At 45.1% G+C, this 72089-nt stretch overlaps 1 protein-coding gene and 1 long non-coding RNA gene across 2 annotated transcripts; one reads left to right on the forward strand and one right to left on the reverse strand.

Annotated features, from left to right (window-relative positions):
* Positions 1-10564: 10564 nt before the first annotated feature.
* Positions 10565-17053, reverse strand: TINCR (TINCR ubiquitin domain containing). Its single transcript, XM_066604486.1, has 2 exons — positions 16709-17053; positions 10565-10836 (listed from the first exon to the last, which is right to left on the reverse strand). The coding sequence occupies exons 1-2, from the start codon at positions 16969-16971 to the stop codon at positions 10833-10835; spliced, it is 267 nt and encodes an 88-aa protein (XP_066460583.1). The 5' UTR covers positions 16972-17053; the 3' UTR covers positions 10565-10832.
* An 83-nt stretch (positions 17054-17136) lies between these two features.
* Positions 17137-58581, forward strand: LOC136627093 (uncharacterized). Its single transcript, XR_010792752.1, has 3 exons — positions 17137-17214; positions 49642-49737; positions 58476-58581. It is a non-coding gene; the product is annotated as an uncharacterized lncRNA (long non-coding RNA).
* Positions 58582-72089: the final 13508 nt, after the last annotated feature.

Below are 72089 nucleotides of genomic sequence, written 5' to 3' on the forward strand. Positions count from 1 at the left end.
TTCTGAAGCAGCAGTATAGCGGGAGCGCAGTCTTCGTTCCATGTAAGCAATAGTAGCACTCAGGACAGGCCCCATTAACAATTCTGAAGCAGCAGTATAGCGGGAGCGCAGTCTTCGTTCCATGTAAGCAATAGTAGCACTCAGGACAGGCCCCATTAACAATTCTGAAGCAGCAGTATAGCGGGAGCGCAGTCTTCGTTCCATGTAAGCAATAGTAGCACTCAGGACAGGCCCCATTAACAATTCTGAAGCAGCAGTATAGCGGGAGCGCAGTCTTCGTTCCATTTCAGTAGCCTTAGTATAGCCAAGGCACAAGTTACATTTATGTAGCTAAACTGTAGGCCAACCCCACACACCTTTCTGTACCATGAGTGCAGGCGAAGAACATAGAAATTACTATGATTACACTGTAGGTGAGGGCCCCAAAAAATTGGTGTACCAACAGTACTAATGTACCTCAGTAAAAATTGGCCATACCCAACCAAGATGGCAGGTGAATCGCTTTGGTTAATGTGGCTTAAGTGGTAACTAGGCCTGGAGGCAGCCCAGTGTAACGAAAAATTGGTTCAAGTTAAAGTTCCAACGCTTTTAAGCGCATTGAAACTTATAAAAATTGTTCAGAAAAATTATTTGAGTGAGCCTTGTGGCCCTAAGAAAAATTGCCCGTTCAGCGTGATTACGTGAGGTTTCAGGAGGAGGAGCAGGAGGAGGAGGAGGAATATTAGACACAGATTGATGAAGCAGAAATGTCCCCGTTTTGGATGGTGAGAGAGAACGTAGCTTCCATCCGCGGGTGCAGCCTACGTATTGCTTACGTATCGCTGCTGTCCGCTGGTGGAGAACAGAAGTCTGGGGAAATCCAGCCTTTGTTCATCTTGATGAGTGTTAGCCTGTCGGCACTGTCGGTTGACAAGCGGCTACGCTTATCGGTGATGATTCCCCCAGCCGCACTAAACACCCTCTCCGACAAGACGCTAGCCGCAGGACAAGCAAGCACCTCCAGGGCATACAGCGCTAGTTCAGGCCACGTGTCCAGCTTCGACACCCAGTAGTTGTAGGGGGCAGAGGCGTCACCAAGGATGGTCGTGCGATCCGCTACGTACTCCCTCACCATCCTTTTACAGTGCTCCCGCCGACTCAGCCGTGACTGGGGAGCGGTGACACAGTCTTGGTGGGGAGCCATAAAGCTGGCCAGGCCCTTAAAGACTGTTGCACTGCCTGGGATGTACATGCTGCTCGATCTACGCACATCCCCTGCTACCTTGCCCTCGGTACTGCGCCTTCTGCCACTAGCGCTGTCGGCTGGGAATTTTACCATCAGCTTGTCCGCAAGGGTCCTGTGGTATAGCAACACTCTCGAACCCCTTTCCTCTTCGGGAATCAGAGTGGGCAGGTTCTCCTTATACCGTGGATCGAGCAGTGTGTACACCCAGTAATCCGTCGTGGCCAGAATGCGTGCAACGCGAGGGTCACGAGAAAGGCATCCTAACATGAAGTCAGCCATGTGTGCCAGGGTACCTGTACGCAACACATGGCTGTCGTCACTAGGAAGATCACTTTCAGGATCCTCCTCCTCCTCCTCCTCCTCCTCCTCCTCCTCAGGCCATACACGCTGAAAGGATGACAGGCAATCAGCCGGTGTACCGTCAGCAGCGGCCCAAGCTGTCTCTTCCCCCTCCTCCTCATCCTCCTCATGCTCCTCCTCCTCCTCCTGTACGCGCTGAGAAATAGACAGGAGGGTGCCCTGACTATCCAGCGGCATACTGTCTTCCCCCGCCCCCGTTTCCGAGCGCAAAGCAGCTGCCTTTATGGTTTGCAGGGAATTTCTCAAGATGCATAGCAGAGGAATGGTGACGCTAATGATTGTAGCATCGCCGCTCACCACCTGGGTAGACTCCTCAAAATTACCAAGGACATGGCAGATGTCTGCCAACCAGGCCCACTCTTCTGAAAGGAATTGAGGAGGCTGACTCCCACTGCGCCGCCCATGTTGGAGTTGGTATTCGACTATAGCTCTACGTTGTTCATAGAGCCTGGCCAACATGTGGAGCGTAGAGTTCCACCGTGTGGGCACGTCGCACAGCAGTCGGTGCACTGGCAGCTTAAAGTGATGTTGCAGGGTGCGCAGGGTGGCAGCGTCCGTGTGGGACTTGCGGAAATGTGCGCAGAGCCGGCGCGCCTTTACGAGCAGGTCTGACAAGCGTGGGTAGCTTTTCAGAAAGCGCTGAACCACCAAATTAAAGACGTGGGCCAGGCATGGCACGTGCGTGAGGCTGCCGAGCTGCAGAGCCGCCACCAGGTTACGGCCGTTGTCACACACGACCATGCCCGGTTGGAGGCTCAGCGGCGCAAGCCAGCGGTCGGTCTGCTGTGTCAGACCCTGCAGCAGTTCGTGGGCCGTGTGCCTCTTATCGCCTAAGCTGAGTAGTTTCAGCACGGCCTGCTGACGCTTGCCCACCGCTGTGCTGCCACACCGCGCGACACCGACTGCTGGCGACATGCTGCTGCTAACACATCTTGATTGCGAGACAGAGGAGGAGGAGGAGGAGGAGGGTGCTTTAGTGGAGGAAGCATACACCTCCGCAGATACCAGCACCGAGCTGGGGCCCGCAATTCTGGGGGTGGGTAGGACGTGAGCGGTCCCAGGCTCTGACTCTGTCCCAGCCTCCACTAAATTCACCCAATGTGCCGTCAGGGAGATGTAGTGGCCCTGCCCGCCTGTGCTTGTCCACGTGTCCGTAGTTAAGTGGACCGTGGCAGTAACCGCGTTGGTGAGGGCGCGCACAATGTTGCGGGAGACGTGGTCGTGCAGGGCTGGGACGGCACATCGGGAAAAGTAGTGGCGACTGGGAACTGAGTAGCGCGGGGCCGCCGCCTCCATGATACTTTTGAAGGACTCAGTTTCCACAACCCTATACGGCAGCATCTCAAGGCTGATGAATTTTGCTATGCGGACGGTTAACGTTTGAGCGTGCGGGTGCGTGGCGGCGTACTTGCGCTTGCGCTCGAACACTTGCGCAAGCGACGGCTGAACGGTGCGCTGAACTACACTGCTGGATGGGGCCGAGGACAGCGGAGATGAGGGTGTGGGTGCAGGCCATGAGGCGGTAGTGCCTGTGTCCTGAGAGGGGGGTTGCATCTCAGTGGCAGGTTGGGGCACAGGGGGAGAGGCAGGGGTGCAAACTGGAGACGGTGAACGGCCTTCGTCCCACCTTGTGGGGTGCTTGGCCATCATATGTCTGCGCATGGTGGTGGTGGTGAGGCTGTTGGTGTTGGCTCCCCGGCTGAGCTTTGCGCAACAAAGGTTGCACACCACTGTTCGTCGGTCATCAGGCGTCTCTGTGAAAAACTGCCAGACCTTAGAGCACCTCGGCCTCTGCAGGGTGGCATGGCGCGAGGGGGCGCTTTGGGAAACACTTGGTGGATTATTCGGTCTGGCCCTGCCTCTACCCCTGGCCACCGCACTGCCTCTTGCAACCTGCCCTGCTGATGCCCTTGACTCCCCCTCTGAAGACCTGTCCTCCTGAGTAAGCGTTGCACACCAGGTGGGGTCAGTCACCTCATCGTCCTGCTGCTCTTCCTCCGAATCCTCTGTGCGCTGCTCCCTCGGACTTACTGCCCTTACTACTACCTCACTGCAAGACAACTGTGTCTGATCGTCATCGTCCTCCTCACCCACAGAAAGTTGTTGAGACAGTTGGCGGAAGTCCCCAGCCTCTTCCCCCGGACCCCGGGAACTTTCGAATGGTTGGGCATCAGTGACGATAAACTCCTCTGGTGGGAGAGGAACCGCTGCTGCCCAATCTAAGCAGGGGCCCGAGAACAGTTCCTGGGAGTGTTCCCGCTCCTGAGCAGGTGTTATTGTAGTGGAGTGAGGAGGCTGGGAGGAAGGAGGAGCAGCAGACAGAGGATTCGGATTGGCAGCAGTGGACGGCGCAGAACTGCGGGTAGACGATAGGTTGCTCGAAGCACTTTCTGCCATCCACGACAGGACCTGCTCACACTGCTCATTTTCTAATAACCGTCTCCCGCGTGGACCCATTAATTGGGCGATGAATGTGGGGACGCCAGAAACGTGCCTCTCTCCTAATCGCGCAGCAGTCGGCTGCGACACACCGGGATCAGGAGCTCGGGCTGTGCCCACACCCTGACTTGGCCCTCCGCGTCCTCGGCCGCGTCCACGTCCTCTAGGCCTATCCCTACCCCTCAGCATGCTGTATTACCAGTGATTTGATTTCACAGGCAGGAAATAAATTGGCGCAAGACTGCAGGCCAAATATAATTTTTGCCCTTTTTGGAAAACGAAAGGCCCCACTGCCTCTAGTGAATGAATTATCTAAGTTTAATAACTGTGCTGTGTCCCTGCTAATGTGTCACAGAACGTGAAGGTAGCAGAGTTATTATAACTCTTGGAGAGCAGGTATTTTTTTCCCAATTAAGGAAAGCAAATGGCGAAGCCAGCAGTAAAGCGTAGCTGGGTGCGTCTGATTTAGCAATGTTGTTCACGCAGCTCACACGTGTCCACCGCCCTTAGGACGGACAGAGGCTGGACAAATAGATTTGTTTTCAGTTTTTTTCCACCAAAAGGCAGCACTGCGTATATTCAATGAACATGAGAAGTTTAATAACTGTGCTGTGTCCCTGCTTATGTGTCACAGAACGTGAGGGTAGCAGAGTTATTATAACTCTTGGAGAGCAGGTATTTTTTTCCCAATTAAGGAAAGCAAATGGCGAAGCCAGCAGTAAAGCGTAGCTGGGTGCGTCTGATTTAGCAATGTTGTTCACGCAGCTCACACGTGTCCACCGCCCTTAGGACGGACAGAGGCTGAACAAATAGATTTGTTTTCAGTTTTTTTCCACCAAAAGGCAGCACTGCGTATATTCAATGAACATGAGAAGTTTAATAACTGTGCTGTGTCCCTGCTTATGTGTCACAGAACGTGAGGGTAGCAGAGTTATTATAACTCTTGGAGAGCAGGTATTTTTTTCCCAATTAAGGAAAGCAAATGGCGAAGCCAGCAGTAAAGCGTAGCTGGGTGCGTCTGATTTAGCAATGTTGTTCACGCAGCTCACACGTGTCCACCGCCCTTAGGACGGACAGAGACTGGACAAATAGATTTGTTTTTAGTTTTTTTCCACCAAAAGGCAGCACTGCGTATATTCAATGAACATGAGAAGTTTAATAACTGTGCTGTGTCCCTGCTAATGTGTCACAGAACGTGAGGGTAGCAGAGTTATTATAACTCTTGGAGAGCAGGTATTTTTTTCCCAATTAAGGAAAGCAAATGGCGAAGCCAGCAGTAAAGCGTAGCTGGGTGCGTATGATTTAGCACTGTTCTTCACGCAGCTCACACGTCTCCACCGCCCGTAAGGACGGACAGAGGCTGGACAAATAGATTTGTTTTCAGTTTTTTGGCACCAAAAGGCAGCACTGCGTATATTCAATGAATAACAACTGTGTTGTCGCCCTGCCTATACAATTCTTTCCCTGCAGTATCAATGGAGGGTGCAATGCTCTGCAGAGGCGATTTTGAGAAGCAAAAAAAAATGCAGCACAGCTAACAGCAGCCTGGACAGTACTGCACACGGATAAATATGGCCCTAGAAAGGACCGTTGAGGTTCTTGAAGGCTACACTCACTCCTAACACTCTCCCTGCCTATGCAGCACTTCTGTCCCTAATGCCAGGTGCAACGGTCTGCAGAGGCGATTTTGAGAAAAAAAAATTTGCCACTGCTAACAGCAGCCAACACACAGCTATCAGTGGCCCTAATAAGGACCTTTGGGGGGTCTTGAAGCCTACACTAACTACCAATTCTTTCCCTACAGCAGCTCCGGTACAAACAGCACTGTCCCTCATCTAACTCACACCGCATCTGAGGCGAACCGCGGGAGGGGCCGACTTTTATGTTCGGGTGACACCTGATCTTCCCAGCCACTCACAGCAGGGGGGTGGTATAGGGCTTGAACGTCACAGGGGGAAGTTGTAATGCCTTCCCTGTCTTTCAATTGGCCAGAAAAGCGCGCTAACGTCTCAGGGAAGGAAGTGAAAGTAACCAGAACACCGCATGGTGTTCGTTACGAATAACGAACATCCCGAACACCCTAATATTCGCACGAATATCAAGCTCGGAAGAACACGTTCGCTCATCTCTAATCATTTCCCATCGATAATGTGTCATTAATGTCTATTCTGGGAAACCAATAAAACACAAATGGGTGGTAAAAAGGAAGCTACAGGAAGTTTAGAATTCTAGCAGTTTTACAACTTTTACAATTTTTAAGAAATGTTTGCGGTCTAACTCAGTGGAGGACACTGACTACAGAGGCGAACGCATATATTTCTTGAAAATCTCAGAAAAACGGGACAATCACAGAAATGTCTGCAAGAAATCTTTCATATCTAAATAACAATAATGAATTGTGTCATATGAAAGAGAATTACATTATCTTAGTTTCTTGCCTGCAAATTAATAGACAGTAGTAATACCCTGTTTCCCTGAAAATAAGACATACCCTGAAAATAAGACATAGAATTTTTGAGGATGCAAAATGATTTTTCAGGCTTTTTGAGGATGCTTGAAATATAAGCCCTACTCCAAAATTAGGATCTATTAACAGTTAATTAAAAAAGTCAATTTAAATAGTGTCCAGGCAGCTATACATGTAAAACAGTTCAATCTTTTTGAACAGAAATTAATATAAGACACTGTCTTATTTTCGGGGAAACACAGTAGGACAAGGAACCGCTTTACCTACTGCACAAGTTGCTCCTGTATAGTGAATGTCTGATATCACATAAGCGTATTATGAGCGCATTTATGTGCCCATAATACAAATGAGTGTCCTGACCCAAACTCATCATTCTGAGGCACTTATTACAGGCACATAGGTAAAGGTAAAGTCCCCTGGTGCAAGCACCGAGTCATGAGGCACTCCTAGGGTGACGTCACATTGTGATGTTCTCTTGGCAGACTGCTTTTGCGGGGTGGTTTGCCATTGCCTTCATCCCGTCATCTTTTACTCATTTTACTGACCTCAAAAGGATGGAAGGCTGAGTCAACCTTAGCCGGCTACCTGAACCACGCAGGGATTGAACCCGCAACCCGTAGGTTGTTAGCAAGAGCTTAGGACCACATTTCTGCTGCCTTAACTCTCTGTGCCACATGGGACCCTTTAGAGGCACATAAATACCCCCCAAACTGAGGTAGACCCGAAATGCATCAGACAGTTAAACTGTGGTTATCCCATAAATGTTTAAGAGGGGAATACCCCTTTAAGGCTCAAACATGCCTGATCATTAAGTGGTTATAGGGAATCTGTCAGCAGTTTTAACCCTACTATACTAAATATAGGGGCAGAGCACTAAATTAGAGCAATTTTCATAAATAACTTTATCTTTCCTTTTGAAAGCAGACCTGCATAAACTGACTTTTAAGATATCCTGCGCTGCCTGCAAATGTCAATGGTCCAGCATGGTCTGTCTCTCCTGGCTAGAGCTGTTAGCATGAACCTCAACCCACCTTGGCTACCAGGTTCACGTCATCTACTGGAGTGCTTTGATCTCTCACGCATGCGCCGGAGGTTTTCGGACTGGCGCATGCGCAGATCATGTTTCCCTTTTGCGAGGAGAGGAGAGTCGGTAAATTCAGTTTAAGCTGGAATCACACATGGGGTTTTTGTGTCCGTTCATTGAGCCAAACACAGTAGTGGATACAAAAGAGAAGTATCAGTCTTTACTTTATATGGTTCTTCTTTTTGGCTTCTGGCTTCAGCTCAAATAACTGGCACAAAAGCTACAGGTGTGATTGTGTGGGCACTTTGTGACGATCAGCTGCCTCCATGGAGCGGTTTATTACTAGAATTCATACAAATTCCTACAATTTTTTATTAAAAAAATATTTAAATATCTTAAGCAATATACATTAGAAACACAATAAACTGTGTGCGACATACAATTCATACTTAACATGGAAAGTAACATTTGTAGGAGGAACATGATTAGTAACATCACAAGGTAAACATTGCAATTAAAGACATTTAGTTGGATGTTTTCCCCTCTGTCCCTACTGAAAATAAATACATGTATCAGATGCAATAATGAGGATGTCTTACAATATCTCAGGTTAATATTCCACATATCAAATATCTCATAAACTTTAAAAGCGCATTAACATTTTTAGTTAATTTTTTATTGCCAAAAAGTATCTACCTGCCCACACCAGTAAAATGAAGTAATGTGCTTTAACCCTTTGCAATCCAATTTTGAATTCAGGGTTTTCTAGGGGGGCTTTCTCTTTTTGCCATTATACAATGGCGCCATCTGCTGGATGGAGCCAGTACTGCATTATGGGACATGCTGGAGAGGCCCCCGTCAACAGAGCAGCCAGTAATATACAGTAAGAATACTCTGCTGGAAGTCTTCCGACATCGGAGCTGTACAGGCTTCAATTAAAATGTCTTTAGACATCAGACAGTGGATTGGAAAGGGTTAAACCTTTTGATCAATTCATACCTTTTAAATAGAAGCTATAAACTTTTCCTGCACATTATGGTAATTTCCAGTGAGTGTTCTGGTGGGCGGGCCAGACTGACTTTCCTAGACAAAGAAGGTCCCCTAACTCCACCCCTCTCTGGCACTGTGCTGTAGATGACGTAGTGGACTGTGTAGGTACCAGGAGATGCCGGACCAGCGCATGTGCAGTTCATATGGCCCTTTGTAGGCCGATTCACCAGACTGAACTGCACATGCACTGCTAATTCCACACTTTCAGATCTATGATCAGTGGCATTTGGAGTGGCATGTGGTTGATATCTCCTATGTCATGCCCGCATAGCACCAGCAAAGTCCAGCCGGGAGAGATGTACCAGCCACCCTACCAGAGATAGTCGGGGCCGCCCATCGGACAGCTCACCAGGAATTACCATGTGGTGTTTGAAAAGTTTATACCTTCTTTTAGTATGAATTGGCCAAAAAGTTTAACAAAATACATTTACAAAAGTACATGACTTCATGTTTTATTGGTAAGGGCAGTTTTATGGACTCGAAAGTGATTACAGATTCCCTTTAGAGCTGCAATTACAAAAATGTGTATTTTTTGTGGCATTTTTTTGCCCATTTTTCCCTGTTTAAAAAAAAACAAAAAACTACCTGTACAAATAAATCGAACACACTATTTATCCTGCACATACAAAAAACCTAAAAAACTGGGCCAAAATGCTTACTTTGTTCATTTAGCTTCCCAAAAAAAACAATTAAAAGGATTAAAAAGCCTTATGTACCCCAAAATGTGAACATAAAAACTACAGTTTGTTACGTAAAAAACAAGCCCTTACAGAGCTCCATCCATGGAAAAACTAAAAAAAAGTTATGGAACTTTGAATGCAGTGATGCAAAGAAAAATAATAATTTTTTAAAAAAGCTGTTTTTTAGTGCAAAAGTGGAAACCCCGCCCCCCCCCCCCCCCCCAATTTTTTTTTATAAATTTTGATATTGTCATAATCATACCAACCCACAGAATAACGCTGAAAAAAATCCCGCAAAAAACAATGGCAGAATTGAGGTGTTTTTTTCTCTCTGCCCTCCAAAAAATGTGATAAAAGTTATGCAATGCATTAGATGTACCCAGAAAGAGGTACATAGAGACTCTAATGAACTGAAATAGCAGTTTTCAATCAGTGTGCACGGTATGCTTGGCAAATGTAAACTGTAAAATGGGTGGTTCTCTGGCTGGACTGTTCTGGGCTTTCTTCCCCTTCATCGAGATAAACCATAGACCTCAGCTAATGATTGATGGTTCCAGCACTTTGGGAATCAGTGCTGTGATATGCCCTACTTGCTAACATCACTATGCATTGGCCGATTCTGAAAGTGCTCAAGTACAGGCTACATCACCAGCTAAAGTATCAGTAAAGAGAAATATGTGACCGAAATATAAAGTTCAATACTATACAAGCTAGCTCTGTCTCTGCCTGGTACACCATGCACATACCAACAGCTAACACAAGGTGTACCCCCAGGTATAACTGAGGAAAGGGCGCGGACCCGAAACACATCTTTTCATGCTGGTACATTTTTCTCTGCACTATTCTATCAGAATAGTCTGACCTTCCAGTGCGACTATCATTGGGTTGGCTGCACCCGAACAACTAGGTCTTTTTCACGACCCACCATCTTAAGAGAGAAGAATCACATCTTCTGCCCATTCCTCTGCCTATATTTATCTAAATCACTCACTTATTCAGGTAGCTCCACCTCTCTCTCTATATTTTTTCCCCTTCCTACCCATCACCAGGTAAAGGGAGCTGGATGTGTCAATTGTTGCTGAGGGTGGTGGTCTGTGCCGATGGTGAGACAAGACCCCATGCCAGTAGAGCTGGATAACCACCCATCAAACAATTTAGAACGAACTAGCATACCGCGTGTGCAACTGCAATTCGGAGCATTGGAGTCACTGTGAAGAGAATCAATGGTATGTTTGGTCTTGTCTACATATTGCCCATCTTTGGTTAGGAGCGGCTTACGATGCAAATTGTCGGTGACAGACTTCTTCTAAGGATTATAAATTTTAATCTAACTTTTAAAGCATTTCGATACAGTTCTGTAATCCTACAGATAGGATGTTTTTTTCTTGCTGTTTTCATTGGGTGAGTACAGATGGCTAACACATTTCTGAATTTTTCATCCAACCTCCATTCACAAACTCCCGTGAAGCAGCTTGTTGTGATAGCCTTCTCAATCTGACCTGACATAGTCCATTTATCTTGTATGTCCAGAAGTTCAAGGTTGTCTTCAATCGGCAGTCATCTTTCATTTATATAATGCAAACATATTTAGCTGTGGTCCAAAAAATACAAGTGTTATATAGATTAGTAAATGGTTGTCATACATATTAGATACCTAAAAACAATTGGTTAATGAGAACATTCATCGATGGTCTTATAAATATGGCGGATGACTAACACCCGTGGGTGATTGTTGTGAATGTTTGATTTTCAGTCTTATTATTTCCTACGCTACCACTCCCCTCACACATTGGATCAACTTGGCCAAACACAGCAATTTTGGCAGGATTTATCGATTGTCAGAGTTCACTCGGACAGCCTGTTTATACAGGCAGATACATCATTGCCTCGTTCAGATGAGAACCCGTTGACTCGTTCACATTCCCTGTAGGAGTTACTGAGAGCAGTTGAACGATCGGTATTTCAACCGAACTATCAGTGAACGAACCAACGATGATTTATATGTCTGTAGAGAATGAACAATGAATGAAAGGCGAACAAGTTATTGTTCATTCTTCGATCATTGGCCGCACTAAAATAGGTCAGCATGAACCAATGGAAATATAACTCAATGGAAATCTATAGGTGCTCATTAAACCATGGCTGCAACATACAGTAGAAGCAGAAACCAAAAATGGCAACAGCACACAAAATAAATTTACTATCGGAGGTATACAAACCTATAATCAATACTCTAACCACATTAAATAATGCAATTATTGTTCATTTTCGCTCTTTTGAACAATTTTTTGGATGACAATTAGAGAGGAGCGAGCATACTTGCTAAGGGCAATTACTCGATCGAGCATTGCCCTTAGCGAGTACATGCCCGCTCGGAGAAAAGATTTGGCTGCTGGCGGCGGGTGGGGAGCTGCGGGGGAGAGCGGGGAGGAACGGAGGGGAGATCTCTCTCTCCCCCCCACTCCCCCCTGCTCATGGCCGCAACTCACCTGTCACCCGCGCCGGCAGCCAAACCTTTTCTTCCAAGCGGGGGAGATACTCGCTAAGGACAATGCTCGCTTGAGTAATTGTCCTTAGCGAGTATGCTCGCTCATCTCTAACGACAATCGTTCCGTATAAAATGGCCTTACCATGTATTGGGCCACCAAACTGTCCCTTGTCAAAAGCAGGTGTCAAAAGATTTCAACATGCCAGATTCTTTCTTCTCTTTGCAGACAGAGGAGTCTGACCGCTGCTTATTACCTCCCCCCCCCCCCATGTGGGAGTGGGGATTTAGTTCTAGTAGTCCATGTAGTCAAGGCACTTGTAGCTTTTTGTTAGCTATGATAGTTGTAGAGCACTCAGCTATCTTTGGTCATATTTACATAATCTTATTAGAATTTATACCACATTCATGTCCTTATATTTAGACCTACAACCCATATACATGTAAGAGTCAGCCATATTTGTAATGGCATAAGTGGGTATTCTCATCTCAGCCAAACATGGCTGTGATGGGAATACTACTGGTAACAAGGTAGCCGGGAGGACAAAAACAGCCGTGTGCAGCTCAGCTGTGTCCATAATTCCTGGCCAACACATACACACAGCATGTGGTCACAGCCACATCTTAAGAACCTGCCCTTACCAGACTTTTATGGTATACCCTATGAGTATGCCATAATAGTTAAGATAAGAATACCCCTTTAATGCTTTTTTTGTGACCATTAATACCTATAGTGAAATATAATTCACTAAGGCTCTATTCATATTTGCATCGGAGGCTCCATTCAGATGTTCTATGTAGGACGTTTTCATCCGGTAAGTATGCTGGACGGGCGGAGGAACCAAATGGACCTCATTATAGTCAATGGATTCCATTCAGCACAGTTTGGTTCTGTTATGAGATGGATCCGGTCATCCAGGGGATTCTGTTTTGATGTCGTGTTTACGGTTATCTGCTATAAACTAATTGACATTCTGAAGTTATGCGAATTATATTTGAGATCTTTCTTCAATGACCTTGTCGACGATTATCCGGTTCCATAAGAAAGAATTAAAATAAAGTGAAATATGAAACTCACTACAAACAATGTGCTGTTTATTTGTGGCACTTTAGTGGCATTTTTAGGTCAGTGACTTTTTGGGTGCTCTGGGGAGGGCAATAATTGTTTTGCATTTATTTAATAGGTCTTGAAAAATGCATGTCACAAGGGGGGATTCACATGGGCGATAAAATCACGCAATTTTCACGCAATGCGAGAGTGAGTAAAAACGCAGAATTATGAAACAAACAATTTTCAATGTTTTCCTTCACATTAGTGAGGTTTTCAACCATGTGATATTGCGATAAAAAAAATTGCGGCATGTCTTATCTTTCTGCGTTTTGAGATATTTTTATCACCCATGTTTTCCTATAGAGCCTCCCTTTTATCGCATCGCAACGCACAAACTGGTGATTTTTATGCGACTCATTTTTAACATTAGAAAGTCTGATTGATTTTTGCACTGAAAATTGCGGCAAAATCGCACGAGAACATCGCAAGGGGCAGCAACAATTTTGCCAGAAAAAGCAGCACTGACGCTCAAAAATCGAGGGAAGAGCCTCATGAAAAACAATGGACCATGTACTTTGAGGAACGTCCACAGATAGGACCTGCCATGGTGAAAAAAACAATGCTTGTGTATATGATCCCATTTAAAAGAATGGGGTTCATATTTGGGTGTCTCGGAATCCTATCCAGACAGCCACGATTTGACCGTGTGAAAACTCGCGGCATGTCCTATTTTTGTTTGAGCCTCGCAGAGGCCAATAGCAGAGCGGAGAGAAGACACTTGGAGAAGGTGAGCGGCGGGTCACTGCAGGGGCATGGGTTGCATCCCGCTGAGAGAATTCTGGCAGCAGGATCCGACCCGGCCATCTGCAGGAGGCCTTACAAGCATTTGAAAAAAGTCACAAAAGGAATTCCAAAAATGAAAGCCAGGTGTGTTTAAGTTTTTTGTGGCTTGTGCTATTCAAGAGGCTGGTCTATCACACAGCATTTTTTCTGAAAAACTGTGTTTTCATGTTGTTTTGTTTTTGGTGTTTTTGTTTTCATTTTTTGGGGTGACCAGATGTTATATTGCAGCGTTCAGGAACTTGTGAATGGGGATCAAGTAATATTTGCATGCAGCTGTACGGGGCCCCACAAAATGAATTTTACTGGTGAGCCTTGGACTTCCCAGTCTGCCACTGTATACAGTCGGGAGGATGAGCTGTGATCTCCTCTATTATAACTGTGTGATCATCATCATCAGTTAAGGCTTAAGGTCCATTTAGACGGGACGAATGTTGGGCAAACACTCGTCCCTGTGTCTTCGCGCTCTCGTGCTCCTGCACAGGAGCTAGTAGTGCTGGCTCGCTCACAGAGCAGCCAGCAGGAGGCTGGGGCGGCTGCAGGAGATTTCTCTCCTCTCGCTCCCCCACCCCTCTGCATTCACATAACATAGTGCCCGTTCAGGACTGAACGGCTACTATTTACAGTGAACGATGAGCGATCAGCTCATTGTCTATTGTTTATGCTGCATAGATGATGGACGATGAGCTGATCGTTCATTGTTCAGTGTAAATAGCGGCCATTTAGTACTGAACAGCCGCTATGTTAAGTCAATGGAGAGGGGCGAGGGAGAGCGATGAGAGAAATCTCCTCCTGCCCCCCCTACTGTAAGTCAGCGATACTAGCTCCCGTGCAGCAGGAGAGAGAAGGTATGTATGGGGACGAGTGTCAGGCATCATTTGCCTGACATTCGTCCCGTCTAAATGGGCCTTAACTCACACGTTTGCAATGGATTCATTCTTACTTTCGCTTATGCGTGCGTATTTCGCGCATGTTTAATTTTGGTGCTCATTTGTACACCAAAGGCACCGCAGGAGCCTATGGGGGTGTGCAATGACCTGCTCAATTTCGCAGGGAAATAGAAAACACTAATTAGACTGCCCAGCCATTTAAATCACGGTCCGGGTGTGTCCCACACAGATGTGAACAGTCCCCAGCAGTGAAGAAAGTACAGTAATAAGCGTAGAGACGCACACAATAGCGCGACCTTCATAATGCAAAAAGTCACACTATCACGGACATTTCTGTGCTTATGCTCATTTGGAGGAGCCCTAAGGCCTCATGTCCACGGGGAAAATCAGGCCCACCGCAGATTGTTCATGCAGAATCCCGCAGCGGGTCCCTCCTTTCCCACGGACATGAGGCCTAAAAAGAACATTTACTAACCTGTCCGGACGCTGCGGATCTTCCCTCCGTCGCGGCCGGATCTTCTTTCTTCAGCCCGGCGGATGTGCTCGGCACGCCGGCAGCGTGCCGAGAGCATGTGCCGTGCACTTTTTTTTAAACTCCTGCTCTCCCGCGCCGAAGAGCAGTAATTCAGCTGCAGGTGTGCTGCGGATCTGGACGGCTTCCATAGGCTTCAGTAGAAGCCTGCGGGAGACCCACACTAAAATGGGGCATGCTGCGGGTGTTTTCCCGCACACGCGATCTGCGTCTCTGGGGACAATGACATCCGTAGGTATTTATTTAACTACCTGCGGGTGTCCAATGCATCCCTATGGGCCGCGGATCTCGCGTGCGGGACACCCGCTGCGGATCTGTCCCCATGGACATGAGGCCTTAGTGTCATAGGAGTGTCTCCCTCCAGGCAGTTTCTGTGGTGCACTCCATGTGGGGCCCTATTTACACGGTCATTATTCTAGTTTTGTGTATTGTGAGGCATACAAAACTTGCACAGAAATACAACCCATTACAGCATGTGTCATTTTGGGGGCAATTTTGCACATTATTTTCTCCACAAAAATATAGCATTGCACTCACATACGAGTTCAGTGGGATTTTTAAAAATTTTTCCTATTGAAATAAAATACGATTTTCACATGTACCGCAATGTAATGCATTTTTCTCACAACGGCATCACACTGGCATATAAAACCCCATCTTTACCAGAGCAGTATCGGTTTGAGTTTCTAGACCGATATCACGCTTGTCCGTGTGAATACAGCCTAATAGTATCACACAAACTGAGAAATTGACAAGAAAGTTATTAAATAGCAGCCCTCTAGTTTAGGAACAAAACTCAGACCCAGGACCGGAGGGAGTGGGGAGGTATATTGCGCTTGTTCTTCTCTGCGGTCCATTCAAGATGGTCAGAGCACTTTTTAGACTACCTACTCCCCATAGTGCATTAGTAGTGCACTATACCTGCTTTCTGATTGGCCAGGACTGCTCACATGACCAGAGCTGGCCAAGGACGGTGTGCATTAGCTGGATAGGAAATCGCATTGGCCATCTTGGACAGCCAAAAAACGGCGCCGAAACTGGTTGATCAAATGGACGGCAGAGAAGAACAAGTGCAGGTTATTAACCCCTGACCCTCTGGTCTCGTGACAGAATTTGGCCTGTAACTAGAAAATTACTTTAAACCAAGCAAATTTTTTTTTTAAGATGTTTAATATGTTGTAAGGATTTCCTTGTAACTCCAAGACTTAGGCCCAATGGTGCACAGCCGGCAATGGTTGCAAGGTTTGGCCCTTTGCCGCTAGTCGTACTGTCTAGCCGTAATCTAACAGTTACAAGAAAACCCTTATAAAATAATAAATGTCTTTAAAAGAATAAAACTATCCTTGGTTATAGGAATATTTGGCTTTGATGTTATATATGGAAGGAAGCCAAAGAATGTAAAAATCAAAAGACGTAATACACTAATAAATGAAGTGTCTTCTCTTCTCCCTTGGGAAGTATTTTTACTTTTTTGGCATGCTAAATCAATAATGTAGCACTACAGCTTACTTTATGGCTAATTAGATAATTAAACATCATCGATATAACTGCTGAAGTGGTATTTCTGTGTAATGTTCCTAATCCCCACCTGTTTTCTCAATCGCTTTGTTTTCTAAATCTAACGATTTTCTATCATTATAGATCATTCATTCGTAAATTGCCTACCTTGCACTTTTATCAATAAGCAATATAACCGCTCCTCTTCGGATGTTGAGATCGCTGATAGTTTCATATTCTCCTAATTCTCTGCCATTGTAGGAAAAGTGCTTCTTCCACGATGTGATTCCTTGTTTTACAAGACTGACTCTAAGGTCCTTTATAGTGTCCGTTGGCCTGACCGACACTGGAAGCATCCGAGAGTCTTCAGGTACATGAACTAAGATCTCAAACTTCACCCAGTGTAAACTTAGCCTTCTGAGCTTTTCCATATCAACATGCTTTAGACATTTTGAAGCAGGGAAGTGGCCTAACCTTCAAAGAGAGCCGGAGTAAATGAATGCCTAGCGTTTCTTGTCGGACTGGTATTGACTGCATTCTTCTTGTATACTCATGTGCTTACAAGACGTGCATGGTCTTGCAGAAATGCAGGTTCACACACTTGTATAATGACACAGTTTGACTTCATGCATGCAGATGTCAGGTCAGGTTCGCTTGTTAAACTTCACTCAAAGGTTAGTATCTTTGGCATAAAATAAGTAAAAATCAAGTTAATATAGCCAAAATAAAATGAATCGGGGTATGTCCTGTTCCAGTAGGATTGAAGATTTGGATTGGTTGGATCCCTTGACCCATTACACTATCTGGTGGCTGTGATCATATTTGACCTACTTTTCTTTGCAGAATTGATTTTTTTAATTCACATTGTTGGCTATTGAGCATGAACTCCATGTTTAACCCCTTAAAGAGGGAACCCGGTGCTTGTTCATATGGCCTATGATCAAGAAAGAAGTGTCTTTCGAAACGCGTCTTAGTATAGACATGCTGTTACACATTGGTTACCAATCAATTGTAATTTAAGGGATTTTTTGAAATAAAAGAAGTGTTTTTAAGGAGCCGGCTTTTCTGTACAGCCTGAGGGCTTATTTACATGAGCGTATATCGGCCGGCGTTTTCACGGCCGGCTGATATACGCTTCCATCTGAGCAGTCCCACCTTTCCCTCGCCCTCACCGGCTCTCTGCCTGTATCCTCCACTCCGGCGTTTGCAATGGGAGGGGGTGGGAGCGGAGCTAAGCTCCACTCTGCCCTGCCCAATCCCATTGCTGGTTAGTGACAAGGGGCGGGGAGGGGGTGGGAGCTTAGCTCCGCCCCTGTCCTGCCCACTCCCATTGCAAACCGCTCGGAGGGGAGGAGAGAAGCAGAGAGCCGGCCAATATACGCTCGTGTAAATAAGCCCTGAAAAACATTAATCCTTGCCTCATTTTATGCTGGTCAGTTAGATATTGACGAGAGACAAACAGTGATTTTCATTAATTATCCAAGACCACCTTGTTTTACAAAAAAAATTTAAGAAAATGTGTCTATGCAGTTGTTCTCATCAATTTATCTTTACCTATTTAATCTAAAAAATTGAGAGGGGGCGGGATTGGGTGGGGCTAAGTTACAGGACTTAGCTCCACCCCTGTCCCGTGCCCTCCCATTGCAAATAGTGCCGAGTGGCGGAGAGGAGGCGGAGGGGGGCAGGAGCTCCCGGCTCTTCCAGCCTGCTCCACCTGCAGAGAGGGATGCCGTATATCGTCCGGGCATGAATACCTGGCTGATATACGGTCATCTGAATAAGCCCGTAAACGTATTTGCATTTGTTTTTGTGCTGCATATTTGTGGAATAAAAGTTGTTTATTTGCGTCCACAACTGCATTTTTTACTATACTTTTGAAATGCATAAAAAAATATACACACCGATGCTCCCAGTTATTGAAATGGGCAAATAATTCATTCTTTAATGAGTGCCAAATGTGTTCTTTTCCAGAGCTATTGGGCAGGAAAATAGAGTATGTAACATTTTTTTTGCACGACACAATGGCGCATGCATTGAAATCAATGGTTCTGTTTTCTGAATATTGCGCGCACAAACTTTTCATGCGCAAATGCGCTCATGTGAATCCGGCCTTAAAGTGTCTCTGTAGCAGGGAGAATGCCCACCCCCTACACTCCACACTGTTTCAGCAGTCCAGGCCCTTTTTCCTGGGTTACACATTTAACCCTGTGCACAGAAATACCTTTTCACCCACCTTCTACAGCCTGGATGCCTAGAATTTAGCCCTCTACTGGTGAAATCATGCCACTCTAGTGGAGGCTATGCCCTGCGACAATATCTATATATATAAAGACGAAAGCCCTCACTGACTGACTGACTGACTGACTCACTGACTGACTGACTCGCCACTAATTCTCCAACTTCCCGATGTCGTAGAAACATGAAATTTGGCACAAGCATTGATTATGTCATAAATAGGAAAAGTTAATAGGTCCCAACTCGATTATTCAATTCTAAGCGCAAAAGAATTAGCGTCCAAATTTTACGTACGGAATCTAATTCTCTCACTTCCCGATGTAATTTGGCACGAGCATTGATTATATCATAAATAGGAAAAGTTAATGAGTCCCAACTCGATTAGTCAATTCCTAAGCGCAAAATAATTAGCGTCCAAATTTTACGTACGTAATTTAATTCTCTCACTTCCTGATGTCATTTTATATAAAGGAAACGTCGCATGGTTACCTCCATGTGGTGTTTCCTGGGTAACGCAAAGACCTATGCAAAATGGTGAACATATGTCTTTCTGGTATCTCTAAAGTAACCACGACTTCATAAGATTTTCCGTGTGAACATCAGATAAACACCAGTACCAAATTAACTCGGGCGAAGCCGGGTATATCAGCTAGTAGCTTATATATGCCTTTTATTTCTCTGGTGCTGCTTTTAGAGTGCTGTACTTTCACTGTTCAACAATAGAGATACAAAAATGCACATCCTTAAGTCAGCATTGCTTCCATCCCCCAAGTCCAAACAAGGTGGCAGGACAATGTATGTCAGGAAATTATGTTTATTATGTAACGTGTTTCTGCTATAGATTGGAGCCCTTGTCACGTACCTGCTGAAAGTTTTGATCTGGTGCAGAAACGCATTGGGTAAAATGTTCTTGGGTCGGGATAAGTACAGTTTCCCCAGGTGCACAGTGTGCTGAATGCAAGCATTTGGTGCATCCCCAGCAGCTCCATGCTCCATTTACAGCAGTTTCTGGCATAAATTATACATAATATTTGTCTTGGTGGCCACGCCCTATTGACAAGCACCTCCCACTTTTGAAAAAAATGGCAGGGCCAGCGAGGAAAGGAGAAAAATTGCAAATATTTGTGCAAATACACAGTTGAGCAAAAATATGACTTTTTGTACTCTAGAAACTGGTGTAAAAAGGGTCATAAATGTGCCCCATTTTGCGAATAAACGTGCATGTCCACAACCCAGCTGTCACCTCATTTTCCTGCTATCTACCAGATGTCTGATTTGGAGATATGCCCAATGCACGACCCATCAAGATGAGATTCTATCTATTTGTTTGCTATCACCTGAGTAGAATTATTGCACATTGCTCTCTTCTTTTCTTTCCCTGCTTCCGGTTAAGAGCCAGGGTCCCAGGGCCACACATTTGTCCAGCACGTTAAATAATGATCAGTCTTTTGGGCAATGAATATTATGCCACTTTTGACCTAATGGCCCTTCTATCTGATCATTTTGTTGTCTTTAAGTGCTCAGGCATCCCGTGAATGTACAGTGTTTTATGGTGTACTGTGTCATTGAAACTCCACTATATGCTTGAAACATGGGGATTTTACGCCCAATAAAGGTTTTTGAATGGAAAATGCCATAATCAGAAAGCCTTCCCCTTTCTTCTATCTTCCTGGTATGCAGATGTAGCGATCACCACCTTGATCACCATGGCACACTATGGCGATAGTGTGGCACATCTACGCTATTTTCATTGTGTGCCATCAGGTTCGCACGCGATGCATTGCTGCCGGTATGCAATATTGTAAAAACTTGCACATAGCACACCACAAAGCAGATGGGTATAGTTCGCGCAAAACCTTTTAGGCTCTGTTGGCTCACGTGAAAACGATGCGCTGTAGAAACTTTATAGATAAATTAGCTCCTGCGCAGGTCTGTTGTGTTCATCGCCAGAGCCAAGACGTTCTGCACAAACTCTACATAAACAGTTTTATGAAGTATCAAAGAGGTAAGTAATGTCTATGTCTATTATGAGTATTATGGACAATCTGTGTGACGTGTATTGTGTCATTTACAGAACGCCTAAATGTTGATGACCTGCCTAATTGGAGTCACTCACGTGGACCCCCATTTACATCTTCTGCACCCCCAAATTTTTTTTATTGATGACATAGACCCCCAGCAAGTCAAAATCGACCCGTGGGGGTCCATATAACCCACTTTGGGAACCTCTGCTTAGATAGATGCTACCTCACGTTGGACTAAAAAGTGAGCGTAGAAAACATATGACGCCTAGACGACGCACCAGACTCTTTGTTCATTCTATGCTTTAAACACCAACTGTACATGCCCGTGTGTAGCTTCATCTCTGCTCATCAGATGCAGATAGGGTATAAATCACAACCCCTGTAGGACTCTGAAATATGATTTAAAAAAATGTTGTTTAAAATATTTTAGTTTTCCTGAAAAACTTTTTGTGTCGTAACAAATCGATTCAAAACTCACAATTTTTGGCTTCACAATTTAGATTCCGAAAAACAGATTTTACAGTTTGTCTTTTTTATGTTTAACAATATAACGAAGGTCGGCGACTGGGAGTTTTTCTTTATCAATGTAAACCAAATTATAAACTATATTGGTGGTTTGATAAATATATTAAAGTGAAAAGTCTAAAAATTAGACCCCCGTTTTTTAAAATTATTTCAGGCTTCTTTTGATGAGTGACGGTATCAATGTTCTCGGGACAAGGACTTGTTCACATCACTGTCGGGGGTTCCGTTAGTAAGCTATGTCATCTTGTAAATTCTGGCAAAATGACAGATTGCTTGTTGGAAGATGAACGGACCCCATTACAGTCAACGGGGGGTCTGTTCGCTGCCATTCGGTTCTGTCATAAGATGGAACCATTCAGCCAGCGGACTCCTGTAGGCTGATGTGAACGAGCCCTAATCCTGTATTTGGATGACCATGAATTTTTGTCCTCCTCTTTAACCAGAGCTATAGCATTCTTCATAATGTCAAAATCATGACATGTGGGTTTGTAAATGTTTTCACTCCCTACTAGAGATGAGCGAACGTGCTCGTTTAGAGCAATTACTCGATCAACCATAACTTTTTTCGAGTAACTGCCTAATCAGGCGAAAAGATTCAGGGGGTGAGCGGGGGTAAGCGGGGGGGTTGTGGTGGGGGGTAAAAAGAGAGAGAGCTCCCCCCTGTTCCCCCCTGCTACCTCACGCTCTACCCCAGCGCCCCCCGAATCTTTTCGCCACTAGTAGGCAGTTACTCGAAAAAAGTGATGCTCGATCGAGTAATTGTCCTAAATGAGCACGTTCGCTCATCTCTACTCCCTACCCCTTGCTTGCCTGTATAATTTACGATCAAGTACTACGTGCGGAGTGTGCATTATCAGGCCTTAGTCAGATGGGCGTTTTTAGCCGTGATTTGCGCATGCGCATGCGTCCGGCGATTTTATAAAACCATTGCTTTGCAATGGTATCGGACACATGACCGCAGTATTGCCGGCTCCATTGAATGCAATGCGCTGGACAGCTCCGGCCCGTTTCTAATGAAACGCGGCTAGGAGCAGATTTTCGGGCGTTTTTTCGGCCGATTTTTCGGCGCTGGTCACGCAATTTGCGCATGCGCATCGTCATGCGATGCGCAAATCGCGCGAAAAAACGCCCGTGTGACTAAGGCCTCACTGAGTCAGTAAAATGGGGAGTCTCTTTGGCCTATATTTCAGACAAGTGTTGAAGTGACCATCAGTTCTTCTTTGTGGCAAAAGTACAAAATGTGATATAGATCTTTTGGCTAGGCCCACACGGGGGCAGATCAGCAGTGGAAGGACTGCCTCCAAACACCCACCATTTGGTGCAGATATTGAAGAGGGTTTTATCGCATATTCCTGTGCGCAATATACCCCCTCATTGAGAAAAGGTGAATTCTACAACGGAAATGGCGATAAAAATGACATGCTGCGGAATTGAATTCCACACCGCGTGTCCATTTTCGCACGGGTTTTGTGCAGATTATTTCCACAGCTTGTGGCTGAGATTTTCTAAATCTCATTCACTTTGCTGTTACTGTAGATGCAGCAGAATTTCAGTGCAGAGGGTCCGTATTGAAATTCCGCAGCTAGAGATGAGCGAACATACTCGTTTCGAGTAATTACTCGATCGAGCACCGCGATTTTCGAGTACTTCCGTACTCGGGTGAAACGATTCGAGGGGCGCCGGGGGGAGGCATGGCGGAGCGGGGGGTAGCAGCGGGGAACAGGGGGGAGCCCTCTCTCTCTCCCTCTCCCCCCCACTCCCTGCTGCAACCCCCCACTCACCCACGACGCCCCCCGAATTTTTTCGCCCGAGTACGGAAGTACTCGAAAATCGCGGCGCTCGGGTGAAAAAGGGGCGTGGCCGAGTAGGTTCACTCATCTCTATCCGCAGCAAATCAGCCCCATCTGGCTCCCACTTAGAGGGGCCAGGCTTTTATTGATTTTTTTCAGTTATTCATTTACCACTAAATTGTTCTCTAGCCGTTTAGTATTCACTTTTTCGCCTTTTCGTGCACTTCAGCGCAACATGTTTTCACCATGAGTGAGTCTTTTATGCACACCGTTGTATTTTACTGTACTTTTTCCAAGCACAAGACATGGTTTTTGTGCGTGGGAAATAACCTATTTAAAATGGCTAATTTGTCTAATGAGGTTCAGACGTGTGCTTCTTCCAGAGAAATTGTGCAGAATTTCACACATAGCCTTGCGTATTGTACATTTGCACCCCTATCCCACTTTAATGAGGACGCTTGACGTTGTAGTAGTGCAGTACGCAGAAGGGCCTGTAAAGGGCCAGAGACAGGACTTCTGGTGCGAGGGTTAACCAAGGGGTGGAGAAGGAACAAGATAAAAAGCCAGTTCCTACCAAGAGGGGGGAGAACCAGCGCAGCAGAGTGTGGTGCTACAGGTTGGTTGCCTGGAAAGGCAAGAGGTTGACAGGGTGACGCCCCTAACCTCAACACCCAGGTGGGGTGTGTATATATGGACTTTATGTTGTACGGAAGTACGTTATCTGGATTCTGTTGTGCTGTTGGTGCCGTGAATAAAGACTGGCAGGAGCCAGGGTTAAAGAAGTTTCCATGTCTACAGAGAGTGTTTCCACGCGGCGTGTGCCCATTCCGGTCTAGAAGTCAGCGTTCCTGCAGGCAAGAGTACCCCCCTTGTCACAACTTGCAAATACACACAAAAATAGAGCATGGTGCCTTTTTCTTCATGTGAAAGAACCCATTGAAAGTAATGGGTTCAATTCTCTGTGTATTGTGTGTGCAAATACGCCCCTGTGAGCCCTTAAAGGGGTTGTCCCGAGGCAGCAAGTGGGTCTATACACTTCTGCATGGCCATAATAATGCACTTTGTAATGTACATTGTGTATTAATTATGAGCCATACAGAAGTTATAAAAAGTTTTATACTTACCTGCTCCGTTGCTAGCGTCCTCGTCTCCATGGAGCCGACTAATTTTTGGCCTCCGATGGCCAAATTAGCCGCGCTTGCGCAGTCCGGGTCTTCAGCAGTCTTCTATGGAGCCGCTCGTGCCAGAGAGCGGCTCCGTGTAGCTCCGCCCCGTCACGTGCCGATTCCAGCCAATCAGGAGGCTGGAATCGGCAGTGGACCGCACAGAAGAGCTGCGGTCCACGAAGGTAGAAGATCCCGGCGGCCATCTTCAGCAGGTGAGTATGAAGACGCCGGACCGCCGGGATTCAGGTAAGCGCTGTGCGGGTGGTTTTTTTAACCCCTGCATCGGGGTTGTCTCGCGCCGAACGGGGGGGGGGTTAAAAAAAAAAAAAACCCGTTTCGGCGCGGGACATCTCCTTTAATATGTGATACTGAATTAATAGTGTTTGATCTTATAGCTCCAAAGCCAGGATTCACCCACAATAATCCAAATTTTGATTTAACCCCATAAGGACCAGACACTTTTTAGGGATTTTACCCATGTGGCGGTTTAACTGCCGAATTTTGTTTCCTTGAGCTACCAAAATTATTTTTGCTGTGTTTTTTCCCCCGTGACATATAGGGCTATTATTTTAATATCTTTTTCACTGACTTTTTCCCCGTTTTTTTAGTTTTACTGGGGGTAAAAGGCTAAAAAAATGATTTTTTAATATTTGTAGTTATTTATTTTTTAGTTAGTAAATTTACGCTAAAATAAAGTAAAGGAATGTGTTCCTCACTTTGTTTTGGACGTTTTGATATATAGTATGTATGGTTTTAGATTACAGTGCGAATGCGGTGACGGTTTTGGTTGGCGTCGGCTTTGGGTTATTTTCTTTTTTATGTATATATTTTTATTTTATTCTGTAATTTTGTTTTACTTATTTATATATATATTTTTTTTACCTTCTATGTCCCTATGATGTCATATAAGACTTCTGGGGAGCATTCACATGTTTTTTTTTTTAATTTGACACTTTCCGACATCCATAGGAGCTCCAGTTACAGGAGAAAACATCCCCCTGTAGTGACAATAGTAACTGGCAGAGCTGATCAGGGTCTGCTAGGGCCCTGTAGCTCTGCTGTAGTAGGGGATCCTGGTGGTCCCGTGACTACCGGCTCGCGTAGTGGAAGTTATACTTCCAATTTTGACTTTTTAGTACATAGCGCTCATTAAGTGCTGTGTACTCCGTAAAGGAGAAGGCAGAAAGGGTTGATTGCATTAAGCCCCCACCATATTTTTTATATTTTTATCGTCTGGGTTTAAAGCCCCGGAGCAAGAGCCATAAATTTACTTTGCTTGGTCCTTAATGGGTTAAGTAATGTTTGCGAGAGGAGTGTTAGGGGAACGGTTGTCTAGTTGGTGATACTGGTTACCCCCTGCAGATGCTACCTTCTTACTCCCCTTATTAATCCTGCTGTCAAGAACCCGCAACCTCTTGCACTCTAGTCAGTGGGTCTCCCTGCTGAGCCATCCAGCCTTGGACATCTATCCTGCATGACTCTAGTCTTGTTTTACGTTTCCTGCTAGTCTAGTTCCTGCCTCCCAGTCCTAGCCCCACCCTGCCACTAATTGGAACTTCCTATAAAAGGCCGACCCTGCCTCAGATCAAGCGTGTGATTATTGTGCTCCAAGCCTTGATCAAGCTCTACTTCTGCCTCATCCATCTGTATTGTGAACTGAGCCTTCCATTTGCTCACCCCTGGCTTCCTTTCTGACTACACTAGCTGCCTCCTCCATCTGTACTGCAAACTGAGGCCTCTCGTTGCTAACTCCTGACTCTTCCTTGACTACTCTCCAGACCTCCTGTTGTTAGCTGTTTAGTCGTTCAAGACCCTGAGCAATCGTAAGGTAAGCTCCCTCCATAATTTTGCACTGCTTCTTTGAGTTGTTTGATATCCATGCCAGTATCAGCTTTGACAGTATCAGCCATTGTGTCCTTTGGTAGCCAGGCATTCTTTTGCCACTGATCTCTTCAAGCATTATAGATTTTTCTAGCAACTCTGCTCAAATTACATGGCCAAAATCTGTGAGCCTGATCCTGGTCATCTTCCCCTCCAGTGAACCTGAGCCCGGCCATCTTGTCCTCCATGATCCTGAGCCCGGTCAACTTGGCCTCCAGTGATATATCAGGTCTTATATGATTCAGGACTTCTCCGTTACTCTTGCTGTTCAGGATATATACAGCAGCTTTTGCCAGCACCACAGCTCCCACACATCAATCCTCCTTCTATCAGAAGGAGTCCAGCTTTCGTATCCATACATGGCTATGGAGAAAACAATGGTTTGCACTATTCTGCGTTTAGTTGCTATGCCGATATCCCTATTTTTCCAGATTTTGTTCATGTTTAGCATCACGCTTCGCCCCAATGCTATCCTACGTTTTATCTCTGGCATAGAATCTCCAGCCTGGTCAATTTTCGAACCAAGGAAGATGGAGTCTTTTTCACCGGAACAACAGAAATGTAATGAATGCCATAAAAGGCAAGGCAGTGCATAGAAAAAGTAAACAATGTTTTAGAAAGACAATTTCCTGCACTGTCCGTAGGTTTGTGTGTAGACTTGAAAAAGTTCCCCCAATTATCTGCGCCTGTGTTGTATTGTACAACATTGCAAGATTTTGTAGAGCTGCCGATCCGCCTGATAATTTAGCATTAGATACCTCCTTGGAGCAGCATTGACCAAAAGGTTAGTCAAACTACCAACGACCATTTGTCAGTGAGTATGTCAGTGCTTCTCACTCTCTGCCCCTGGTGACATCATCATTCACGCCCACCCCCGATGACGTCAACGAAGGTCCTACAACATATATAAAACATACAGCCTGACCGACAGAAGAACAACAAAGTTAGGGCTCTTGAAAAGAGGAGGACAAAAATGACACAATGAGAATACAACTAAGCCATTATTATCTCAGACACAACTCAGCAGTCCTGGCAGAAGACACTGACCTACTACCACTACAGAGATCTGGTGAGCTCAAGGAACTGCGGTGACATCACTGCTGTGGGAGGAGCCAAGTTGTGTTTGTCTTGTGTGGGAATCCAGATGCACGTAGTAGAGCTGTGTGTGTGATACGTGGGGATCATAATGGATGGGCCATGTAGCAGTGCTGTGTGGCGCATTGCACCACCCGACACACTGGTACTATAATTTCCTAATAATTACTACTTATACCTATATGTCTCTCACAGGCGAAATGCAGCAACTTATGGCTGTTTGAGCCCGGACTTATTTTGATAATTTATTAATGTGTCTCTTTTGTGCTTTTACACTTCTTGGGCAGTTTCCTGTTTATAACTTTATGTTGTTGCTTTGTTTGTTTCTGGTGATCCTTTGTTCTATCATGTTTTTATTTTGTTAATAGCGCACTCCCGATTGGGACACTTTGTCACAGCCTATGCCTTGATGCCTCACGAGCTTGTTGTACAGTGTTATATTGTGCTCTATGAAAATATCGATCTCTACAAATGTACTAAAAATTATAATATCCTTTTTGTCAGATACAATCATTGTCAAAAACAATCAAACACCTAAAAGAAGTTGTCAGAATCAAAAGAAACTTTATGTGTGATTGTAACATTGATATTAGTAAGTGATTACAATATCAGAGCAAAAGGATAATTTATTCTGGAAAACTGACCCCCTGAAGGGAGGCTCTAGTACCCTGTTGTACCGCCTCTAGCTTGGATACAAGATGTGATACAGGCGGGCTTGGAGGCTCTAGTGCCCTATTGGGCCCCCTCTAGCTTGGATACAAGATGTGATATGGGCAGACATGAAGGCTCTAGTACTCTGTTGTACCACCTTCAGCTTTGATACAAGAAGTGATACGGATGGGCATGGAGCCTCTAGTACCCTTTTGTACCACCCCCAGCTTGGATAGAAGATGTGATATGGGCAGGCATGGAGGCATATAGGTTCTGTATTGTTTTCCGCGGCATATTGGTCCACATTTGCTGTAACTGAGCCTTTAGATCATGCAAACTCAAAGGCCGTTGAAGTTGGCATCACAGATGGTCCCATACATGTTCTAAGAAATCTGGTGACCTGCCAGCTACAGAAGTGGGGCAATGTTGTGGAGACATTCCTGTGACCCCTTTGTGTGTGCAGCCGAGCATTATCCTGCTGCAAAATGCCTCTTGGAAGCCGCCATGAGAGGAACACATGTGGCTGCAAGATGTCCTGAACATATAGCTGAGCTGTCATTGTCTTTTATACCACTACTAAGGGTGACTGATTGTCACATGTGATGGCCCGCCCGACCATCGCACCAGCAGGAAGAAGTGTGCAAAGGTAGTATTGAGGCGCTCACCCTGTGGTCTCCAAACAGAAACACGGCTGTTGTCAATGCCCAAACTAAACCTGGATTAATTGCTGAAGACAACCCGGTTCTACTCTGTAGTAGTCCAGTATTGTCGTTCATGACACCACTGCAAACTGAGGTAAGTGGGTGTCAAAGGCAATACATGTCATGGGCGCCCTGAGACCAAATGTCCTTCAGCCAAGCACTTGGAAATGTTTCCGACAGACACAGAGTTGTAACGATGGTGCCACCTGTCTCTGGATGGTGGACAACCAAACAGTTGAAGCTGCTGGTGCTTGTCAGACGATCAGATAATCCTCTCTACTGGTGGTCTGTTGAGAGCGCCCTGAACCCAGTCACTTTGTGTGTGTGTGTCCTCATACATCTACTGGTCCCAACACTTCCTAACACTCTGGTCAGAACGGTCCATGTAAGGGACGATTTGTCAATATGACCTTCCAGCTTTTTGCATTCCTATAATGCGCTCCTCTCAGACTCTTAACTGGGCAAAATCTCTTTGATTTCATCATAGAAGCACCTAGTGGTCGACAAGTTCTACACAAGTGGAAGAAGAGGTCACTACACACAAGGAGCCTCGGAGAGCCTTTTATAGGCCAAGGGGGGAACCACTTTTAGGGCCTCCGGTGACAAGACCATTCATCTAATCACCACAACTCTCATCATTTACAATCTGCCTGAGATGGAACCGCATGTTGGGTTCTGCAGCAAAACAACAACTTCTTCTAGGGGCATGATTTACGAAGAGTGTATATTATAGCATTATGTCACTTAAGTAAGATGTTAATATGATTTTTGTCTCTACTCTGTTGTTTTTGTACAGATTGAAAAAGGGTGGGTGATCTCTCTCACTCTCCACCCCGCACCCCTCCGCCACCCCCCGCTGCCCCCCGCAGCCACCCGAATCTTCAGGGATGAGCCAGCAAGTACTCAAAAAAGGCAATGCTCTCTCTTGATTAAATCGCCTTAACAAGTATGCTCGCTCATCTCTAATTATGAGTAATTAATGCAGAATTTCACATTCTTCCAGCTATTCAGCAAGTGTCAACAAACTTATACCGCAGTATCAGTGCGAACATAGAAATGACAAATTGTGTTTATTTCCTTGCAAATTATGTTAGTAATCGTTTTTTATTCTAAATTGTACTTTAAATGTGGATACAGTTCATAATTCATTAAAAAAGTGTTTTTTTTAATAATCATGATATATGCAGTGTGTTTAATACAATAAAACAATTTGTAATGCTTCCATGATAGCATGTGCCCTATCCCACATCAAGTGAACTTGGTTTTGCAAATCTTAGATCAAAAATGTTGGTGCAACACATTCTAGTTAAACCAAGTTTAATGGATGATCAAGGGGTATTCCAGGCAGCGCCGGCTGTCAGCTCCGGGGTCGAAGTGGAAGCCGCTGCTTTGACCTCGTGTAGTGGTCAGAGCTTGTAATTGCAGGTGCAGCTCCCATTGCAATCAATGGGACCCCAGCCTGCAATTACAAGCGCAGCTCAGATTGATTTCAATGGGAGCTTTGCCTACAGTTATGAGTCACAGCCACTTCACAAGGGTCGGAGCAGCTGCTTCCGCCTCGACCCCGATGCATCCCGGCACAAACAGCCAGTACTGCCTGGAAAATCCCTTTAATTATACCAGGATCAACATCATGGTTGGTACAATGAGCCCTAAATCTTGCTGTTCGTTTCTACATGATGAAGTTATGTCTGTGTGGCCAAAATCTCTGCAGTTCTCTGTGTACAGTCTATAGAACACATAGTACAGTAGCCGGCCCTTATAAGCAGTCCTGAGAGAATGGGATTCAGTTATACACCCTGCAGAGGGGAAAATGGGGGGAAATAATTTAAAAGCCATATAATAGCCAGATAGACTTTTGTTCCTGTCATACACATGCATGGCAACTTATTCTGAAAAGTTAGATATGCTTTACTTCAACCTGAAGCACAGCCTCTGACAAAACATTTCTTCCTATTGTCTTTGCTTTGGAAGCGATGGTTAATGAAAGTAATTCAAAATTTTCCCCCTGAGAAGCCATAACAGACAACCCCAATATTTTTGCTTTTATCGATGTAGTTATAGTTTCAGCAAGTGTTGGGGACTGTGGATGTATCGAAGAATTCTTAAAAAGAGTCTTTACAAGTGTATTGTAGAGTGCAGTTCTTCCATCTCCCATGGATTAAAGTGGTTCTAACATGGCACAGATGAGTTTCCAAAATTTTCACCGTCAACAACATTTTGTTTCCTCACTTCATTAGTAGTCTGAGTGTTTCCCATAGGGTAAAAAACGAGCCTTGGAGGCAACCTGATGCAGAATACTGTCTGCAGCCTCTGAATCCTCAGTAGATGGACTAGAAAATGTCAAAATGCATGTAAGGATCAGCGGTTCACGGGTCCCTCGTGCCTCACCGCCGGTCCTGTCACATGGGCTGCCCGGTCCTCGTCACCTCCCCTGGCCGCGAAGCTCCTCCTTGCCGCCGGGTTGCTAGGGACGCGGTGGGTTTTGCCCCGCGTCGCGTCCTCGGTATTATGGCAACCAGGCATGTGTCTCCTTTCCTGCCTCCTGCAGGGCTGGGTCGGGTTCTGCAGTGCTGCTGGGTGCACTCAGCTGCTGTCAGGCTCCCCGCCCTAATCAGCTGCTGGGGCGGGAGCTCTGACAGCATTTAAACCTGCTTGTGTCTGCAGACCAGTGCCAGTGTTAGTTTGGTCTTCCTGCTACACCTGCATACTTCTTGTTGTGACTCCTGACTTTTGACTCCCTGTTTTTGAACCTGACAGTGCCTTTGCCTGACCCTCTTGTACCACGTACCCTCTCGTTGCCGACCGGGATAGTCTGACTCTCCTTGCTGTTGTTTGTTCCAGTCTCTGTCCGTTTGTTAGTCCCAGTGTTCCCCTTCCTTAGTGAGTGTAGGGACCGTCGCCCAGTTGTCGCCCTGGGGCTTAGCCCAGGGGGACAAGTAGGTAGGGACAGGGGTTGCGGGTATTTTCAGGGACTTCCAGTTTCCCGGACCCTGAGTCCTGACAATGCACCTAACATTTTTAGTTCTAGGCTGTTCCTGTATGCAGTGGTTAGTACCTACGAGACCTGGAAGGATGGCCAGTGTAAAGGAGACTCATGAGTGCCCAAGACTCATTTATGCGCATGGGGAGCGAAGGCTAGCCTAGTTGATACATCACAAAAAGCTTTATTTCATTGGCATTGTAGCCCAGTTGAACACCAGCTACTGACCTTCACCCACAGATTACAGCTGATTTTTGTGAACACTCAGTGATCTGCTTATTTTGGGGGTACCTTTCCATAAAAAGTGATTGTTCAAATCACAAAAACCCTTTAAGCTAAAATATCAGTTAATTAGTACACATGTACACAAATTATAACATACTGTGTATGTAGACTTCACGGCTACCTTTTTAGATTTTGATTGTATTTTTCACGAACAATTATTATAAAATCTTAACAAACATTATCATACAGTAAGATACATTGAATCACCTTGTATGAACTATTTCTGATTGCCGCCAAAAATCTGGGTAGACCAATATTTTTCATCATTGGCCATTAACATAATTTTAATATACTAATATACAAGGACTCAGCATAGAATGTAAACTTGCTTGTCTGCAGAGGCTTAGGCTACATTTGACAACAAAGGGGTTAAAAAAACCATTTTAAATACTCAATAGGGCCAGTAGAAAGGCATTTCTAATGATTATAAAGTCAAAAGTCAGTAATGTGTTTTCAAACAACTTGGAAAAGTGCATTCATGCTGGGCCTGGTTTAAAAAATCAAAATACTTCAGCATAATTACGTAGTGAGAAATAATAGATGAGAGATTGCCTGTGCATTAGGTAGTCGAATGACTCACTGACCGGGGGAAGTAAACAAATATATGTATTGGCATTGGTGGGACATTGCTGGAATAATTTATATAGCTACATAGTTGATAAGGTTGAAAAAATACACAAAGTCAATCAATTCCAATATATAATCCTATTGTGTTGAATCAGAGGAAGGCAAAACCTCCATGTAGTGAATGCCAACTGCGCCATATCAAAAGTCTATTCCTCCATTTAAAAAAAAATTTCCATGGGTAGGTAATAGTACAATAAAAAAAAAATCATTACTCCCCCTCTAGACACGTTCTATTCCCCCACACCCGCTTCCCACTAAGAGCTATCTCATGTTTTGAACATGCATTGATCTATGTCATATTATTGTAAATCTAGTAAAAACAGAATTTACAACAACGCCCTCTAGACATTGTGCCTCTGCCTCCTCTGCTCCGATCTCATCCCTTACATGACCACTGCAGCCAATCACTGGCTTCAGTGGTCAACTGACGTTCATGCACACATGACTCCTAAGGCCAATGATTGGCTGTGACGGTCATGTGAGTGATGAATGTGTTGTAGAAATATCTGAAAATAAAGTGCAATGGTTTACTCAGTCAAACAGATACTTAATAAAGTGTATGGGTAACTGCAATCAAGCAAAAACAGCGGGGACTGAATGGCAGCTTATTAACAGAGAAGAGTTCACAAAGATAACATACTCTGTATCATGGTTGGATAAAGGGTGATGGGTAGAGATGAGCGAGTATACTCGCTAAGGCACATTACTCGAGCGAGCAGTGCCTTAGCTGAGTATCTCCCCGCTCGTCTCTAAAGATTTGGGGAGCGGCGGGGGAGAGCGGGGGGGAACGGAGGGGAGATCTCTCTCCCCCCCCCCCCCCCCCCCTGCTCCCCACCGCAACTCACCTGTCACCGGCACCGGTCCCCGAATCTTTAGAGACGAGCGGGGAGATACTCGGCTAAGGCACTACTCGCTCGAGTAATGTGCCTTAGCGAGTATACTCGCTCATCTCTAGTGATGGGACTAATAAGCACCTCAGCATGCATTTCGCTAACCCCCCGCTCCAGACCTAAGTTAAAAGAGAGCCTTTTTCTACTGGATATTTGCTGGAACTAACCTGGCACCATTGTCAACTTAGAGCGTATAGTGATAACAGGTTTCGATGATGTGTTTATGTCTATTCTCTTCCTCTTTATCCAAAAATGGCAGCAGGAACATTCAGGTGCAGTAAAACAGGTATCAAAATCTTTATTCCATCTTCAGTAATCACGCAACGTTTCGGCCGTCGTGATTACTGAAGATGGAATAAAGATTTTGATACCTGTTTTACTGCACCTGAACGTTCCTGCTGCCATTTTTGGATAAAGTTTTGTGATTTTGGAAAACTTGGATCCGTTTCCTGGTTAACGGCTGTGCAGGGAGAGCCTCCCCTTGGATAAGGGTTTGCTGTAGTGCTGCAGGCACTTATGTATTCTCTTCCTCTTGGCATGTGTGCTCCAACATGATGATGGTATGACAATTTTTACTTTACACAAGTGATTTCCTAGCCAATTAAAGACCCTGTTCTTTAATTTGAGTCTGTGTCTGATGAAGCTAAGCGTTAGCCAAACGAGCGTCAAGGTTCTTATTAACCTCCTGCCACCCTTTATCCAAACATGACTCAGGGCACTGGCGTAACTATAGAGGGTGCAGGGGATGCGGTTGCACCCGGGCCCAGTAGCCTTAGAGGGCCCATAAGGCCTCTCTTCTCCATATAGGGAGCCCAGGACTATGAATAAAGCATTATAGTTGGGGTCCCTTTTGCAGGTTTGGCATTGGCTCCCAGCAGCTTCAAGTTATGCCTCTGCATTAAGGGTTAAGAGACGTTGGGGGGCCCCAAGATAAACTTTTGCACCCGGGTCCATGAGCCATTAGCTACGCCTCTGACTCAGGGTATCTTATCTTGGTTATCTTCAAAGAGACGAATATGTTTTAGGTCATATAACAATAAGATAATGATCCATCCAGCGGATAAAGGTGAAGGTATTGTTATTATGGACATTACTTCCTGCTAGAAAGAATAACAGAAGATACCAACAAAAATTCTTTGTCAAATATGGAAAAATTAATCAAAAATATGAAAAGCTCAAGGAATATTAGAGAAAAATTAGCATGATTTTATTATAAATTATACCCCAATGCTTCTGCCTTTTTAACATATCCCAAAAAATCATTTGGAGCTAGAACAGCAAGCAGGAAGGCCTATCCTATCTGAAATTGAATGTCTCATTGCCATCCTCTCCAGTTATGTACAAGAATGCCTACGAACTTAAGTTAAAGCACTGTAAGGCAGATTTACAGAAATCTTTAACTCGGAAATGAAGAAGCCCTCACTTAGACCCAGCGTTTATTAAGTTGGTCTAAGTAAATACTGCATTAGCATGAAGTGCACAAAGTGTATTAAGAGGCACAATCCTCCTAATACATTTGACACATCTTTGAGCTGCTTGTGTGCCATATATGAAATCTACAGTAGCTACAAGTGCAATGAGCAGGACTTGGCAGCGATAGCCCGAGTAGATATTCAAACTCCGACCTGGTCATGGTGGTAGCCAGCGTAGAACGATGGCTCATTAGAGAGATCACACAAGGGATTTTAGAAACAATAATTAGTGGTTCGAGTAATCTTTGATGTGACGCCAGTGCCTTTGAATGAGTTCGCCTTCCAGTGAGTTTCATGTCCATTTTTCAGTTCTGCAGTTCACGTTCCGGTAAGTCTCTGCAGTGTGCTCATTTCCCAATTTGATGTTACAGAATGCACATGTACATAGATAAGGAGATATTTGTTCATGTCCCTGTTTGCCAATTTTAACACTCTCTCTGACTCTCGACTCTCCAGACCCCACCCAAGCTCTGACCTTTTTATAACCTACCCACTAACTAATCCTGGGCTAAAGGGAAACCTTCCACCCAATCCCAGGGCTAACTAGGGATGACTGACAGAGAACAGAGAGGGTTAGGGTGCAGTCTGCATAATTATGGAGAAGTTAGTTAGGATTAATCCCAGACATTGACCTTTTGGTGACCAGTCTAAGCCAATCCAAATAAATCAATTAATAGAGTAATTAATAAAGTTGAGCGAACATACTCTGCCGAGCTTGATGCTCGTTCGAGTATTAGCGTACTCGATGATGCTAGTTACTCGAATGAGCATCAAATCGTGTTCGACGCCGCCCCAGTTTTTGCCTCCTCCCCGCTGTGACGTGCCTGTTTTGGCCCCTCCCTACCGCAGCGCGCGTCATTGGCAAATTTTTGGTCTGGCAGGCAGGAGAGAAAGAGAACACGAACCAAGAAAAAAAAAAAACTCGGGACCCTGCGTCCCACATACAAAAATGCTCGAGTCTCCCATTGTAGTCAATGGGGTTCGTTACTCGAGTAGAGCCCTCGAATTTTATAGAAGGCTCGACTCGAATAACGGGGACCCGAGCTTTTGGGGGCTCGCTCATCTCTAATCAACACGCATTGACAGTACAAAAATACACACTTACATACATAGACACTCTACATAAAGTAGCTAAATAAGTGCTGTGGGGGCCCTAACGCTGGGCCACTACACAATCTGGAGTAGTGGTAGATCTGGCATAAAATTGCAAAATGTTGCCCATTTTGCTGCACAAGATGGCTGAACATATTTCAGCACACTAAATATATATAATAACTGTTAAAGCATATTGTTGGTTTATTGGTGGGGCGAGTCATGTGACAGTGATATGTGGCCACGCGATGTGTGTCCTTCCTAAGGGAGAGTGTAATACTAGAAATTGAGGAAAGAAGATGTGCCTGGAAATTACCGTGCTGGAAAAGTACTCCATAAAGGCAGTATGGGTTACAGAGTGTGAGGAGCCGCAGAAAGCTGTGCATGTTGCAAAAGCTTTGTCCACTGAGAGGGTGAACTTTTCACTTTGGTTGTCCCAGCTGGAGAGACCCATACTGCTGTTGTGTGGTTCCGTTCCCTTCTGGTGCCAGAACCAATGGACTGAGTTTGTGTGCCTTGTTCAGCAATAAAGCTTAGTTTGACCATCATCCTGGCCTCTGAAGTATGATGCCATGTTTGTGAATGCCCCATCTGACTTTGTTCTTCCCTTATTCTCTAGTAATGCAATAATGTATTTAAGGAGGAGAGCAGAGCAACTCATAATTCCTAAGGAAGCAAGCTTACCAAATGTGTCTGATTTACATGAAATTTATCCACCCACTACCATTTTTTGTCCTAGAGTACTTACTCAAGGTCAGTTGAGTAGAGGTTGATCTAGGGATTAGTCTGATTGCCATTAGGGAGTCGGGAAGGAATTTTCCCCCCCAAAGGGCTAATTGGCTTCTGCTCTTGGGGTTTTTTGCCTTCCTCTGGATCAACAATACAGGAGGATAAACAGGCTGACCTAGATGGACATTGTCTTCATTCAGCCTTACATATTATGTTACTATGATAGTACTTGGGTTTGCAATTGGTGTGTTTTCTCTCTAATCCGTCATCATCAGATTGCCTGTACTCCTTGATTCTGTTATAAGCAAGGTCTCTATGACTTGAATTATCAGTTGAGTTTATTGAAGGTTCAGAAGTAATGGGTATTTTATCACCAAACCGCTTATTCCCGAGGTATAAATACAGTACACTGCTATAGCCTTTCCATTTATTGTTTTTTGACATTTATAAATACAAGTAACCTCTTTCTTTAAAGTCACTTAATCTGAAGTGACACAAGTTACAACTTACTTCATTTCGAAACATATTTGAAAGCTTGATCTGATCATTATGGTCTTTTGTTTTTGCTATAATCAATCAAACCTCTCAGAATCCAATTAGCAAAACTTCGGGCCTGGCTCTCCCGTTGGCTGGAATTGATGTAATGCCATGAAACTGTAGACAATAGTGTGTCATATTTTACATCTATAAGAACCACTATTGCCCGTAGTTGGAGGACTAGCCTCATCCCTACAATTGTGGATGTTGTCCATCTGGTTTCTACCAATTTTCTATAAAATTTTGGCAAATTTAAAGGGAAAGATGTAGAGATTCTTATCAAGTTGGAGTTTGTGGCTTTCTGGATTACCTCTAGCCATAGAGATGAAAGGCATTTCTATCTTTCAGAGTATATTCAGTTTAACAACTATATTAAACTTTTTTGTCTATTTAATGTAATATGGTCCATGTCTGTTACCCATTTCCTTTCTAGTTGGTTATTTTGTTGGTCAAACAGTGGCTGTTTCTATGTTTTATATATATATTTCTTTTTCTGTGATGTATATTGTTTTTTCGCCATGCGAACGTGCCGGCCAGCTGGAATTTCGGCACATTCTGTTTATAGGACCACTGACTTTTTTCCCCATTGTGGGGGGGAAAAGTGCGTCTTATAAAGTGAAGAATACGGTAATTAATTCTGGATTTGTTATAATTGAACCAAATTGCTATAATACATCATTTTCTGGTGAAATCTAATTGCACAGTATGTCTGTGGTGAGACGAACCAGTTAAGGAGCCAGACTGCAGGAAATCAGTAAAAGTACTTCAGCTTTCATGCTGCTATAAAATATAACCACAAAATAATGTAAAATGTTAGTTAGGCCGCCTGCACACGGGCACGCATGGATTCCGCGTAGGTAGTACTGCCCGGAATCCGCCCATGCCCCCTGCCGGCGACCCTGCATACCTGTCTTTTCTTTTGTACTGTGGATGGGCCGCCCATATGTTACCTCTGGAGCACCATCTAAGGGTGTCCATGCGAACAACATGATACTCACATCCATAAAAGGGACTGAATATTTATTAAGTCCATGTAAAAAAGACAACGTTTCGGTTGCTAACTGCAACCTTTATCAAGCCAATATACAATAAACAACCACCACCTAAAATATAGCACTAGCCAGCAAAGCTGGCCAACCACCAACCCACAGTCATTAACAGCACATACCTGCAGGTGATACCTCCTAATGTCATGTTCCAGGTGCCAGATGCAGGCAATCTCTGATGACGATAACCTATTGAGTAATTACATAGCCCTACAGGCAGAACCGGGTGTGCCCAGCATTCCCATCAACTGATAGTGCGAGCGTGTGGCCGCTATGTGCCCAGTCACGTCATCAGACTGTGCCACTATATCCAGCTGGGTACTCCTTGCCACCAACCAAAATGTAGTCCAAACACCAAATGTAAATCTGCACATGCGCAAAAATAACACGCACTCTCGCGGGACTATCCAGCGGCGTGTCCTACCTAACATGCCGCACAGATAAAAAGACAACAAATATGCTGCGCACATGCATAAGATGAGGTATCACCTATGGTCCACCGCCATGGCTAGAGGATCGCCAAAGTAACTATAATGGGCCGCCAGTGCGCCAGCACACATGTGGCATACAGATTTCACTGCGCTGTCACTAAGCGATGACATGGATCCCGCGGCCCTTCTGTAATCATCATGACTCCAATGGAAGCCGCCCGCACGGAAAACGCTATAAGGGTGAACACCCACTGGTGATACGATATCCTTGTGATGTGAGAGTGAGTGAAAACACATGATAATGAAACCAATGATTTTTAATGGTTTCATTCTCATTAGCGATGTTTTCACTGTAACCTCGCATCGCAAAGAAGAATCAGCGATATCGCCCATTGTTTTCAATGGGGCCAGCGGCAGCAGTGCTAGCCCCATTGAAAACATAGGGAGTACATTGTGCTCCCTGACACAGCTGTGACAGCTGTCACAGCTATGGCAGGGGATGAAGGAATGCCCTGTCACAGCTGTTGCAGAGGTCCGCGATGCTATCCCATTGCTGAGCGCTCAGCCAATTAGAGGCAGCACTCAGCTGTCATTCAATGACGTCTGGGCGCTGCCTCTGATTGGCCACAACACTCAGCCAATCAGAGGCAGCGCTTTCTGGAGGCAGGGATTTTTCAATCCCCGGCCTCCAAAACACAGAAGACGACTGCCGAGGCTGGAGAGATGAGCCTGACGGCTCTTCTGGGCAAGTTAATCTTTTTTTTTTTTTACTTTTTTTTTTACAGCTAGCTATGATTTTCAGGAGAGGGCTTATATTTCAAGCCCTTCCCCGAAAATCATTGCCGCGGTGCAGCTGCAGCAGCGGGGAATCTGCGACATCCCCGATTGCTTTCAATGGGGCTGCAGCAGCATCGGCCCCATTGAAAGCAATAAGATAGCATTGTGGACCTCTGCTACAGCTGTGACAGCTGTGTCAGGGGAGCGCAATGTACTCCCTATGTTTTCAGGGGGGTCGGCGCTGCTGTTGCTAGCCCCATTGAAAACAATGGGGGATATTCTTCTTGGCGAAGCGAGATTACATTGAAAACATCGCAAATGAAAATGAAGCCATTGAAAATCATTGGTTTTATTATCATACGTTTTCACTCACTCTCGCATCGCAAGGCTATCATATCGCCAGTGAGTGTGAGCCCTAAAATAGAGCATGCTGTGATTTTTCAAACAAACAGGTGGTTTCCACTCGTGTGCATGACAAATCACTTTTTCATTGTATGCTATGGTCAGACATTGCTGCGCAATCCACTGGCAGGCACCCGCCGCAGACTCTGTAGCAAAACTCCACCTGTGTGCATGAGCCTTTATATAAAGAAATATATATACATGATAAAGGCCTCATGTCCACGGGCAAAATATGATTTTAAATCCGCAGCGGATCACCCGCATGCGGATCCGCATCCCATAGGGATGCATTGACCACCCGCGGGTAGATAAATACCCGCAGATGGTCAATAAAAGTGAATTTTAAAAAAATTAAGCATGAAAAAATCTGGACCATGCTCCATTTAGGTGTGGGTCTCCCGTGGGGACGGCTCCCGCAGGCTTCTATTGAAGCCTATGGAAGCCGTCCGGATCCGCGGGAGACCTAAAATAAGAATAACTTACCCGCAGCGGACCGGGCAGGTCTTCTCTTCTTCACGGCCGGATCTTCTTTCTTTGGCCCGCCAAGCACATCCGCCGGCCGAAAAAAGAAGATCTGGCCGTGAAGAAGAGAAGACTTCCCCGGTCCGCTGCGGGTAAGTTTATTCTTCTTTTCAGTGCTCATGTCCGCGGGGCAGGAGGGACCCGCTACGGATTCTCCATGGAGAATCCATAGCGGGCCTGATTTTCCCCGTGGACATGAGGCCAAAAGCTAAACACTAAAATGTTACCTTGAAAATGAAAACTTAGAGCATTATCATTTTAGCTCATACACTTAACCCTTTCCAATCCACTGTCTGACGTCTAAAGACATTCTGATTGACGCCTGTATAGCTCCGATGTCTGAAGACGTCCGGCAGGGTATTCTTACTGTAGATTACTGGCCACTCTGTTGTCAGGGGCCTCTGCGGCATGTCACATACCACAGTACTGGCTCTAGCCAGCAGATGGCGCCATTGTATAATGGCAGAAAGAGAAAGCCCCCTAGGAAACCCTGAATGCAAAATTGGATTGCAAGGGGTTAATATAGGATATGCTATACCCAAGAAAGGACAACTGCTAAGAAAATGACAATGAAATGTCATAATCCTAAATCATTTAAATGTCCTCAGTTAAAGCAATGAGGAAAGCATGCAAATATTACAGAAAAGAATAGCCTAGTCTTAAACACGGGGGAAGTAAACCCTTTAACAAAAATAGGATAGCTGAAAAAAAAGTCCCGCAGGCGAGCAGTGTGATATTAATGCAATAAGTACGCACCGCAGCTCTTTCCAAACTAATTATAGATGTATAAAACATTAGGATAGCGATTGTCCTGTGGAGCTTACTCACAAAATACACCACACAACAGATTGTATTTGCCTCTGATTTAAAGTAAAACTCTGGGGGTTCTAATGTTATTTGCTTTATAGTTTAGAAAACTGTTATTAAACACATTTATGGATTTGATTTTTGAAATATGATTTGATTATATTTTGGTTTTAATGTATTGCCATGTCAGAGATTGTTACATAGTTACTTGAAGTCAGGAAGGAAATGTTTCCATTAAATGAGGAAAATTGGCTTCTACCCCATTAGGATGTTTTTTGCTTTCTTCTGGATCAACATTGGGAGGGTCAATTAGATGGGCATATGTCTTTCTCCGGCCTAACATATTATGTTACTATTTTACAACAGTAGATTGAATAAATACTGAAGTCCATCCAATTCAACACTTTTTATACTTACAAATCCTAGCTGCGACATCGTGGGGCTATATACTTCATGGGGCTATATACATCATGGGGCTATAGTACTATATACTTCTAGGAACACATTATTGCTGCTGCAGTTGATTTGGCTGGCTGGATCAATCCACACAATCTACCAGTTTTGGTGTAGAACCAACTAGGCAAGGTTAGCAGCTGACCCTTGGTGATCAGAGGCTTTGGTACCAGGAAATGAGAAACAGATCGGTGAGGAGCACTATAGATGGAAAACCTTGCCCTTCACTAGTCAGGGAGATGAGGGGCAACCCTGCCTAGAAACGGGGTAAGCGCCCTGATAAGAACAGCCCCACGGTCTTCCTCTCGGACCTGACTAACCCTGATTGGACACTGAACACATCACTGTATACAGCAAAGACACAGAACTGGACAGGGAATTGTGCAGGGACGGGAAGGCAAAAGGAGAACTATGGACAAGGCTGAGGAACAGGCAATTGGGATACAAGACAGGAGGTGTACAAAGACTGGAGAGCAGCAAGCCAAGGCAACGAACTGATAAAATACAGGATAAGCACAGATAAGAAGACAGAGACAAGACCTGTGCTGGGTGTCAGAGGCATACACACAACAACACTAAGGCAAAGAGGGAGGGTTCCCAGCTCAGCTAAATAGGGAAGTAATAACCAATACCCTACAGCTGAGCTAGGAGCACTAGAGCAGATAACCATTGAAGTGCTGGAAAGAGGTATGCAGCAGTTTAAGTTACAGGGAAAGCAGGATGACTCCCACATCTGCCAGAAACAGCAGGAGACAGACAAATCTGAGTCGCAGACCTTAGGTCCTTATGTGGGGCCATCCTTATCAGGACAATCGCCTCTGCTTTTAGGCAGGATTCTTTTTTTTCTGCTTTTTAGTTATGTTAGTGTAGAGACTCAGGAGATAACAAGGACCTGTGACATGGGCTTGTGAGCTTGTGTATTTTGGACAAAATATTAACCAGCACCTCGAATTTATTGGTAATTCTGCCTGCCTTCTTGTATTAGTACATTGATAAGTATTTGGCTGTTTTGTTTGGTTTATGTCTGTTTGGTCTGAACTCCATCAGATATAGTGTCTTATGCTTGAACTCATGTCTTTGTGGTCTGAACTCCATCTTCTGTAGTGTCTGAAGCCTGAATCCCCCTAGTGTGGTTCTCATTTGGTCTGTTTGGTGATCTCTGAGTCCGGCCTTAAGTGTATATTCTCCCCTCTAGCTAAAAAATATCTTACACATGGCCTGCAAGAGCGTAACACTAGCCGATCTAGAGCAAGGTCAGTACCACTTTTTAAATGGCAGAGGCCCAATTTGATATAAAGAAATTCCTTCCTGACTGCTGCCAGGAATTGGACAGATCCGTGTATCAACACTTAACATTACTACCAAGTAGTCCTGTATATTGTGTTTTGGCCATTACCAAGTCTTGTGGAAGCATGTTTCTTAACTTAATTTCTCGCAATTCAAATAGTAAAGTAATATTTTTGAATTTTGGGATGAAATTGCACTTCATCTAGCCATGAGCAGTGACCCCATGTTCTATGTTGGGTCCTCGAAAAGAATAATTTATTAACTCAGTTTTTATGGTGATCATTTACATATTTATTTAAGTGCTCCCTCAGACTTCTTTAGAGAAAATAAATGTAGTTATGATAATCTATCTTCATAATTAAGAAAACAATAATTTCAGTTTTGGATTTCAGAGTAAGAACCAACAGTTCCAAAGTGATTATCTCAATTATCTATTACCCTGAAAAAAAATGACATGAGATAATAAGAGAAGAGATTTGAAGGATAGCAGCCTACATCATTCCACAATAAGAGATGGGATAAACATATGGGCGGTTCACTTGCTGGACTGGTTCAGGATCTCTCCCCTTCCATTACCATTAACCACACCCTGTTTGCTAAGCATTAACCTGCCTTGAGCTGGAGAGGCTGTGTGTTCCAGACAATCCACATGTACCACATTCGCAAAATCAATGCATGCGCAGTAACGTGCCCTGCTCTACATGGTGCGTCCACCATGTGCATGCACCGATTCTGGAAGTGTGGCACATATGCATTTTCTGAAACGCTCAACATCTCCAAGTGAAGGTAGCTGGATATATAAATCTTCAGTGAAGATTAGGGCATAGTTAGGCTTTTAGGGAAAATGAAGAAGAGTGGTAAATAGAAGAGAATTAAATTAGGGAAGGGGATAGGTCTCTCTAAAGAGAGAGTTTTAGGAAAGCCTTAAAACCATGGTTATTGTTGGTGAATCTGATTCTCTGGGGTTGTCCATTCCAGTGAACTGGTGCAGCTTTATAAAAGTTTTGGGGATGGGAATGGTAGGTTTGGATTATGGAGGAACTTAATGTAAGATCATTAGCAGAATCAAGAGCATGAATAGGGTAGTAGACAGAGATGAGGCAAGAGATATAGTGTGGTGAACCACTGTGGAGAGCTTTATGGATGAGAGAGATAAGTATATTTGTTGTTTCCATAGTAAGAAAATGACATATTCTCAAGATGTTTTTGAGGTGCGGATGGCATGAGTGCTCAAGTGATTGAATGTAGGGAGTGAATGAGAGATCTAATTAGAAGGTTGTATAAAACTGGACACTTCTATAGTCGGGTGCATCGTATAGTTAAAAAATACTGTATATGTTCTGACCTGAGATCTAAGTTTTCAGATCTGAGTTATGGAATCTGACCTAGAATCTGAATATTGAGTTTTGAAGTCCGTGCAGCATATATTCTCTGGTGCACACCAGAAAACCCTGTTTAAAGTGGGAGGTGCGCCGTAATTAACAGGAAGGAGGAGCTTTGCATTCTATGAAATATTGATTTCCTAAACCTGTATTAGTATAAAATGCCTTTTGTTTTCCCATATCAAAAACATCATCGAACTTACTGATAGAAAAAATATTAAATCAGTTGTAGATATGACTGTTCTATTTGCTATGTCCAAACAGACCTGTTGATGCAACACTGTAGTAAATATACTAGTTACATCCATGAGTCTGTTTTCCCTTCTAAATAAAACAAGCAGAACCTTCCACTCCCCGTCTCCACCCATGTTTGGCTAACTTTCAATTCATGTCCAATCTGCTTGGCAGATAAATATTTGTTCTTGTGTTGCAGACATTACCTCATACTTGTTTGTACTCACTATATAACACAATTTTGGACATTTTGTGTCATTTCCCGGACACTTTAAGGTGGTCACTATGAAGAGCCTCACATTTTGGGCATTTTATGAATATATATATATATATATATATATATCATTATATACATTCAATACAAAGCAAATCCAGTAATAGTTTTAGGTAGTGATAGTCTTAGTATGCCTCATACTAGGAGATCGCTAAAATGAGATGTTAAAGTTGAACCAATTTTGTATAGTAAAGTTGACCAGTGTCTGTTATAACTGGGATAATTCTTATTCTGATCCCCCCAATATGCCAGATTCTTCGGTGCTCTTTACATTATAGGTCCATGACCTTTTCAGCTGAGACACACTGATGACAAGACACGCAGCAGTCGCACAAAACTCAAAGCACAATTGCTTGTACATTCAATTCAGCGTTCTGCTATGGACTGTAACAGTCATTTAATGTTATAAGTCAATTGATAACTGTTTTATGCCCAAGGGTTCACACTTATTGATAAAACATATTATATGCCAATGCAATTGGAGTGGATATTAGTCATTTATATAGCTTCTGTTCCCATTGGATTAACAATTTTAATTCCGAATTTAACAGCATGCTTTTGGTGTTTGGGCAGAAACAGGAGTATCCAGAAGAAACCAATCTAAAGAAAAACATTCAAACTTCATGAAGATGTTGCCCATGGTCATATTTGAATCCAGAAAGTCAAGGCTACAATGCAACAGTGCTAACCACTCAACAGGAACTGTGGATAATTTACTTAAAAGGGCTCTGTCATTAAAAAAAAACTATACTTACCTATGCCTCTCCCGTCTGTCTACTTACCTGATCTTTACCTCACCTATCTTCTCCTGTTGCCCCGGGATGGGGGTTCACCTCAACTCCAGCTCGCTGATTCTTCTGCTTCCTGTGACATTACATACATTCATAGGCAATCTCCTTCCTTCCTATGTCACTAGTTCACAGCCTAGTAGGGAGTGCCAAGCTATTGCAGAGACTGCTCATACGTGCTGTCTCTGCAATAGATCAGCATTCCTTCCTAGCCAGTAAACGCTACATCACAGGGATATGACCTTTACTAACCTGCAGGAAGAATAATGAGAGCCGCCTGGCTGGAGGAGACGTGATCCGGGGCACTGCAGAGGCTAAGGGAGGAGAAGAGGCCGTAAGAAGTCTGCCTGTGAAGAAATAGGTGAGTATAGGATTTTTTTTTAATGACAAAACCCCTTTAAATCATTCGTTAATTGTTTGAAAATGGATGGAATGTAAATCTGCCTAATGCAAGCCATAGCACAAACTGAGAGCCGAAGTGAGTAAGACCATGTGGGGGACCCCCACGTGCGGTTGGATTAAGACACAGAGCATGGTATCTGATGAACCAGAACAAGCTTTGATTACGGCAGCTCAGGAGCATCTATCCACAAATTGTACAACCATAAAACTATGTTTAAGCAATAAACAGACAAAGTACCCGATTATGGTGGAAAAGGCCAAGGCGGGTTTATTGAACAAAAATTAAATAATGTCCTCCACTTCACGTATTTTCTTATGGGATGAAGCAACAGCTACAGACATTATTTCCAAAGTGAAAGTGACTTTACAAAGGGATTTCTTGTTATCTGGTGCAGAGTTGAAAACAAGGGACTTTGAAAGGGAGTCAAGAAGACAGTGGATATATAAAGTCTGCACACTCCTGTTATAATGCCAGGCTTTTGTCATGTTAAAAAAAAATCCAACAAAGATGAATCATTTTAGATTTAGTCCCCCCTTCACTGTGACCCGTTATCTGTACAATTCCATTGAAAATCAAACTGAAATCTTTTAGGGCGGAACAATTAAAAAGAAAAACTAAAATATTATGGTACATCTTGACTTGGCAATTTTTTCCCACTCTTCCTTGCAAAAGTACTCCAAATTTGTCAGATTGTGAGGGCATCTCGTGTGTAGTGCCCTCTTCAGGTCACTCACAGATTTTTAATGCGATTCAGTTCTGGACTCTGGCTGGGCCATTCCAAAACTTTGATCTTCTTCTGTCGAAGTCATTCTTTTGTTGATTTGGAGGCTGGCTTTGGGTTGTTCTCATGCTGAAATGTGAAATTCCTCTTCATTTTCAGCTTTTTAGCCGAGGCCTGAAGGTCTGTGCCAAAATGGACTGATATTTGGAACTGTTCATAATTGCCTCCACCTTGACTAAACCCCCAGTTCCAGTAGCTGCTCCAAAGCATAATGATGCCTCCACAATGCTTCACTGCGGGTATGGTGTTCTTTTAGTGATGTGCTGTGTTCGCTTTACACAAAAGATACCTTTTGGAATTATGGCCGTAAAGTCCAACTTTGGTCTTATCAGACATAACACGTTCTTCCACATCCTTTTGGTAAACATGATGTTGGTTTTAGTGAAAAATAGCCAGGCTTGGATGTTTTTTTGTTAGAAAAGGCTCCCCTTTTGCCTCCCCTACCCCACAGCCCAGACATATGAAGAATACGGAAGATGGTTGTCACATGATTACACAACCAGTACCTGCCAGAAACTCCTGCAGTTCCTTTAATGTTGCTGTAGGCCTCTTGGCCTTCAGGACCAATTTTCTTTTGATCTTTCAACAATCAAATCCCTTTGATGTGTTGTAAGCTCTTTACTGACCACGGCTTTTGCTGAAAAACGCAACTAAGAAAATGACAGTAAAATCCTACTAGAAAAGCCGAACTTTATTTGGGGGAAATCAGAATCCCTGTAAATAATGGCAGTGGAGTGCTGACTACTGTTTAATGTGTTTAAATGTGATTGGCTAATTGTGAGCACAACCACACCCCCAAATATAAGAGGGTGTGAACACTTATGCAACCATATTATTTAAGTTTTATTTCTATTGTTCCACCCTAACAGATTTCAATTTGTTTTTCAATGGAATTGTACAGATGAGATAACGGGTCACGTTAAAGGTGGAAATAAATCTAAAATGATTCATCGTTGTTAGATTTTTTGTAACATGACAAAAACCTGGCATTTTAACAGGAGTGTGTAGACTTTTTATATCCACTGTATAACAGCTACATTGTAGCACTTTAATGGAATACTACAAGACTAATTGTATACCTGATGGCTTATGTTCTCATTTACATCCTACCTTATTCCATTAAAGGGATTGTCCCGCGGCAAAACTAAAATTTTTCTTTCTGCCCAGTCCCCCATGTGAATCAAACGGCATACAATAGCCCTGTAAAGCGTTTAAAAAAATCATTTCCACTGACCTGGATGCCCTTTTATCAACTTATAAAATTCTCCTTTGCAAGATGGCGCCGCTCGTCCTTTACCAAGGTGCACCTCTCTGTTCCTCTGCTCCGCTCCATAGGACTGCATGTAATGCCGATTCCAGCCACCCCATTGGCTGGTCGGCACCACGTGCAGGAGGGAGGAGGAGGGTGCTCACTTAGATGAGAGGCCGGCCGAGGGAGGAGTCAGCTAGCAGCTGTTTCTCCCTGACATTTTGCCCCGACCGGACCCCGCAGCCGCCGACTGGACCCCCGCATCCGCCGGCCAGGCACCCCGCTGCCGCCGACCAGGACCCCCCGCAGCCACCGACCAGGAGCCGCAGCCGCCGACCAGGAACCCCGCTGACGCCGACCAGGGCCACCGCTGACGCAGGTAAGCACCGCAAGTCCCCTGCTCCCCAGCTAGGCCCTGGTGCCCAACGCCGTCCCCCGACAGTAACCCCAGGGCCCCCGACAGTAACCCCAGGGCCCCCGACAGTAACCCCAGGGCCCCCGACAGTAACCCCAGGGCCCCCGACAGTAACCCCAAGGCCCCCGACAGTAACCCCAAGGCCCCCGACAGTACCCCCAGGGCCCCCGACAGTACCCCCAGGGCCTCCGACAGTTACCCCAGGGCCACCGACAGTTACCCCAGGGCCCCGACACTTATCCCCGGACTCCCGCAGTCACTCTAGGGCCCGACAGTCTCCCAACGCCCCGAAAGTCACCCCTGGACCCCTGACAGTCACCAGCTAGCCCCCAACAGTCATCCCCCCCACCCCTCACTTACCTGGTCACTGCTCCGGGTAAGGCACCTGGGTCTGCTAGTCCAGTAGTGCGCGTTGGCTCCCGCTCCTGCTTCTTCTCCTGTCCAAGGCAAGTAGAAGAATAGGCACACGGCGCGCTCACGCGAAGTTACAGCTCGTCTGCACATGCGCAGATGGCCTGTACCGCGCGAGCACGCTGGAGAGGCGCGTCCACAAGACAGAAGATGCAGACTGCGCAAGAGCGGTTCCTGTGAGGAGAAGAGGACTTTGGTCGGAGCCAGGGCAAAAGGGACGCCAACACGGGGGTGCCTGTAGGTAAATATATAACTTCTGTATGGCACATATTTCATGCACGATGTATATTACAAAGTGCATGTATATGGCCATACAGAAGTGCTTAGCTTAACTTTATTTTGAAGGACAACCCCTTTAAGATAAAGAGCTTAGTGATCGGTTTGAGATTTTCATTAACAAATGTCCTTTTGATCTGATATTGTCAACAATAGGATATTTACAAAAATCTATTGACTCCTTTTCCCACATAATCGCCTCTATTGAAGCCCAACTGTATTCATACTTTTTAGATGAGAGGTTGAAAATGAAGGATAAGACCGCTAAGTCATTAATCGATTTTCGTAAATCTACAGAAATTATTAAGAGACAAAAATATGAGGAATGCTGAAGACTATAGATTAAACTGGGGAGACCCTGGAGATTGCTTGATCCTCAGAGATTAATGGGTTGGGGTTTTGACAAACAGCATCATACTTCTTATGATTTTCCATCCTTTACTAGAGAGTCCTCAGCAGTATGTCTTCTGCAATTTTTAGGACACAGCTGAACTCCACCAAAAGTTTCTTATCCTCGTATCATGAAGGGTGGCAAAAGTTGAAAGAGAACCGATCCAGGTACAGACTCCTTCCAAGGTAATAGGGGGAATTTAGTTGTTAATATTTGTTTTATTAGTTAATCTGTATCACAATAATCTGTACTTGAGAAGGGGCTATTATATTAGATTGCTTTATGTTTGAACAAGAATTGCAGAGCTTTTTTTATAAGGTTGGTTTGAATCATATTTTTAGTTTGCCTTCTGTCTTCGCATTGAATAAGGTGGTGACTGTTTCTCCTAATGCTTTATCCATGATAGTTGATTACTTTGTAATGATAAAGACCTGAAGCTGTTTGCTCACATGTTATTGTTTAAAAAATGTGCTAAAAAGCCGGATTAATTAATTATATTAGAAGTTATACTTGAATGTATATTTCTATGAGCCATGACCAATCTGAATATTCAATAGTGAATTTGGATTCTGAGTTTTTTGATTTTATTATTTCTTTACTTGACAGAATTTTTTTTTGTCTTTAAAGGGGTTGTCTCGCGAAAGCAAGTGGGGTTCAGCACTTCTGTATGGCCATATTAATGCACTTTGTAATATACATCGTGCATTAAATATGAGCCATACAGAAGTTATTCACTTACTTTCCCTGCGCTGGCGTCCCCGTCTCCATGGCTCCGTCTAACTTCAGCGTCTAACCGCCCGATTAGACGCGCTTGCGCAGAAGGGTCTTCTGCCTTCGGGTCTGTTCGGCAGCAGCGGCGTTCTGGCTCCGCCCCCTTCTATGCGTCATCGCGTGGTTCCCCCCGTCACGTGTGCCGATTCCAGCCTCCTGATTGGCTGATCGGCAGCACGTGACGGGGCAGAGCTACGATGACGACACGGTGACCAGCTCTCCGGCATGAGCGGCCCCATTCACCAGGCAGAAGACCGGACTGCGCAAGCGCGTCTAAAAAAGCAAGAAGCCAGCGAAATTAGACGGATCCATGGAGACGGGGATGCTAGCAACGGAGCAGGTAAGTGAATAACTTCTGTATGGCTCATATTTAATGCACGATGTATATTACAAAGTGCATTAATATGGCCATACAGAAGTGTGTAACCCCACTTGCTTTCGTGAGACAACCCCTTTAAGGAATGATTTTTCCTACAGCTCGAGGTAAGGATAATAAGGGCAACTTGTGTGCCCTCGTATGACAACTTAGCCCTCGGGGTTTAGCAGAGAAAGATAGTCCAGAATTTACATGGATATGATACTGTTATCTCATGGTCCCAATTCACAGATGACATTCTGTTCATCTGGCAGGGTTCATGGTCACAACTAGACTAATTTCTCAAGAATTAATGGGAATTCACTCCAAATTAGGTTGACTTGGAAATATAGTAGGACTAGGGGGAATTTCTTGACATTCTATATTGAAAGAAATATTGATTCATATACACTACTAGAGATGAGCGAACGTACTCGTCCGAGCTTGATATTCGTGCGAATATTAGGGTGTTCGGGATGCTCGTTACTCGAAACGAATACCACGCGGTGTTCTGGTTACTTTCAGTTTCCTCTCTGAGACGTTAGCGCGCTTTTCTGGCCAATTGAAAGACAGGGAAGGCATTACAACTTCCCCCTGTGACGTTCAAGCCCTATACCACCCCCTTGCTGTGAGTGGCTGGGAAGATCAGATGTCACCCGAGTATAAAAGTCGGCCCCTCCCGCGGCTCGCCACACATGCCTTGTGAGTTAGCTGAGGGAAAGTACTATCGTGCTGGTGCTGCTGTAGGGAGAGCGTTAGGAGTCAGTGTAGACTTCAAGAACCCCAACGGTCCTTCTCAGGGCCACATCTACCTGTGTGCAGGCTGCTGCTAGCAGTGTTTTTTTTTTTTTTTCTCTCAAAATCGGCAGTGCAGAGCATTGCACCCGGCATTAGGGACAGAAGTGGTGCATAGGCAGGCAGAGTGTTAGGAGTGAGTGTAGCCTTCAAGAACCTCAACGGTCCTTTCTAGGGCCAAATTTAAGCATGTGCAGTACTGTGCTGGCTGCTGTTAGCAGTGTTGCATATTTTTTTTTTTCTAAAAATCGTCTGTGCAGAGCATTGCACCCTCCATTGATACTACAGTGACAGAATTGTGTAGGCAGGGCCACAACACAGTTATTGTTCATTGAATATACGCAGTGGGGTCTTCCCTTTGCTAAAAAGGAAAAAAATTATATTTGGCCAGCCTGTGTCAGTCCTAAGGTCTCCGTGTACGTGTGTGCTGCGTGGACAACGTACAAAAATCAGACGCAACCAGCTACGGTTTACTGCAGGCTTGCGCCATTGTCTTTCCTGACTGGCAAATACCTGCTCTGCTAGAGTTAATAACTCTGCTACACTATAGTTGTGTGACACTTTTTGAGGGCCACACCACAGATATTAAACTTCTTGTTCATTGAATATACGCAGTGGGGTCTTCCCTTTGCTAAAAAGGACAAAAAATTATATTTGGCCTGCCTGTGTCAGTCCTAAGGTCTCCGTGTACGTGTGTGCTGCGTGGACAACGTACAAAAATCAGACGCAACCAGCTACGGTTTACTGCAGGCTTGCGCCATTGTCTTTCCTGACTGGCAAATACCTGCTCTGCTAGAGTTAATAACTCTGCTACACTATAGTTGTGTGACACTTTTTGAGGGCCACACCACAGATATTAAACTTCTTGTTCATTGAATATACGCAGTGGGGTCTTCCCTTTGCTAAAAAGGACAAAAAATTATATTTGGCCAGCCTGTGTCAGTCCTAAGGTCTCCGTGTACGTGTGTGCTGCGTGGACAACGTACAAAAATCAGACGCAACCAGCTACGGTTTACTGCAGGCTTGCGCCATTGTCTTTCCTGACTGGCAAATACCTGCTCTGCTAGAGTTAATAACTCTGCTACACTATAGTTGTGTGACACTTTTTGAGGGCCACACCACAGATATTAAACTTCTTGTTCATTGAATATACGCAGTGGGGTCTTCCCTTTGCTAAAAAGGACAAAAAATTATATTTGGCCTGCCTGTGTCAGTCCTAAGGTCTCCGTGTACGTGTGTGCTGCATGGACAACGTACAAAAATCAGATGCAACCAGCTACGGTTTACTGCAGGCTTGCGCCATTGTCTTTCCTGACTGGCAAATACCTGCTCTGCTAGAGTTAATAACTCTGCTACACTAAAGTTGTGTGACACTTTTTCAGGGCCACACCACAGTTATTAAACGTATTGTTCATTGAATATACGCAGTGGGGCCTTCCCTTTGCAAAAAAGCGAAAAAATTATATTTGGCCTGCAGGCTTGCGCCAATTTATTTCCTGCCTGGGAAATCAAATCACTGGTAATACAGCATGCTGAGGGGTAGGGGTGGGCCTAGAGGATGTGGACGCGGCCGAGGACGCGGAGGGCCAAGTGAGGGTGTGGGCACAGGCCGAGCCAGTGCGGTGGCCAGGGGTAGAGGCAGGGCCAGACCGAATAATCCACCAACTGTTTCCCAAAGCGCCCCCTCGCGCCATGCCACCCTGCAGAGGTCAAGGTGCTCTACGGTGTGGCAGTTTTTCACAGAGACGCCTGACGACCGACGAACAGTGGTGTGCAACCTTTGTCGCGCCAAGATCAGCTGGGGAGGCACCACCAACAGCATGCGCAGGCATATGATGGCCAAGCACCCCACAAGGTGGGACGATGCCCGTTCACCGCCTCCGGTTTGCACCACTGCCTCTCCCCCTGTGCCCCAACCTGCCACTGAGATCCAACCCCCCTCTGAGGACACAGGCACTACCGTCTCCTGGCCTGCACCCACACCCTCACCTCCGCTGTCCTCGGCCCCATCCAGCAATGTCTCTCAGCGCAGCGTCCAGACGTCGCTAGTGCCACAGTTTGAGCGCAAGCGCAAGTACGACGCCACGCACCCGCACGCTCAAGCGTTAAACGTGCACATTGCAAAGTTGATCAGCCTAGAGATGCTGCCGTATAGGCTTGTGGAAACGGAGGCTTTCAAAAGCATGATGGCGGCGGCTGCCCCGCGCTACTCGGTTCCCAGTCGCCACTACTTTTCCCGATGTGCCGTCCCAGGCCTGCACGACCACGTCTCCCGCAACATTGTACGCGCCCTCACCAACGCGGTTACTCCCAAGGTCCACTTAACAACGGACACGTGGACAAGCACAGGCGGGCAGGGCCACTATATCTCCCTGACGGCACATTGGGTGAATTTAGTGGAGGCTGGGACAGAGTCAGAGCCTGGGACCGCTCACGTCCTACCCACCCCCAGAATTGCGGGCCACAGCTCGGTGGTGGTATCTGCGGCGGTGTATGCTTCCTCCCATAAAGCACCTTCCTCCTCCTCCTCCTCCAACGCAACCTCTGTCTCGCAATCAAGATGTGTCAGCAGCACGTCGCCAGCAGTCGGTGTCACGCGGCGTGGCAGCACAGCGGTGGGCAAGCGTCAGCAGGCCGTGCTGAAACTACTCAGCTTAGGAGAGAAGAGGCACACGGCCCACGAACTGCTGCAGGGTCTGACAGAGCAGACCGACCACTGGCTTGCGCCGCTGAGCCTCCAACCGGGCATGGTCGTGTGTGACAACGGCCGTAAGCTGGTGGCGGCTCTGCAGCTCGGCAGCCTCACGCACGTGCCATGCCTGGCCCATGTGTTTAATTTGGTGGTTCAGCGCTTTCTGAAAAGCTACCCCCACTTGTCATACCTGCTCGAAAAGGTGCACCAGCTCTGCGCACATTTCCGCAAATCCCACACGCACGCTGCCACCCTGCGGACACTGCAACATAGGTTTAATCTGCCAGTGCACCGACTGCTGTGCGACGTGCCAACACAGTGGAACTCTACGCTCCACATGTTGGCCAGACTCTATGAGCAGCGTAGAGCTATAGTGGAATACCAACTCCAACTTGCGCGGCGCAGTGGGAGTCAGCCTCCTCAATTATTTACAGAAGAGTGGCCCTGGTTGGCAGCCATCTGCCAGGTCCTTGGAAAATTTGAGGAGTCTACCCAGGTGGTGAGCGGCGATGCTGCAATCATTAGCGTCACCATTCCTCTGCTATGCATCTTGAGAAGTTCCCTGCAAAGCATAAAGGCAGACGCTTTGCGCTCGGAAACAGAGCCGGGGGAAGACAGTATGTCGCTGGATAGTCAGAGCACCCGCCTGTCTATATCTCAGCGCGTTGAGGAGGAGGAGGAGGAGCATGAGGAGGATGAGGAGGAGGGGGAAGAGACAGCTTGGCCCACTGGTGAGGGTACACATGCTGCTGGGCTGTCATCCTTTCAGCGTGTATGGCCTGAGGAGGAGGAGGAGGATCCTGAAAGTGATCTTCCTAGTGAGGACAGCCATGTGTTGCGTACAGGTACCCTGGCACACATGGCTGACTTCATGTTAGGATGCCTTTCTCGTGACCCTCGCGTTACACGCATTCTGGCCACTACGGATTACTGGGTGTACACACTGCTCGATCCACGGTATAAGGAGAGCCTTTGCACTCTCATTCCCGAAGAGGAAAGGGGTTCGAGAATGATGCTATACCACAGGGCGCTGGTGGACAAACTGATGGTAAACTTCCCATCCGACAGCGCTAGTGGCAGAAGGCGCAGTTCCGAGGACCAGGTAGCAGGGGAGGCGCAGAGATCAGGCAGCATGTACAGCGCAGGCAGGGGAACATTCTCCAAGGCCTTTGCCAGCTTTATGGCTCCCCAGCAAGACTGTGTCACCGCTCCCCAGTCAAGGCTGAGTCGGCGGGAGCACTGTAAAAGGATGGTGAGGGAGTACGTAGCCGATCGCACGACCGTCCTCCGTGACGCCTCTGCCCCCTACAACTACTGGGTGTCGAAGCTGGACACGTGGCCTGAACTCGCGCTGTATGCCCTGGAGGTGCTTGCTTGTCCTGCGGCTAGCGTCTTGTCAGAGAGTGTGTTTAGTGTGGCTGGGGGAATCATCACGGATAAGCGTACCCACCTGTCAACCGACAGTGCCGACAGGCTTACACTCATCAAGATGAACAAAGGCTGGATTTCCCCAGACTTCTGTTCTCCACCAGCGGACAGCAGCGATACGTAAGCAATACGTAGGCTGCACCCGCGGATGGAAGCTACGTTCTCTCTCACCATCCAAAACGGGGACATTTCTGCTTCATCAATCTGTGTCTAATATTCCTCCTCCTCCTCCTGCTCCTCCTCCTGAAACCTCACGTAATCACGCTGAACGGGCAATTTTTCTTAGGGCCACAAGGCTCACTAATCTAATTTTTCTAAACAATTTTTATATGTTTCAATGCTCTTAAAAGCGTTGAAACTTTAACTTGAACCAATTTTTCGTTAAACTGGGCTGCCTCCAGACCTAGTTACCACTTAAGCCACATTAACCAAAGCGATTAATGGGTTTCACCTGCCCTCTTGGTTTGCCATGGCCAATTTTTTGGATGTACATTAGTACTGTTGATACAGCAATTTTTGTGGGCCCTCGCCTACAGTGTAATCAAATGAATTTTTGGCCCACCTGCATAACAGCTGACGTTACATCCGCTGTGTTGGGCAATGCAATGGGATATTTTTGTGTATCGCCGGTGGGTTCCAGGGAGCCACCCATGCTGTAGGTGCACACGGAGTTTAACCTACATGTGTCCACTTGTAAAGAACCCCAGTCTGACTGGGGCATGCAGTGTGGGCCGAAGCCCACCTGCATTAAGCACGACATTACTACCTCAGCTGTGTTGGGCAATGCAATGGGATATTTCTATGTACCGCCGGTGGCTTCCTGGCACCCACCCCTGCTGTGGGTCCACAGGGAATTATAAATGCATCTGTTTCCACTTGTAAAGAACCCCAGTCAGACTGGGGCATGCAGTGTGGGCCGAAGCCCACCTGCATTAAGCACAACATTACTACCTCAGCTGTGTTGGGCAATGCAATGGGATATTTCTATGTACTGCCGGTGGGTTCCAGGAAGCCACCCATGCTGTGGGTCCACAGGGAATTATAAATGCATCTGTTTCCACTTGTAAAGAACCCCAGTCAGACTGGGGCATGCAGTGTGGGCCGAAGCCCACCTGCATTAAGCACGACATTACTACCTCAGCTGTGTTGGGCAATGCAATGGGATATTTCTATGTACCGCCGGTGGCTTCCTGGCACCCACCCCTGCTGTGGGTCCACAGGGAATTATAAATGCATCTGTTTCCACTTGTAAAGAACCCCAGTCAGACTGGGGCATGCAGTGTGGGCCGAAGCCCACCTGCATTAAGCACGACATTACTACCTCAGCTGTGTTGGGCAATGCAATGGGATATTTTTATGTACCGCCGGTGGGTTCCAGGAAGCCACCCATGCTGTGGGTCCACAGGGAATTATAAATGCATCTGTTTCCACTTGTAAAGAACCCCAGTCTGACTGGGGCATGCAGTGTGGGCCGAAGCCCACCTGCATTAAGCACGACATTACTACCTCAGCTGTGTTGGGCAATGCAATGGGATATTTCTCTGTACCGCCGGTGGCTTCCTGGCACCCACCCCTGCTGTGGGTCCACAGGGAATTATAAATGCATCTGTTTCCACTTGTAAAGAACCCCAGTCTGACTGGGGCATGCAGTGTGGGCCGAAGCCCACCTGCATTAAGCACGACATTACTACCTCAGCTGTGTTGGGCAATGCAATGGGATATTTTTATGTACCGCCGGTGGGTTCCAGGAAGCCACCCATGCTGTGGGTCGACAGGGACTTCACAATAGGGAGTTGTACCTGCCTGTGTCTATGAATTAAAAAGCCCAGTCTGACTGGGGCATGCAGAGACACCTTGACAGAATGAATAGTGTGTGACACATAGGTTCCCCATTGCTATGCCCACGTGTGCAGCTCCTGATGGCGGTGGCACAGGATTCTATTTCTCATTGCTTCTGTACAGCATTGTGGGCTATCGCCCCGCCCCTTTTAAAGAGGGTCGCTGCCTAGCCGTGCCAACCTCTGCAGTGTGTGCCTGCGGTTCCTCCTCATGGCAGACGCACTTCTAAATAGACATGAGTGTGGTGAGGCATTAGGGCAGCTGAAGGCTGCGCAGGGACACTTTGGTGTGTGCTGTGGGGGGGAGGGGGGGCGGTTGGGCAGCATGTAACACAGGAGAAGTGGCAGTGGAGTGTCATGCAGGCAGTGATTGTGCTTTGTTGGAGGTAGTGTGGTGCTTAGCTAAGGTATGCCATGCTAATGAGGGCTTTTCAGAAGTAAAAGTTTTTGGGAGGGGGGGAGCCCCACTCTTGCCGCTATTGTGGCTTAATAGTGGGACCTGTGAACTTGAGATGCAGCCCAACATGTAGCCCCTCGCCTGCCCTATCCGTTGCTGTGTCGTTCCCATCACTTTCTTGAATTACCCAGATTTTCACACAAGGAAACCTTAGCGAGCATCGGCGAAATACAAAAATGCTCTGGTCGCCCATTGACTTCAATGGGGTTCGTTACTCGAAACGAACCCTCGAGCATCGCGAAAAGTTCGTCCCGAATAACGAGCACCCGAGCATTTTGGTGCTCGCTCATCTCTATACTGTATGTCTATTGATGTCTATAGAAAAGCAATCTTGACTAACTCATTGCTAAACACAACTCCACTCATTATGTCCAGGTTAAAGGGGTTACCCATAAAGAATACTGATAAGGATCGCCTATCCTGGGCATAGGTCATCAATATCTTAGTCAAGTAAAATCCCTTTAAAGCATACCTGACTTTTCACATGACTTTTCAAAATAGGCTGCTGTGTGTACATGACAAATAACACAATTTCTGGCCACTATATGACTTTTATCCTCCACTTATCATTATTTTCCTCTCTGCAGGCTGTATCTATGATGTTCAGTTTTTCCTGAGCTGGGAGGAATCTAGCTTTTTTGCTGTGTTCTATATACTATGCACTGAGAAAACGGCAGATTCAATTCTCTGTAGGAACACAAAGAAATAACATATAGGACACTAGAGAGGTATAAAACACCGAAGATATGATTACATAACCGTGTTTCAGCTTATCTCCTCCTTTTCTTCCTCCTGTTCCTCTATTCCTGTTGTCTGTTTCATTATCTTTATTATTAGTCTCTTCAATTGAAGGACATCACTCAATTTTTAATGCAACATATGTAGCATAGATTTCTTCTGTATAGGTATGTCATAGATGAGATAGTTGTTTGGTAGCCCCAACTGCAGCTGCACTTTCACAAGATAAGAGGCAGCTGGGTGTGAATGCCGAAAGCGTGAACACAGTTTCCGAGCCTTTACAGCAGTGGATATAAATCTGGGTTATTGGTTAGGAAGTGTTGGACTACCAGGCAAGATATGTGTGTAAGATATCCAAGGTAAAGAGGTGACAGCAGGTTGACCCATTGCCATACACAACCTTGCCTGGCTTCCGTTTGTGCAGGGTCTGCCATGTGCAGGGTTCTGCCATGTGCCATGTGCCTGGCTTCCTTTTGTGTAGGATCAGCCGGCAGGGCCGTCAATGGCTCTTCTTCCGTGTGGCTGTGCTCATTTAGATAGATGAGTTTTAGCATACATGGTGACATTTCCTGTGTACAGTGTTGTATAGAGGCTGTTTTTTAACATACAGATATCTGTGTTAATGTAGATGGTGTGGTGTTGAAAGGTAGTAGTGTGAGGTGGAGGAAGAGGAGGAGGAGAGGACAGACGGATGAATATCCTGCAAGTCTTGGGGGTACGAGGGCCACCACTTTTGGCTTCATGCTCCACCTCCATGAATTGAGTCAGTGTGCTGTTAGGGATATATATAATCCCCTTGCCCATGCTTGCTGAACCATGTATCCATGATCAGGTGCACCCTGTCACTGACTATGTTCTTCAGCGCAAGGGACTTTTTATCAGTCACATGGCAGTGCAGAGCAGGGAAGTCTTTTTTGGCAAAGAAATGGCAGCTGATACTGAGAAAGTACAGGCTCATAAAATGGAAGAATCTGTCTCAAAATGGCCGCTAGATACAAAATGGAGCATTATAAGATGTAAATAAGCTTGTGCGTAGTGAAACAATTATTCAAGCAGAAATAGCTTTAGAGCAGTATATTCGGTGCAATGTGTAATGATGTGTCTCTCTCTGTTCTTTTTCATGAGAACCAAGTCTGGACAACAGTTCTTATCAGAAAAAGTCCTCCCACACCTTCAGAAAGACTTGGACAAGGGAACTGACTGTCTTGCAACCACCTGAATAACAAAGTGAATACAAGGGAGGACGAGATAACGCTGAAGAGAAACAGACGCTTGAGAACATAACAGATATATTCTCACTAAACAATGCATGATTCTTAATGTTTTTCTAACCCAATGAGATTAACCCCCGTGACTAATGACGTATTCATTTCCTGTATTAGAACTATACCAAAGTGAATAAACTTTCAGTGTACGCGCCTTAAGCAGAGTGGGCTGTATATACTTGCCGCGGCTCATCTCTACGTATCTGTGGGAGCTGATTACTATAAATCATATAGTTTTTGGCCTCCCTGATGCATCCAGGTACATACTAATTTGGAACCCAAGGCTTGAAAGGTTAATGTGACCGGTCATGTGTAACGGTCCTTAACAATACCATGGGTTAACATGGAAGGTGTCCATGTCCACTAGTCTGAAGGGCAATATTTCCATCACCAGCTGCTGTTCAATGCTTGAGTTCAGGCTTTATACTTGGGGTGTGGTTGGGGAGACTAGGGGATGGAGAGCTGTCTGCTGACCTTGAACATGCTGTAATATGGGGTAGATGGAAATTTTGGGAATGTGGTGGTGGTGACAGCTCCATGTCTGCTATCAATTTCCCACTCCTGGCTCTGAAGGCTGCAGTCTGATCGCCAGTGCCAGAAGAGAGGCCTGAAGTAAGCATGCTACTACCCCTAGACAAAACTGCCTCTCTGTGCTCAGAGGCTACTTTATGACCAGGGAGAGTGATGGAGGAAGAGGCAGCTACTTCAGCAGAGGAGGGAGCAGGATGAGGCTGACTCTTTGCCCTCTGGCCCACATGGGCTTTCCAAGGCAGCGGGTGGTGGGAGTTCATGTCGCGGTTCATACATGGTGTGTTGAGATTGTGTACCATCTTGCCTCAGTTCAAACACTTATCACAGATGACGAATGTTCTGGCATCATGTGCAGTTTCAAAGAATACCCAGGCTGCACAAGTCCTCTGAGTAGACCTAGCCATGAGCCTGATGTTGGTGCAGCTGGTAGTAGCTGATGATGGTGTTTTTCTGCAACACCCTATTCCCTGTCTTGGGAGGGTGTTGTCCTGCAACATCTGCCTCCCCCACTGAGCTGCTATAATAATGTTCCCTGCCTTCACACCATGTTGGGTCAAGCACCTTATTATCTTCCACCTCCTCTTCCTCTTTGTGCTTCTCCTCCTCCTGAGTGAACTGTATGCTACAGTGAGAACTGGGAACTGGCACCTCTGTTTCCACATGCCCTATATAGGCATTGCCTGTGGAGGGCTGACCATGCACAGTGATCCACCCTCATCTTCCTCTTCGGAGGAGGAAAATAATAGTTGGGTATCAGTGTATACAATGTCTTAGTCTTTTCTCTCTGGTTGTTTGGACTGCTAGATTGACATGCGTAACAGTGAATGATCAAACAGCTCCTCAGGCTGATCCATGTGGACTGCTTTGGAGGATATGGTGGATTTGGCACCGAGTGAAGTTGAAGAGGATGCTCATGGCCAACTGGTACAGACTGACTGCTCTGTGTCTGGAACTAAGAGGAAGAAGAGGTGGTGGTAGTTGTGTCATCCACTCTATAACCAGTTCTGCATGCTGTAGATGTAACGCACAGGCAGAACCACTTCTAAGGAATGGCAGCGGGCTTGCCTCACCTCATGCACAATGTAGAGCTGTCACTTCAGTGGGAGACTCTTAAGGCACCAACTTGGCCCATCTTCCACCACCATGGCTACCAACACGTCCACCCCTTGCTTTCCTCATCTTTTTTTTTTAACCCACAAGTAGGTACGTAACATAAATAATCTAATACAGCTGGCTCAGAACTTTGAAACTATCTGGTAGCAAAAACAGAGTATATCTTTTCGTGTTTTCTGTTTTTGTTTGTTTTTTTTGCTTTACAGAAATCCACAGGTAGGTGTGTAACATATATAACAATCTAATACGGCAGATTCAGATCTGGGAAAAACATCTGATACGAGAAACAGAGAGTATATATATATATATATATATATATATATATATTTGTTTTTGTTTTTAGCTTACAGAAAACCACAGGCAGACTAAATTGAGCAGCTGCAGCGCACTGAATACTTTGTCAGCTAAGCTGTAAAATGGTGCAGGTAACACGGTGTCTATGTTACATATGGCTGGGTCATGTGGTGATCGCTTCCCATAGTGTTGCCTATATACAACCTGGGGGACACATTTGCTAACATTATCAAGTTGCCCTCCCTGCTGATTGGCTGCATACTGACCTGGTTCAGCATGTATTATGGGAAAGCCAATTTTCCAGTGATTTTTGCCAGATTGCAATAGGCTGACCCAATCCAATTCTGTAAAAATCGGCTTGATTTTACCCACTAGCCGATCATGATGGGCAACATTATTAGGAAACACTCATTCACTACCATACACTCATTGTAGAAAAAAAATCAAGCACCTAGAAGACGTTGTCAGAATCGAATTAAACTTTCTCTGTGTGATTGTAATGTTGATATAAGTAAGTGATTATAATATCAGAGCAAAATGATCATTTATTGTGGAAAACTGAATACTAGAGGGGAGTCTCTAGTACCTTGTTGTACCGCCTCTAGCTTAGATACAAGATGTAATACAGACAGACATGGAGGCTTTAGTACTTTGTTGTACCACCTCTAGCTTGGATACAAGATGTGATACGAATGGGCATGGAGGCTCTAGTACCATGTTGTACCGTCTTTAGCTTGGATAAAAGATGTAATACAGGCAGATATGGAGGCTCTAGTACCCTGTTGTACCACCTGTAGCTTGAATGCAAGATGTGATATGAGGGGTATGGAGGCTCTAGTACCCTGTTCTGTCACCTCTGGCTTGGATACAAGATGTGATATGGGCGGGCATGAAGGATCTAGTACACTGTTGTACCGCCTCTAGCTTGGATACAAGATGTGGTATGGGTGGGCATGGAGGCTCTAGTACCCTGTTGTACCGCCTCTATCTTGGATACAAGATGTGATAGGGGTGGACATGGAGGCTCTAGTTCTCTGTTGTACCACCTCTATCTTGGATACAAGATGTGATACGAATGGGCATGGAGACTCTAGTAGCCTGTTGTACCACCTCTAGCTTGGATACAAGATGTGATACAGGCGGGCATGGAGGTTCAAGTACCCTGTTGTACTGCCTCTAGCTTGGATACACGATGTAATATTGGTAGGCATGGAGGCTCTAGTACCCTGTTGTACCATCTTTAGCTTGGATAAAAGATGCAATACAGGCAGATATGGAGGCTCTAGTACCCTGTTGTACCACCTGTAGCTTGAATGCAAGATGTGATATGAGGGGTATGGAGGCTCTAGTACCCTGTTCTGTCACCTCTGGCTTGGATACAAGATGTGATATGGGCGGGCATGAAGGATCTAGTACACTGTTGTACCGCCTCTAGCTTGGATACAAGATGTGGTATGGGTGGGCATGGAGGCTCTAGTACCCTGTTGTACCGCCTCTATCTTGGATACAAGATGTGATACGAATGGGCGTGGAGGCTCTAGTACCCTGTTGTACCACCTCTAGCTTGGATACAAGATGTGATACAGGCTGGCATGGAGGTTCTAGTACCCTGTTGTACCACCTCTAGCTTGGATACAAGATGTGATATGTGGGGCATGGAGGCTCTAGTACCCTGTTCTGTCACATCTGGCTTGGATACCAGATATGATACGGGCGAGCATGGAGGCTCTAGTACCCTGTTGTACTGCATCTAGCTTGGATACTAGATATGATATGGTCGGGCATGGAGGCTCTAGTACCCTGTTGTACCACCTTAGCTTGGACGTAAGATGTGATATGGGCAGGCATGGAGGCTCTAGTACCCTGTTGTACCGCCTCTAGTTTGGATACAAGATGTGATAGGGGTGGGCATAGAGGCTCCAGTAACCTGTTGGGCCACCTCTAGCTTGGATGCCAGATGTGATACAGGCAGACATGGATGCTCTAATATCCTGTTGGGCCGCTTCTAGCTTGGATGCAAGATGTGATACGGGCAGGCATGGAGGCATACAGGTTCCGTATGCTATCCTGCAGTGTATTGGTCCATATTTTCTGTAACTGAGCCTGTAGATTGTGTAAACTCATAGGTTGAACTCATAGGTTGTCAAAATTGGCATCTCAGATGGTCCCATACACATTGCACTGGCAATATATCTGGTGACCGGGCAGCCATGGAAGTGTGTGACCCCCTTGTGTGTGCGGCTGAGCATTATCTTCCTGGGAAATGCCTCTTGGCAACCGCCATGATAGGAACACATGTGGCTGCAGGATGTCCTGAGCATATTGCTGAGCTGTCATTGTCCCTCTTACCACTACTAGGGGTGACTGATTGTCATATGCGATGCCCCCCCCCCCCCAGACCATCACACTAGCAATGGGGGCAATGTGCTACTCAATAGCAAAGGCATGATTTAGGCGCTCATCCCTAGCTTTCAAGACATGAACATGGCCCGGATTCGTCACTGAAGATGTAGCAGTCCAGTTTTGTCATTCACAACACCACTGCAAACAGAGGCGACGATGTGTGTCAAAAGCAGCACATGTAACGGGAGCCTGTAACGATGGCGCCCCCTGTCACTGGATGGAGACAGTTGGACATTCTTGTGCTTCTCAGACAATCAGACAATCCTCTGTACTGGAGGTCTGTTGAGGGAATCCTGAGCCCAATCACCTTGTGTGTCCTATCACATCCACTGGTCCCAGCACCTCCTAACAGTCTGGTTAGAACAGCCTAGATGGTGGGCAATTCATCAATACGACCATCCAGCTTCTCACATTCCAATAATGCGCCCTCTCTCAGACTCTGGTAACGGGGTGAAATCTCTGTGATTGCATCCTAGACGTCTAGTGGTCAACAAATGGAAAAAGAGGTCCACTACATACAAGTAGCCTCTGAGAGCCTTTTCATAGGCCAAGGGAGGGAACCACTTTTAGGGCCTCTGGTGGCAAGACCGTTCATCTAATCACCACAACGCTCATCATTTACATATTTGCCAGAAATTTAACTGTATGCCAAGTTTTGCACCAAAACGACAACTTCTTCTAGATACTTGATTTGTTTGAATCTTGTTCGGGTCCCGGAGGCGGGGCATTTATGGTGTAAATGTGAGTAGAAGAGTTGTTTCATGTTTACAAATATGTCAGTGGTAAATTGTTAAACTGTTTCGCTAGATCTTCACTTATGTCTCCCTGCTTGAGATATTTTTGTGAGAGCTTTGACAAGAATCAAATATATGTTAAATGATTACAATGAAACTATATTTTTTTGAAAATGGATATTAATATAATAGCTTGTTTTAAACAGATTTGCATGAAACTGTTTATATAAGCAATCTGGCAATCCGACTTTTGGATTTAAATCAGGACATCTCCGCCCAAAACATCCCACTCCCTTGTTCAACATGACTCACACATGATTACTTTAATATATACTTTAATTAGGCCTTCTTGCATAGCAACTGGAGCCCAATGTAGATGCATTGAAATGATAAAAGCTCACTGAACGCACGTAATTAACCACATTGAGAATGGACAAAGATTCTGAGGGATTTCTTATTCATTCTAAGCAATCAAAACATTTACTTCGAATGACAAAATATATCAGTAATGTAAGACAATCTGTGTAATGGCTTTTAAATTTGTTTTTCAGTTCCTGTCTCTCACAGGTGTTGGATACACCAGCTTTTTTCAGATTTTTAATCCCAGCACGCTCGACTAGACTAAAGGACAAAAGGGAATTCCACATATAACTGTCAAATTTCTCATAGTTTGGCCACTATATTTGTTTTGCGTACAGATATACTGCATTGTTATTGCCAGTTGACCGGTAGTTGTTTTCACTTCTTTCTCGAGGTGCTGGTCAGGTGATTTGGAAGTGGCATCATCTGACGAGCAGCTCGGCGCTCACTAGAGGTTACTGGGTGACGAGGCGCGATGCATTGCAAGGTGAGGGGGAGCGCTGTAGCTGCTAAAATCAGCTGCAGATATACCGCTAATTCCTGGTCAAAATCGGCAGCAAATGGTACATTTTAAATGTATCCTTAAAGTGAATCTGTCATTTTTTTTGTTTAATGGGCAGAGCAACTGCTGAAGGGAGAATCTGTGACTACTGGGGCTACTAACAGGGTTACTATTATTAATAGGGCCACTAATGGCATCACTATTACTACTGGGTCCCATAACAGTCACTATTACCACTGTGACCACTAATGGCGTCACTATTATGACAGGCGCCACTAACAGTGTCACTATTACTACTGGAATAACTATGGGGGTTACTATTGGTTCTGGGGCCACTATGAGGGTCACTATTACTATTGGGGACACTAACAGGAGCACTGTTACTACTGGGGCTACTGACAGGGTCACGATTACTATTGGGACCACTACAGGGGTCACTATTTTTACTGAAAGGCTTTCTGCTGCAGAATTAAGGACGTCTTGCGGAATTGTTGTTGCGTTTTTTTTGTCATTCTTTTTTATTGAGAAAAATAAAAGTATTACAGGGTGAAAGAGAAATTGCACTCAATATCATAAGAAATGCATAACAGAACAGATGAGAGAAGTAGAGTCTCATAGGTCTCTAAAGGCCCATTTAGATGCAAAGAGGATTGCTCAAAAATCACTCAAATGACAGTTTGAGTAACAGCTTTGAGCGAACATTTTGCATATACTACTAAGTAGCTAATTAGTAGCTTATTAGCCTGCAAATGAAGCCTTTCACTGAATGCGGATAACAGCTGGAGGTCTGTTATCTGCATTCAACTCCATTGTTCTCCAGTGGGTCTGTGGCTGAAAGAATACTATCAGCGCTATCCGCGGAGAACTCAGCGTGTGCCCTGATAAGCAGGAACGACGGTTTTCAAACTGGCTGGAAGTGAGCGATGAACGAATAGTGCACGAAAAGTGCATGATGGGCGCATGTTTAGACGCAGCGATTATCGCTTAAACGATGGCTTTTGAGCTAATTTTGAGTGATAATCATTGTGTCTCAATGGGCCTTAATGCAAGCCTTACCTAATAAAGAAATCTCATAGCTTTATAGCCAATAAAATCCAGTTACAGTAACAAGAGTGATATATGCTGATACTTAGATACTGCAGTGCAGCAACATTCTAAACTTCTATGAACCAATAACTAATTGAGAACCTACAATAAGAAAACAAGGGTTGGTTGCCTGTTTAACATCAAGTACATATCTTCGAGGGAGTGTTTTATTCATGGCCCCCAAGTTGTCAAGAATGTGCTTCTTGCCCCTGTTTCACAAGCAGCGTTCCATTGGGATAGGTAGCGGCAGGGTGACATTATGCCATACCGAAGGGATGAGAAGTTTTACTGCAGGGATTAGATATGTGGGAAGGTAAGTGTTTGAGGGTATAAAGCGAGTCGAGGGATTCTATAGGAGTACCTCTTCGGGGGAGAGATTGGGGGAGGTTGAGCAAATTGTGTTTGTCTGCTCAGTTATTAGTTTCCAATAAAGCATGATTTTTGGACAATTCCACCAGATGGGAATCAAAGTGTCTCTGTGAATGTCACACTTCAACCATTTATCTGTTGTTGATAACCTTAATTTAAATAAGTTGTCAGGAGTCTTGTACCATCTTGTAAGGAGTTTAAAAGAATTTTCTTTTATACAGACACATATTGAAAATCCATGCAAATTATGAAATATTTCACTAGTGACTTCCCTAGAAAATGTGGTCCCCAAATCCAAAAGAATGTCGTATATACCAAAGAGGACTAGTGGAATTTTGTTGGTTCTGGCAAAGTGTATTGCATTGATAATAATAACAAGTGGTGTTAAATTAGCCTTCCCTGTTTGGTACAAAACCTACTTCGTCTGGGCATATTAACTTAGCTAGGAAAGGGGATATATGCTGAGCAAGGAGTTTTGCCCATAATTGAAGAGTTTAGTAAGGAAATACGGCAATAATTACTGCATATTTCATAGTTTTCCCCTTCTTTAGGTATTAAGGTAAGAAAGGTGTAAGAGTTGTACTGCCTGGGTTCTGTTGTACCACATAGGTTTCTAGCAGCACAGCCCCACAGGTGTGGAATGATTGAACTGGCTGGCTGTGGTGTTGTCCTACTAGCCAATCCCCACTGGTCTGGTTGCAAGAGGAACCTGGTTTCCCTTCACTCTAGCGTTTGTTGGTTTTGCGTGTCTGTACATGTGTTATGTGGGTGAACAGTGTTGTGTCCAGTGTTTGTGCATGTGGCCAGACATTAGGTGTGGATAGCCATGTTCTGTGTATATGGTGTGAACAGTGTCATGTTCTGTATGTCTATGCTGGTGGCTAGACATGAGGAGTGAACTGTCCTGCTCTATGTGGTTGTTCTGTCTTGCATGCTAACCCTAGTGTGTTTGGTGTCTTGTGGGTTCATGTCCGTTCTTACGTTTATTTTCTGACATTTTGTCTCTGCTTTGTCCTGCTGAGTCGTTTGCCATTTATGGGCTAGGGTGGCCTTTAGGGTCCTCTAGTACATGTTGTCTTGCTAGTATAGGGACCTGCAAGATAAAGAGGAGCCTTGATTGCTGGCTTAAAGGGGTTCTGACACGAATAGGGTTTTTATGCTTTAACAGCCATTGTTCCCTGGTCTGCCTAATGGACACAGGGAACCCACGATTTTTGGCTGCTAAAACATAAAAACCTTATACTTATCTTTGTGTTCTGTTGTTGTTGTCATCAGGGGGTCATCTCCCAGCAGGCTTTCTGTTTCCTCCGACGAGCCAGGACGGGCTGCCCCCCTCCGGGATTGCGTGCAGGCGCAGTAGACAGGTGCCCTCTGACAGGAGTCAGGACGGGCTGCCCCCCTCCGGGATTGCGTGCAGGCGCAGTAGACAGGTGCCCTCTGACAGGAGTCAGGACGGGCTGCCTCTCCACTGCAAACGCGCATAACTCCAAGTTCAGCCAGGACGGACAGGCCGCCCACAGAAAGCACTGCTTGTGACGTGGCGCCCGTCCATTCTCCTCGGAAGTGGCTGACGGACGGAGCAGAGCAGGAAGCTCTGCTTCAAGAAGCCACAGAAGAAGATACCGGATGGAGGGGACATGCCTGACAATCGGTCCTGGCCAGGCACGGTAAGTAAAAAAATTTTTTTTTCATGTCAGAACTCTTTTAAGTATTTTGGCCAATATATGAACCAATACCCCGTACTTTTATAGCTATAACATCTGCTAATGTGTACAAGTATGTATGGCGAGTGTGTGTCGTCAGTCAGTTCCTATTTGTGTCGTCCGCCAGTATGTCCAGTCTGAGTCCGTTTCCTGACACTGTTTCAGGGGTCCCTAACCCCCTTCCGGGTCACGTTCGTGTGGGCCTGGTGTTTGTTTGCCCACACGAACGTAACAAAAGGCTTCCAAGGTTTGTTTGGGAAATGTATCCATTAACAAGGAATTGCATAATTTAATAAATGATGAGAGGAGTGTTTCAGAAAACTTTTTGTAGTAGCAGATGGGTAGTCCAACTGTGCCTTGACTTTTTCTGTTAGGGATAGGTGAGAGGGCCTTGGTCACCTTAGCATTAGTTCTTTCTTCATTAGTTAATTTGGGCAATGTTAAAGGGGTTTTCCAGTGAAATACTCTCATAGGGATGGGTCATCAATAGTTGATTGGCTGGAGTCCGTCGCTCAGGATAACACAAAGGCGTAGTGGCCGTCGCTTGTATTTGCAGACATGGCTCTCATTCAAATCACTGAGAGCTGTGTCTGCAGATACAAGCTCCGGCCACTACATAAAAGTCATTGCAGTTACACCGCGCCGACCTCTGGTGCACTGGTGAAGTAGTATATCATTAGTTAGATTGTAAAGGGCTTCATAGTATGTTTAAAACTCTGTGGTTATGTCCGTCTTGAAAGTCACTTTGTCCCTAGGGGAGGATTTTATTTTGTATACAAGAGCTTTTTCTTTCTTAATTAGTTTGGACATTGTCTTTGAGCTTTTGTCTCCGTGGACGTAGATTTTAGATTTGAAGTAAGAGAGTTTTAGCTGCTTTTATATTCAAGATATTTTTAGTTTGTCTCTGAGTTTTTCAAGTCTGTTAGGCTATCGTCACCCATGCATCTTTGAATGAGAAGGGGAAAATGCTAGAGGTCAGAGAGAGGTTGAATATAGTGGTGAGGTGGGAGATGACAACCAGGGAGAGGGACCGGAGGAGGTGTGAGGGAAGAGGGTCGCTAGCGCAGGTGGTGCGACGAGCAGAGGAAAGCAATCTGGAGACTTCTTCCTCTGTCATTGGTGAGTAAGAGTTAGATGCAGTATTAAAGAGACTAGGGTTGGGAGCAGTCTGGGATTGGGATGCTATTTCCTGCAGGATGACGATAACTTTCTTTTTGAAGTAAGCCGCCAGCTCTTCAGCACTGAGATCCATCACTGGGGGCTGCAATTTAGGGCTGAGAAGGGAATGAAAAGTGTCAAAGAGTTGGTTAGGGTTGTGAGGAGACGAGAGAGGTGTAGACTTGTTTGGCATGGTGGAGGGTTAGGTTGTAGGTTTTGAGCATTTGTTTTGCAGACTAGACATTTAAGACAAAAGAGAGTTTATTTCCAACTCCTTCTGTCCTTTAACTCTTGTGTCCAGTGCTATCAGCTTCCCCTTAATGTAAGCCTTGTGTGACTCCCAAAGCATGAGAGAGGAAATTTCTGATGTATCATTTAGGTTACAAAGATTCTCAACGTTTCTCTGTGAGTGAAGGGAGGTGTCTGTCATTTTCTATCAGTATATTGTAATCACCACAACCAACAACAGGAATGCTTTGAAAATTGTGAGCAATATTGGAGCGTGGTCTGAGATGGTTATAGAGCCGATTTTTGCAGCAGTTGTAGCTTGTACATGCTTCTCTGATATAGAAAGATAATCAATTCTATGGAGAGGCAAATTAATTTGTGAGAAGTAGTTGTAGTCCCTGATCTCTGGGTTTAAAATTCTCCAAGATTTACTTTTCGTAATTCTAATTATTGATGTTGCAATGCAATTTTACAATTACGATTGTTATGAGAACTTTAGTGTGATGTTACACCCGTACCCCCATTTGCCTCCTTTCCTTCTGTACCCCCTCAAATCTATAAATAAAGAATTTATACCAAAAAAAAAAATCTCCAAGATTCTCTGAGTTCTGTAAGAGCAATTTTAAGTTTGCGTAAATGTTTTTGAGGGGCTTGGGATGCATGTGAAGAAATGTCTATTATTGGTCGAAGACCATATTGAAGTCATCACCTACCTTATGCCTTTCGTGGACTCCATGAATTTTTTCAAAGTGTGAAGAAGTCATGTTACTTGATTCTAGTTTGGGGCATGTAGATTGGCAAATGTAATGTTATTATGTGCAATTGTGCTCTTTATAAACACATATCTATCATTGAGGGTCTGATAGAGATTGGGGGGTCAATGGGATATTTTTGCCGATTGTGTGCCTCTAGAGGCAGAGGAGTGTGTGCTGTGGAACCATTTATTGTAATTATGGGAAGGGATTTTAGGAATGCAATTATGCCTGAAGAGCCTCATGTGGTGCAGAGTGTAAGCTCTTGCCTACGACCTGAAGGTTGCAAGTTCAATCCCCGCATGAGGTAGCCGGCTTAGCCTTCCATCCTTCCAAGCTTGGTAAAATGAAAATGGGGGGTAATAATCACCTGAAAGCACTGTGGAATAAGTTGGCACTATACAAATAACAAGATTTTTTTTTAAGTGTATTTCCTGGAGAAACACTACATCAGTATTACGTTTTTTAATAAGAAAATATGACTGTGTTTCTGAGGGGAATTCATCCCCCTAACATTGAAGCATGTGCATTTAATATTGGCCATGGTTTTTATAACACGATAGTTTGTCGTTAGGGAAACCCTCCAATGTTACCTCATAATGTTGGCGACCATTTCTATTGAACGGATAACTAAGCACATAGCTCACCCCTTTAAGTGGTGGATGAAGATCAGTAGAAACACTCAAGCAGGTGGGAGCCATGCATGTAATATTTAAAAGATGTTGAAAAGCTTGTAGTATAATGATTATTAAAGGCCATGCGAACCTCTCACAGCTTGTGTATGTTGGGGGGAAATGAACGTGCTCCATGTAGTGTGTATGAACCACAGAGACTATTAATAATTACAATTGTAACGGACCAAAGTTATGAGACTTCAGCTGGTATGTGTAGGTTAAACATAGTAGCCCCTTTGAGTAAGAGGAGCTCCTCAGGTCATCCCACAGCCCATTGCCCAGTAACCCCCA

The sequence above is a fragment of the Eleutherodactylus coqui genome, chromosome 5, assembly GCF_035609145.1.
Source record: "Eleutherodactylus coqui strain aEleCoq1 chromosome 5, aEleCoq1.hap1, whole genome shotgun sequence".
Lineage (NCBI taxonomy): Eukaryota > Metazoa > Chordata > Amphibia > Anura > Eleutherodactylidae > Eleutherodactylus > Eleutherodactylus coqui.

What these genes read in the sequence shown, in the direction of transcription:
- TINCR (XM_066604486.1), bottom strand. Translation starts at nt 16,971, where the DNA reads ATGGAAAAGCTCAGAAGGCTAAGTTTACACTGGGTGAAGTTTGAGATC.